Genomic DNA, 72,089 nt, shown 5'->3' with positions numbered 1-72,089 from the left:
TTTTCTGTGTACTTGCTCTCGTTTATGAGAGGAGCTCGGTTCCCATCGCATTGTCGCCTGTGGAAAAGCTGCTTGGCGCCACAGCACGTAGCGATGCTGTCCACCCCTGACTGCAGAACACCACACTGCAGAATGCAATGCCAACATCATTGCAGCCCCCAGATGCAGAACTAAATAGGCGGACGGCCTGTATACCTCTTGACAGGTTGGGACGTTCTACTGATAGATGAGGCCCTAACAGCTGATTTCAATCATTTCCAGTAGGGTCGTCTTCCTGCTTTCCTTAACAGAATGCCAAATTTGATAATCAATATTGGCAGGGTGGTTCTATGTTAAAAGAAATTCGGCAAAGTCTTTCATTGTCTCCAGTTTCTCTCATATTGTCACAACTCGGCCTGACTGTCTAACATATACTTGACCACAGTGCTTGCATGTGAATTTATACACACCATTGCGTGTCGTAAGTTTCATTTTGTCTTTGCTATTGAATAACAACATAGATATGCTGTTGTTACTATAAACCGCATTTCTGTAGTTGCAAGACTAACGCCGGCAGGAGTGGCCGAGCGGTTCTAGGCGCTACGGTCTGCAACCGCGCGACCGCTACGTCGCAGGTTCGAATCTTGCCTCGGGCATGGATGTGTGTGATGTCCTTAGGTTAGTTAGGTTTAAGTAGTTCTAAGTTCTAGGGGACTGATGACCTCAGAAGTTAAGTCCCATAGTGCTCAGAGCCATTTGAACCATCTGAACCAAGACTGACATTTTTACAAGTTTATCTGAAATTGTGCAAAAATAGATAATATACCATTTTTTGTAAGTACTGACTGGTTCCTGTTGGTCAGCGTAAAAAACTTCGATAATTTTATGCATTTTTTTTGTTTTTGTAGAATATTATCAATTAGGTCAGACCTATATCCTTTACTGGAATCTACAAATTTGATTGTCAGTAATTTATTTCGAAACGTAGATTCATAATGGAACTAATACGAAGCCCTGCGCCAAGGAATGTGAAGCTGCACGTTTGTAACTTGACGGGCGCTGGGAACTTGCATGGATTACAGTGTAGCTGTGGCTCTTGTGTAAGAGGTAATAAGTGTCTTTTTGTGTTAATGTCTACATTAAGGACCCAAAATTTATAGAAGAGCCTCTCAGCTCTGTCGTAAACTGAATTTTATTATGATGGGAGTTCTAATGCAGGAATTTATTTCCTTCTGTTGTCCAAAGTAACGATACCCATTCAAAACATTATTTTTCAATATTAATTAAATGTATCCATCTCCGTAAAATAGTAGACAGCATGTCTGGCTGTTGTCTGTAGGACCCGGATTCGATTCCCAGTATTACTAGGGGTTTTTCTTTAGGCAGCAAGGGAAGGAGTGCACTGAACCTCTTGTTGCCTATTGAGAAGCTACTAAGTGAGAAGCAGCGGCTAAAGCCGACAACGATTGTATCCCTCCTTACCGCATCCGAATTACCCTGTTGACAGAGGATGACACGGTGATCGATCGGTCCTAATTGGCCCGTTCGGGAAAAACGCGGAGCTTAGCTTTGTTTTGCCTTTATTTAAATGTAACGATTTATGAGTGACATAAAATGTAATATTTTTCTTTGTAAACATTTTGTATTTCTCATTTTATGTATCTTGTATATCTGTATAATATCTGTTTATATCTATCACCTCACGATGTTGTAAGAAGTCGAAAGCCAGTTCATGACCAAATAAATAATATTTAGCAGAACATCACGAAAGGTGTTTCCTATTTAATACCAAGTGTTTAACATGCACCAGATGTGGGAACAGCACTTCTTTTTTCTGTAAATTGCTAGCATCGTTGACGTGAGTTTCTACCAAGATGTGGGTAGCTAGCGATTGAGCCATGAGCTTCACATGCATAATATCACTGCACATTTTACTTCCACTAACCATCGTTTTGTCTTCACTCCTACTCACTGATGGATCCTGCTCCCTGTTTTACATCCTAGGTACCCTAGGATGTCCGTTGGGGGCTATGCTCACTGCATCGGTGCCATTCGATAAGCCAGACGTACCACCTGGGACGTATCAAATGGTACCCCAAAGAACTCTGTGTCTTAGTTAGCTAGGTTGGCGGGGTGCCAAGCATGGGTCTAGAGAGCGCCTCCAGTCATCTGCAACTGTAAGCTCTATGCATGCTTTATTGATCACCGTGCGGTGCAGCGGAGGAACTTTATATGATACAGAGCGAGGAGATACTGGTTTTTCCTCCAGAATTGCGAGGATGGTACAAAAATCTGTATCTTAAGAAAACTTAAAAGTCATGGTGTTCTACTTGTCGACGGGTTGTCGCACACTGCGTTGCAGAGTGGAAATTCCTGGAAACAGTCCTCTAGGCAATGGCTTGCCATGTCTCCACAATATCTTTTCTTCCAGGAATGCTTATCCCTCAAGGTACGCAGGAGAACGTCTGTGAAGTTTGGAAGGTAGGAAATGTACTGGCGGGAGAAAAGCTGTGAGAGCAGGTCGTGAGTTGTGCTTGGTTAGAAAATAATGGTTAGCAGACAACGTTTGGGACACCTGATGCACCCCAGTTGTATAAGGCTTACCCAGGTGAGAGGGGCTCTCTCTGGATAGACGGCTGTCTTCATAGCTGGTCTTAAGACACCAATGAATCTTATCGACTACAGTATGCATGGATTAGGTGGGCCATTGGTTAGAACTCACATCCAACCAACGAAGAGAACTCGAGTGGGTGGCTATCCCGCCAGTACATGCAAACTTCAAGTGTAATATATGAATAGTAACAGATTGAATATGTAACCAAATTCATAATTACTTATAAAAAGACAGAGACATTTGAGAATCTATCAACATTTTACAATCAAAACGGAAAGACCTCAATTCTGTAGAAAGACTTAGAAATGAAACTCTCCTGAATGAAACGTTATCGTAAGGACAGACATAGGACAAAATGCATTCTTGTACTTAAAAATCCATATCTCCAAAAATGTTACAGATAAAGTAGAATAACTTGAGACTGTTATGTACAACATAAAGCTTGATATTCTGGCCAATTTTTGTTTGAAAATGCGTATCGACATGCATTTTATAAGGGTTTGAATTTTTCATTACCATTGTTTCTATAATGTACCTTTTCTCCTAAACGAATCAGGCAGTAGAACTGGAGTTTCACAGTTTACATCTACATAAGATTCCAATGAAACCTGTTGAACAAATTTTTGTTTAAGGTCATAGTTGCTTTGAAATTAATTTCTTAATTCTGTTTTACTTGGAACTGCTCTATTTTTCTCAAATTTTATAGGACAACTTTTCTCAGAGTAAATGTAACGGAAACGTGCTACACAGGATTAGTCAATAAGTAATTCTTAAGAACTGTGCCAAATTTCAGAATGGTAGCTTTTATAGTTCCTGAGAAAAGGTACATTATAGCTAAAAGAAATCAGTTTATAGCAGTTGGCATTAAAGTTTTTATTTACATTTTTGACAATATTGCTATACATCTAGTGACTAATACTGTCCATATCTATAATCTTTATTCTCTTCCTCGTCTTCCTGGAGTAATCACTCCCCCTGCCTCCTTTGCCTAGCCAACTTTTGCATTTTTTTCTTTTGTTGCCTGAGCTTTGCCCAGTCGCCCTTCATCGGTGCTTCTGAGAATCTTCAGTGCGAATGCACCTGGATGGAAGCCTAGTCTCTTCAAGCATCCGACCGACATTTCCCCTATTGAACACTAGACAGGCATCAAATGCAGCTATCTTCACAACAACTCAGGATACAAATACTGTTTTTGAACAACTTACCCATATAAGGTGATTGTAGCTCTAGTTTGTATTCTGTGTTTCTGCTGCCACCTTTCTTCTTCACTGCTACCGTTGTTCTCTCTTCTGTCACAATGAGAGCAATATTTGCTCACTACTTGGAAGTCTAAGATTTCCCCTGTATCTACATTAATGAGGATAATACACCATGAAGTGATGTATGGCCCCTCTACATCCAGGTCGCATCACAACAAAAGCATAGATCTGTCTTCACTACACACTGTCCTTCTTCTCCCTCAGTGGTAATATCTATAGCTTCCTCAACAGCTGCATTCATGTCCTTCTTGCCTTAACTTCAAGAGCACTCAGGAGTATTCTACTGTAATCACTAAATCTAGTCACTGGTGCAGGCATGTTCATTAAGCCACAAAACAAATTTGTGCCTTCTCTGCCTACACCTAAGCATCTCATGCCGTAACACAATCTTGTATTCGTCTCATACATCTTCCGATGGAGAGCAGAAGTCTTGAACTAAACATCATATTTGTAAACTTTAGACAAAATATGCATATTTCTTACAGAGCCAATTCTCTCACTGTCGTACAGTCTAAGGCCGTTTGACCCACAATTACCACATACTCATGAAACATTAATGATATGGACAAGTATTTCTAAACCCACTGAAATCGACCAGGAAACTCGTTTTTGGAATCGAACACAGTATCATCAATTCCTTCACTAATTTTCTTCTTCGATAAACTCAGTGACTTTGTCGAAAATTGTTCTCCACACTTAGGAGTAGCATCTGTAACACTGTTATTTAATTTTCCCTTTACGTTTTACACACGAAATTCAACATTTCCTCACTTTTTTGAATACATGTCCAATGTTACGACTCATTTCGAGCAAAAAAGGTTGATATATGTAAAACTAAAAACTGAATTACGTTTGCAGGACGTACTATTAAAAAAACTATGTTGTAAACAAAGGAACAAGCAAAGATAATCTTTCTCACAGCTTTTTAGACTCATCTGCAGTTCGTTTCGATTGTGTGAGCGAAAAATTAACGCACAAAAAATCTCCAGCGTAAAAAACGCGGAGATCGCAGCATAGAAACAGGGGGCGTAGCAGGTGCAGACACCCAAACAAACCTTTTTAAAACCTATTTCCAGCCATATTTAGATTATCGAAGTTCGCGGTGTTATTCGTAAAGAATCAATCTAATAAATTACGCAATTAAAAAATCAAATTTTTCTGAAATTTTCCCCTACATCTGCCCTTAATGGTAAGAAGCTGAGGGAATATGCCATCTCTACTGAAAACCACAATGTGTCATATTGCGCCATGATATTATGTCAGTTGGTGTTAGTAAATTGCAAAAAAGGGTGTCGCGCATATGAGGAGCATTTTGTAAAGTATAAATGATGATCTACAAAAAAACTGTTAAGTTGTCCTTTAAGTATCCGGGGGTATTGAAAGTGGAACGACCACATATACTAATTATAGAAAAGGCAGAAGCCAGACTGGCATTCATTAGAAGCATCCTCAGAACATGTAGTCCACACATGAAAGAATTACAAAGCCGTCGTTTGACCTATACCTGAATATTGCTCGTCAGTCTGGGACCTGTACCAGAAAGAATTGATAACAGAGAAACAGAGAAGATCCAAAGAACGGCAACGCGTTTCGTCACATAGATGCACATACGACTCCAGAGTCAGACGTTGCAAGAGAGGCATTCTGAGAGTATTTCTGAAAGCGTCTACCAATATGTCGCTTCCTCCTACGCAAATCTAGCGAAAACACCATGCAGGTAAAACTAGTGAGATTCGAGCTCACATGGAGGATAATTAACAATCGCTCCATTTGGGGGACGGAGGGGGGGGGGGGGGGGGGAGAGATGACAGTGGTACACAAGTTCACCCCACCACACACTATAAGGTGGCATGTGGACTGCGGACATAGATGTAGATTATAGAGTTTGGTTCACCATTTTTACAGAAATATATCAAGGCACATTTACTCCGTCTTATAGTAAAGCCATATAATTCAAATCTCATGCGTTATTATAAATGTCAATGCTACACTGAAGAGCCAAAGAAACTGGTACATCTGCCTAATATCATGTAGGGCCCCCGCAAGCACGCAGAAGTTCCGCAACACGACCTAGCATGGACCCTACACGACGTGGCACGGACTCGACTAATGCCTAAAGTGGTGCTGATGGTAATTGACACCATGAAGCCTGCAGGGCTGTCCATAAATCCGTAAGAGTACAAAGCGGTGGGGATCTCTTCCGAACAGCACGTTGCAAGTCATCACAGATATCCTCAATAATGTTCATGTCTGAGGAGTTTGGTGGCCAGCGGAAGTGTTTAAACTCATGTTTCTGGAGCCACTCTGTAGCAATTTTGGACTTGTAGAGTGCCGCGTTGTCCTGCTGGAATTGCTCAAGTCCGTCGGAATGCACAATGGATATAAATGGATACAGGCGATCAGACAGGATGCTTACGTATGTATTACCTGTCAGAGTGATATCTAGATGCATCGGGGGTCCAATATCATTCCAACTGCACACGCCCCAAACCATTACAGAGCCTCCACCACCTTGAACAATCCCCTTCTGACACGCAGGGTCCACGGATTCATGAGGTTGTCTCCATACCCGTACATGTCCATCCGCTCGTTACAATCTGAAATGAGACTCGCCCGACCAAGCAACATGTTTGCAGTCATCAACAATCCAATGTCGGTGTTGACGGGCCCAGACGAGGCGTAAAGCTTTGTGACGTGCAGTCATCAAGAGTACACTAGTAAGCCCATATCGATTATGTTTGTTGAATGGCTCGCACACTGATACTTGTTTATGGTCCAGCATTGAAATCTGCAATAATTTGGGGATGGGTTACACTTCTGTCACGTTGAACGATTCTCTTCAGTCGTCGTTGGCCCCGTTCTTGAAGGATCTTTCTCCGGCCGCAGCGATGTCGGAGATTTGATGTTTTACTGGATTCCTGACATTCATGGTACACTCGTGAAATTGTCGTAGGGGAAAATCTCCACTTCATCACTACCTCGGAGATGCTGTGTACCATCGCTCGTGCGCTGACTATAACACCACGTTCAAACTCACTTAAATCTTGGTAACCTGTCATTGTAGCAACAGCAACCAATCTAACAACCGCGCCAGACAGTTGATGTCTTATATAGCCGTAGCCTACAGTAGCGCCGTGTTCTGCCTGTTTACATATCTCTGTATTTGAATACTCATGCCTATACCAGTTTCTTTTGCGCTTCAGGATATATGTATACTACCCTCATTTCGGGTTTCATGCGGTATGTAGCAGGTATGGTGGAACAGAGGTGCAAGTAATCAATGCAAAATGCTTATGTCCCGTACTGAAGCGGAAAAAGCTTATAAGGCAATGCAATCTCCTACTTTTTCAACATCCTTCGCGCGATGGCAACGAAAATGCATCGGAAAGTTGACGTTTCCACTCAGGGCCTAACAATGAATGGAGGTGTGCCTGTAGAGCTATAATTACTCACAAACTATCGAATGTAAAAACATCAGCTAAGAATGTAGAAAATACTAACGTCCAGCCTGGCAAGACTATAAAGACTGGTGCGAGTAGTGATTTGTTGCACATGGGAAACCTCGAAGTCTATGTTTGAGGGAAACACATTTCAGAAATAGCGATATCCCTGTGCTGAGGGGTTATAGCCTCCACATGAGGCACGACCCCTGGTTAGCTAAAGCTTAAGTGGCCATATTCGTCATTGACGAATATCACTCTTCACCTACCTGCTACACGCCAGCATTGACAGCAGAAATCAATGTGAAATATATGACGAGCATATCGGTTACGACAGTGCGGCGAAATGTGGCGTTAAAGGGCTATGGAAGCAGACGACTGACGCGGATACTTTGCTAACAGCACGACATCATCTGCAGCGCCTCTCCTGGGCTCGTGACCATGTCGGTTGGACACTAGATGACTGGAAAACAGTGGCCTGATCAGGTGAGTCTCGATTTCAGTCGGTAAGAGCTGATGGCAGGGTTCGAGTGTGGCACAGACTCCACGAAGCCATGGACCCAAGTTGTTAACGAGGCACTGTGCAAGCTGGTGGTGACTCCATGATGGTGTGGGCTTTATTTACATGGAACAGTCTGGGTCCTCTGGTCCAGCTGAATCGATCATTGACGGAAATAATAGCGTTCGGATACTTCGAGAACATGGACTTTATGTTTCCAAACAGCGCTATCATGTCACTGGGTCACACAGTATCACACTTCCGCAGTTATGGATAGCTACAGAGACATCATGACTCAATATTTCTGCAGGGGAATTCCAACGACTTGTTGAGTCCATGCCACGTCGAGTTACTACACTACGCCGAGCAAAATGAGATCTGACACGATGTTAAGAGCTATCCCATGATTTCTGTCACCTCAGTGTAGTTTTGCCATCACTGGCTGCATAGGACACACTTTGGAGCTTGTTTCTAATCGCCCTGTAGCGTATGAGTTGTATAATGACTACTCCAGAGTGGTTGGAGCCGGATTCGTGTATGTCAGGAGGTATCTGACTGCCACCAGAGACGCCCTGAGTTCGTACGATGGCGAGGGAGACAGGAGTGATTCCAGAGTATAGCGTCATAGGGAGGCGAGGGTTACAGGCTGCAGACAGACATGAATGAGCCGGGCGCAGCGTGACGTTGTCCCGTAAGATTCCACCGTACGTACGGCAGAGCCCGTGCAGACTGTTCACTGCGGCTGATGGTAGTGGCTTCGCCCTAGATACGACACATGCCCTGTCTGTGGTCTGTGCCATTATAGCCGCTATTTCGTGAGGCATATGTAGTAGGAAGTAATATGTTGATACTTCCTGGCAGATTAAAACTGTGTGCCGGACCGAGACTCGAACTCGGGACCTTTGCCTTTCACAGGCAAGTGCTCTACCATCTGAGCTACCCAAGCACACCGCCTGGAGGCGTCGATCTTATACCCGCCGTTGCTGACACGCAATGCGCTCAGTCGACAGCGGCTGTCGGCACACTCGAGCGACTCTGCTTCCAGTTGATGGCAGCCAGCGATGTCTCCTACTGATGCGGCAGACAACGGTGTTTGCCCGAGTTGGCTGGAGAGCAATGACGGGCAGAAGGCGGACCACGGGGGCGGCAAGCAGAGTGATCGTCCACTCGTGTTTCAGACCGTGAAGTGGGGGCAAGGACCTTGGTGGTCAGGCAGTGGTCAAATGTTCGAGACCTAGCTTCAGCGGAGGCGATTACGTCGTAAGTAGGGCGACGACTGCAACGTGCCAAGTGTTACAGCATAGCCCAGCTGTCCCGATTATCGCCATGTTAGTAGAATGTTGCAATCTCATGGCAGCGACTGACGCACGACGAGCGACGTAACATAGCTCTGCCGCGAAGATGAACACTCGGCTCGGATAGAGGCCTAGAGCTGACCATGCGGGAGATACACAATGGGGAAGTTTCTCGAACGGCGATAGGTGTCCTAGGCGCGGGTACTGCAACGCAGGATTATGTTGGCGCGGGAGGCCAAGGGAGGGTGCTGTGTAGACAGACTGTTCACTGCGGCTGATGGCAGTGGCTTCGCCCTAGATACGACACAGGCTCTGGCTGTGGTCTGTGCCATTATAGCCGCTATGTCTCTGATTTTTTCGTTGTGGGCATTTCGTGAGGCATATGTGGTAGGAAGTAATATGTTGAAACTTCCTGGTAGATTGAAACTGTGTGCCGGACCGAGACTCGAACTCGGGAGTTTAGTCTGCTAGGAAGTTTCATATCAGCGTGCACTCCACTGCAGAGTGAAAATCTCATTCTGAAGTAATATGTTGTTACCTCTTCATCAAATAAATGCTACGGGAATTTCAACAGTAGACATATCCGTGATACACAAAGCCTCTCTTGGAGCATCTCTGACTGGAGTTTCCTGAGCATCTTCTACATCTGCATCTACATGTTGCTCTGCAATTCACAATTAAGTGCCTGGCAGAGAGTTCATCGAACCACCTTTAAGCTACTTCTGTACCGTTCCACCTTCGAACAGCCCACGGGAAAAACGATCATCTAAATATTTCCGTGAGAGCTCTGATTTCTCATATTTTATTTTGATGATCATTTCCTCCTATGTAGATGGGTGCCAACAAAAAATTTCACACTCTGAGGGACTGGGAGTCCCCCCTTCGCCCCTGGGGAATTTCGGCCGTCGACGTGCAAATCTTCTCAGACGACGCCACACTGGGTGAATTGCCTGTCAGTGATGATGAAATGATTATGAGGACAGCTCAACACCCCTCCCCGAGCGGAGAAAAATCTCCGACCCGCCGGGAATCTAACCCGGGTCCGCTGCATGGCAGTTAGACGCACTGGCCACTCAGCTAAGGAGGCGGATTACATTCTGAGGAGAAAGCTGATGATTGAAATTTCATGAGAAGGTCCTGCTGCAGTAAAAAAACGCGTTTGTTTTAGTGACTGCTACCCCAATTGATGTATCATATCCATGGCACTCCCTCCGTTATTTCTAGATAATACAAAACGAGTTACCCTTCTTTGAAGTTTTTCGATGTCTTCCGTCAATCCTGCCTGATGCGGATCCCACTACGCACAGAAGTACTCCAGAAGCGGGCGGACAAGCACAATTAAGCTGCCTCTTTAGTAGACCTGTTACATTTTCTAAGTGTTCTGCCAATAAATCAGAGTCTTGGGTTTGCTTTCCGCACAACATAACCTATCTATCTTCGCAACGCTCTCGTGCTTACTGAACTGTCCTGTGACGAAATGTGCGGCTCTTCGTTGTATCTTCTTTATCTCTTTCATTAACACAGCCTGATAAAGGCCCGATTCCGATGAGCAGTACTCAAAAATCAACCGAATAGGTGTTTTGTAACCACTTTTTTTCGTAAATGAACTACATTTACTTAAGATTCATCCACGGAATATAAGCCCGGCAACTGCTTTTCCTACAGTTAGTTTCAAGTGGCCACTCAACTGACAGCATCCCGAAACATTACTCCCAGATATTATATGGGTGTTACCATATCCAGTGTTTTCTCGCCAATAGCGTAATCGAACAGTTATGGACTTCTTCACCTACTTATTGACTATAAGTGATAATTACACAGAGGAATGAAATGACATACCGTTACAATTCTTGCACGACGTAAAGGTTATTTTATACGTGATCCCATTAGCAGCCAAAGAACGTCGACGCCGCTGAACTGTTAACCGAGCTACGGCTGTCAGTGTTGCCGGTGTGACAGCCGCATATGATGTCTCTATGGTTTCTCGTAGGTCGTTCAGTGTAGCCGGCTTCTGTTGATAAACTTCATTTATCAAGGTCCCTCACAGGTAGAAGTCAAGAGGTATAAGGTTTGGAGACCGTGGTGGGTACTCAACAGCTCATCTTCGACCTGTCCATTGTCCAGGTAGATTTTCATCCAAGTAGGCTCTGACATCTCTGTGGAAACGAGGCGGAGCGCCATGTTGTTGTAGGTAAGATCCTTCATTTCCGAACACGTCTCAGATGGCAGGAAAAATAGATGTTTGCAGCATATGAAGATACACCTCACCATTTACGGTGCCTTCAAAGAATAATGGGCCAATCAAACCGCGCGATGATAGACCACACCACACATTAACACCCGGTAGATTAACATGTTTGTCCACGTGAACGTGAGGATTTTCAGGAGCCCAGTACACGCAGTTGTGGCGGTTTACAATACCGTTCAGTTTGAATTGCGCCTCGTCAATCCACATAACCCTCCCTGCAAACCGTTCATCCTCGCAGAGCATGCCTTCGAACCTCTCGCAGTACTCCATCCTTCGATCCGAGTCATCCTCGACAGTAGCATGCAGCGATTTTAGAACGTACACTTCCCACTTTGCAGCCTTCAGATTTCGTCGTGCGCTTGATCGGCTTGCTCCGCTTTCACGTGCACCCTGCTTAACAGATTTTTGAGGTGAGCTAGTAAATGTTTGCAATACGGCAGTGCTGGAAGCCTGATTTGCTGATCTTTTTGGTTGGTCAGTCCTTTCCTTATGCACTTTCTGAACAGTACCGTCGCCTTCAAATTTATCCCGAATACGATAAATTGTTATGCGTGTTGGTGGTTGACTTCCATAAAAATTGCCGCTGCACCTCCATGATGTTTTCGTACTTCCAGTACCACTTTAATACGACCTGACATGGCAGAGTCAACAATCTTACTACATTCATTGCTGCGCTGTCATCCGCTGGAAAACGCGCTTCAAGATCTGTTGACAAAACAATGGACTACTCTACCGTGCAAAACTGCGTCATTTTGTTTCCTTGGCTATCAAAGAGTGTCTACATTTTTCTGGACCCCTTTGTATACGTTTAGTATCAAGTGCCAGTTCCTTGCACTAATCATCGATCCTCCGCAGGTCTTCCTATATTTCCCTACACCCTTCGGTGCAATTAATCTATAGACGACATGTTCCGTCTATGAATAGCCTCATGGATTTTCCGATGGTATCTATTAGTCTATTTACATCACTTGTAAACAGTAATGGCCCTATAACACTCATTTGGGGTACTCCTGAAATTACCCTTATATCTGTTGATGCCCTTCAACTAAGAACAACTTGAGTTTTATTTGCTAGTAATGTTAGGAAGTTCTGAATCATGTAAAAAATCTGGCCTTCCGAAATTCTGTGATAACAGCATCAATCCGGGCTCATCCATCTACGGCGCTTTTGATTTCATGGGCGAAAACAGCGAACTGTGTTTCGTAATATTTCTGTTTAGGGAATGCATATGGAATGCATATTGATTTTTATAGAGGAGATTTTCACTCTCCAAAATCTTCATAATACGTGAGCATAAAACATGTTCCACAATTCCACAACAGATTAATGTCAGCAATATAGGTCTATTATTATGTGATTATGCTTATCCATTACGGATATTTTAGAACCGTGACTGTATATTGAATGTAAATAAGTTATACAGAACTGCAACCAGTCACTTTTTTGAATAATTATGTTTTATTCCATGAACCGGTTTTCGAACCTTTTTAGGTTTCAGGAAGTTACATCATTACTGATAGTAGCATAATGCTGGGTGCTGGCTCTGGCCGGAAGATGGGTCACACTTTAATGTATCGCCATGTCTATAGCTTATCTGTCGATATGGATTTAAATTTAGTTTTTACTTACTGCGACAGTATAGGCGGCTTTTTTCGGTTAATGTCCATCTGTCTGCCTCCATTTTGATGGTCAGTAGTTATATAAGGACACACACTTCCACACAAACTATATTAATTTACACTTTGACAGCGAGACTATTCCAGCATCTAGCATGTGCTTCACAACTGCTGCTTGTAACAAAGATCTTGACCGAAAGATATGGCATAGGCCTACTTTGTACAGAGATGTAATTTGTTGTTCTTTACATGTATTAAAGTCGATATAAGGGCAAGTATTTTAATCAGAATTGCGATAACATGAGAGCACAAGATAAAATAAATAAATAAATTACTACAAGAACATAACTTCAGGTGATGTGATATCTTATTTCTAATTGTTTTTTTAATAGCAATTATAATGTTGACATTAACATGAATACCAAGGAATAAATAATATAGAGTTATTGTATCTGCATGACTGTATCTGTGTGACTAGGACCTTTATATTTAAATTAATAACAAATCTTCAGACGAACTGTTGACTTATTGCTGTTGCTATGTTGACATGATCTGGAGTATTATCAAGAGCAGATTCTGTTTATTTTAGCTAAAGGTATATGAATAAGAGTTATAGTGATTGTAATGGACTAAAGCTGTTTGTATGGCTGTACACTTCATATTCTTATATTAGAGTGATCTGGAATATTGGTAAAGGCAGCTTCCGTTTGTTCCAGCTAGAATTAATATGTATAAAAGTACTGATATATGTTAGCAGTAGAGGGCTTTAACATTTAGAGATATAGTACAGGTTTTATTCTGTGGTAGGATATTACATTGACACCAGTGTGGTTAGCATGTAAGGAGAGGGAGGGGTGTCGTTGGGAGGGGGGGGGGGGGTGGGGAGCCGGTGTAGGGTTTGTTGAGTGATTACTTGTTTTGAACTAGTAGATCTTCAAAGTTCTGAAGGAAAAATTTGTTTCTCAGTTCAATTTGATCATTGAGTAGGTAGTCAGGTGCTGTATTTGTGTAGATAAATATTTCAGTTTCTTCAAGAAGGTCAAGTATTGTGCCTTTGTTGGAAAAATGTAGTACTCGGAGATTCTGTTCTATGCTGTTTGCAGAATGACTGTGTTGGGCAAGATGTGAGGCAAAGCTGGACTTGTTCAGGTTGTTAAGACGGAGTGCATCTATGTGTTCTTTAAATCTTGTTGTGAAGCTTCTACCAGTTTATCCAATGTAGAAGCTTGGACATGAGTTGCAAACGAGCTTGTACACACCTGACTTTTGATACTGTTGTATAGTGGTTTTGGTGCTGTGTATGATTTTATTTTGTATTTTGTTGTTGGTGAAGAAACTTATTTTTATGTTGTACGTCTTGAAGAGGTTGGCAATTTGGTGAGAAATCTTTCCTAGTAAAGGCAGGCTAACAAATGCGGTTTTCTTGTTTGTGGGTGGTTGTTCAGCAGTTGGTTGATTTAGTTTCGCTGTATGGATTAGTTTATCTATTATTGCAGGGTTGTACCCATTGTAGGAGGCAATTGATTTAATAATTTCTGTTTCTTTTTGTCTTTCACTTGTGTCCATTTGGATTTTAAGCATGTGATTAACCATTGTTCTGAAGAATGCTTTCTTTATGTTGGTCTGGATGGCAAGAGAATTTGTGTATGGTAACATTGGTGGTTGTTGGCTTTCTGAAAATTTGAAGTTTATGCTTCTGATTTTTATTTGAGATTGTTAGATCAAGATAGTTAATGCCTTCTGGAGTTTCATGTTCTACTGTGAATTGGATTTTATTGTGTATTTTATTAAGTTCTTTGGCTAGATTATCTATTTCTTCTGTTGTTCCATTGAACAGAATGAGTGTGTCATCAACATAGCGTTTGTAATAAAGCAGCTCATCTTTTAGTTGGGTTTGGGACCTAAAAAAGTTATTTTCAATGTTATTGATATATATGTCTGCTAGCAAGCCTGCAAGACTACTCCCCATTGCCAGTCCATCTTCCTGAATGTAAAACGTGTTGTTGAACCGGAAGTAGTTGTGTGACAATATAAGTTCCAGGATCTCTATGAGTTCAAAGATTTCAGTTCTCATTGTCCCATGTTTGAGTAAGTTATTTCTTACTAAACTAATTGTTTCCTTGGCAGGTACGTCTGTATATAGGTTTACTGTGTCAAGAGATGCCAATTTAGCTGTGACTGGGATGGGGCTATCTTTTATACCATTGATGAGCTCATAACTGTTTTAATGGAGTAGTTATATTCAAATACATATGCCTTGCGGATAGTATTATTAAGTTTTTTGGTGATTTTATAGCTTGGGCTATTGATAGAGTTCACAATGGGACGTATCAGACATTCTGGTTTGTGGATCTTAGGCTGTGATCTCAGTTTTGGTGCTGATGGGTTCATCACTATACAGTGCTTTGCTTCTAATGGTGTCAACAAGAAGTTGCAGTTTTTAAGTAACTTTTTAATTTTATCATGGAATTTGGGAGTAGGGTCATATGCTATTTCCTTTATATTATTCTTTCTGAAGAATTCACAAGTTTTGCTAATATAGTCTGATTCGTACATGACAATAGCTGTGTTACCTTTGTCTGCTCTGACAACGAGGGCATTTTCAGCTGAAAGTTTCTTATTTATGTCACATAATGTCATGTTCAGTATTCATCTTATTGTACATTTTGTTCTGGTGAATGCTTCTCATAATGATGTTGTTTGCCTTATGAGCTATAGCATTTTGTTCATTGTGTTTTAGTTTAGCTGCTGTGCATGCAGTTTTTGTGTGAACTATGAGGTCTTTAATGTTGCTTTTATTTAGTGAGGGGGTAATGTTGTGCATAAGGCCTTTGTTTAACAGCTTTAATTCATTACTACTGAATCATATTTCTGTAGTATTTAGCATTTTATCAAAAAAGTTATGGTCTGTTTGAGAAGAGATACTGGGGGACTTCACTGTATTCTTTGAAATTAGAGCATTTATCTGTTTCTCGTGTCTATGTGAGATGATAATACGTTCTTTGTTGGCATATATGTTGACATAGTCTAGGAAGACCATGAACACATGAGTTATGGCTAAGTTGTAAGTGCATATTATACAGCTTTGAATTGAGCAGATCTTTCTTTTTGTAAAGAGACCTAATTTCAGTTTTTAACCAAATAATTTCACATCGTGCTTTTGCGATCTTGGCTGACATACTTTGACTCGTTATTTTTATTCTGATATAATTTGGAGTCACGATTTCTGAGAGACACTTTTTGTTAAATCTTATTGCAAGGATGGTTTTCGTTAGTTTAAGTTTACATAGTCGAAATTCGCGCATTGTTCTAATTACCTGGCGTGGTAGCAACAGATTATGCTTATCCATTACGGATATTTTAGAACCGTGACTGTATATAGAATGTAAATAAGTTATACAGAACTGCAACCAGTCACTTTTTTGAATAATTATGTTTTATTCCATGAACCAGTTTTCGAACCTTTTCAGGTTCATCTTCAGATGGTTTCAGGAAGTAACATCATTACTGGTAGTAGCATAATGCTGGGTGCTGGCTTTATGGCAGAAAGATGGGTCACACTTTAATGTATCGCCATGACTATAGCTTATCTGTCGATATGGATGTAAATTTAGTTTTTACTTACTGCGACAGTATAGGCGGCTTTTTTCGGTTAGAAAGAAGATATCAGATCACCTGAAGTTTGCTCTTGTAGTAATTTATTTATTTATTTTATCTTGTGCTTTCATGTTATCGCCATTCTGATTAAAATACTTGCCCTTATATCGACTTTAATACATGTAAAGAACAACAAATTACATCTCTGTACAAAGTAGGCCTATGACATATCTTTCTGTCATGATCTTTTGTTACAAGCAACAGTAGTGAAGCACATGCTGGATGCTGGAATAGTCTCGCTGTCGAAGTGTAAATTAATATAGTTTGTGTGGAAGTGTGTGTCCTTATATAACTACTGACCATCAAAATGGAGGCAGACAGATGGACACTAACCGAAAAAAGCCGCCTATACTGTCGCAGTAAGTAAAAACTAAATTTACATCCATATTGACAGATAAGCTATAGACATGGCGATACATTAAAGTGTGACCCATCTTTCTGCCATAGAGCCAGCGCCCAGCATTATGCTACTACCAGTAATGATGTTACTTCCTGAAACCATCTGAAGATGAACCTGAAAAGGTTCGAAAACTGGTTCATGGAATAAAACATAATTATTCAAAAAAGTGACTGGTTGCAGTTCTGTATAACTTATTTACATATAAAAATGTGGATCTGTCTGACTACCTTTCCTGAAAAAGAGAATGACCCGAGCTTTTCTCTAATCGCTTGGTCCCCTTCGTTGCTCCAGCCACCTACGTCAAACCCCTGCTAGAAGAGAAACATATAATTTCACATAATCTGTGTAGAAACTCAAACGTATCTCATTTGGTCCAGAAGCCTCTCCACTACTGAGCGAGTTTAATTGATTTTCTATTCGAGGAACACTTATATTAAGCCACAATGAAATTTTCACTCTGCATCGGAGTGTGGGCTGATATAACCTTCCTGGCAGATTAAAACTGTGTGCCAGGCCGAGACTCTGGATCTTCGCCTTTCGCAGGCAAGTGCATCTGAACTACCCAGGCTCGACTCACGGCCCGTCCTCACAGCCTCACTTTCGCCACTTCACAGAAGCTCTCCTGTGAAACCTGTAAGCTTCAAGGTAGGAGACGAGGTACTGGAGGAAGTGAGGCTGTGAGGAAGGGTCGAGAGTCGTCTTCGTGTAGCTCAGTCGGTGCCGGCACGTTAGGTCAGCGAGTTCGGTCAGAGTGTTAGCTGCCCTCTGTAATAAAAATCGATCAACAACGAACTTAAACAAGGTGTCTTAAGACGTCCGCCCCGAGCAGATGCAACGAACAAAAGCGGACAAAATGAGATTTAAAAAAAAAATAATAAGTCAGTAGGGCCCGCGAAAGGCAAAGGTCCCCTAGTTCGAGTCTCGGTCCGACACGCTGTTTTAATCTGCCAGCGAGTTTCATATCAGCGCACACTCCGCTGCAGAGTGAAAATTTCTTTCTGGAAACATCCCCCAGGCTGTGGCAAAGCCATGTCTCCGCAATATCCTTTCTTTTGCACGCGATTCCTTTCCGGATTCTAGTTTATCATTATCTCCGACTAAGGTACCTTCACGCAAAGGTTGGCCATGCCTATGTTTTCTTCAAGTGCGAAGTCCACTATTGTTTTAAATCTAAGTACAGTAAGAGGATAATGTCGGCGTCAGACTCAGGTCTTAATTCCTGCAATGTAGCTATTTTAAAGCAAAATTAAATAAATTATATCACTGTTCAGGGTAAGAACTGTGTATGCATGAGGCATTGTTTAGCTTGTTTTGCATTCTTTTGCATTACTTTAAGGCGCCGGACCACTGCATTTCAGTGTCTTTTGCAGTATCGGATTTGTGACTTTCATTATATTTGGCTTTGGGTGTCGTTGGGTTGGATTTTTGTACGGTGTCGTGTGTCGACGCAACCTCGCTCTACAGGTGAAGATGACTGGAGGGACACAGTGACAGTCTGTACCTGTTCCTCATCCGTGATTTCACGTTCGTGTAGACCCGGTGGCCTTTCTTGCAGCTGTTCCGTATTTGCATTATGACTGTAACTTTCCTTTTGTTTGTGTACACCGGCTGCCATCCTTCGAATGTTGTCGATGGTAGGCTCGTACAAGGATATTTGTTTACCCTCACTAGGTTCCGTGACTTGTTAGTTTTCTGTACTCATGTGACCTGGTTATTTTTGCTGTGGTACCTTGCAGCGGGCAGTTACGTGCGGTAGGTGAGGGCACGACTTCATGTTGTCGTCCCGTTATCTGATTGAATTCCTAGGTCATTATCTACTACTGCGTCAGGCGCAATTTCTTCGGTGTCCTTTTTAGACGATTGCCCCTTTTCAGTAATACCGTAATCGGGACTGTTCCCTTCGTACGTGTGTCATCTCTTGGAAGCTGTCAATGAAGTAACGTCTTCTACATTGTTCGACGTCGCGTTTGTTTACCAGCGGCGGAAAATCTTTGCCACCTAATGCGTCAGATTTCTGCTCGATTGCGGATGGACTGGCTGCGCTTCGTCAGGTGAATGATTTTCAGTTACGAGATCTGCTAAGGTTAGTTTCATCCGGTGCAGCAGAGAGTTTTGCAAAAATGAAACCTGTTTAAGTCAGTTTTGGCGAAGGCGACTGTTTTCGTTACATACAAAGCATGTAAGGACTTGGCCTGAGTAAGAAATCTGCACTTTGTATTCTACAACCACGATATTTGACGGAATATTGATTTTTATCTGCATCTCTACAGGCCGATGCCACTGAAACTTTGATACCTATGTTGATCGGACCAGCCTTCATATCTAATGATCTTCAACTTCGTACTCAGTTAGTAACTTATTCAGATAGCGATTTTCTACTTCAGGCGGGAGGTTAAAGACAAGAACAATTTCATAATCAACATCTACACCGTTAATAGAAACAGTACTTACAGTTTCGTCACAATGACGAATATTCAATTCTGCCTCCATGCTTCATCAATGGCCGGTCCAATAACACCGAACTCAGACGTTTTACGAAAAAGCTGTACTGTTCCATGTCAAAATAACCTATGTGAACTTGATCACTTGTATTTTCTGCTTCATCCACTATACAGGTGTGTGCCTCCGGTGAACTTGGTTGCCCACCAGGTGTATATTCGTTAAGCGGTATGCGTATTTTTCCTTGGAAACTTGACAGACATTTTTCTAGTTACCCGAGTGGTTAATAGCGAATGAACAGTCAAAAACGCAGTAAACAGAATAAGACTATCACACACAGACGAAACGAACACACAGATGGCAGAAAACTTGTCAACAACGCTCGACGCTGGAGTACGCAGAATGGCCGTCCATTGTCGTGACTCAATGGGCAATTCGAAGATTCGACGTAATAGCAGCGCCTAAGTTAGTATACGGGGTGATCAGACAGAGTTTGAAAAGCTTGTAGGTGTGTCTCAAGGTAGATAGTGCTAAGAAATAACTACTAAGTAAAAAAAATCGATACGTTGCGCCGTTTCCGAGTTAATTAGCATTGAAGTTAGCCACTCAGGCCGTTGCGCGAGCTAATTCAAGCGGACGACAACATACAACTTAGTAATGTCAGTTGCTCTCATAGAGTAGATCGGGGGTAGTCAATCATTTTTACCTACGGCTCACTTTTGTATCTCCGTTAGTTGCAAATTTTACTTAGCGCCCACCATCTCCATGGAAATGCTGGTTTACAAGGCAGGGAAGTAACATTACTTTGTCGTTGTTGTGGTCGTCAGTCCAGAGACCGGTTTGATGCAGCTCTCCATGTTACTCTATCCTGTGCAAGCTTCTTCATCTCCCAGTACCTACTGCAACCTACATCCTTCTGAATCTGTTTAGTGTATTCATCTCTTCGTCTCCCTCTTCGATTTTTACCCTCCACGCTGCCCTCCAATACTAAATTAGTGATCCCTTGATGCCTCAGAATATGTCCTACCAACCGATCCCTTCTTCTAGTCAAGTTGTACCACAAATTTCTCCTCTCCCCAATTCTATTCAATACCTCCTCATTAGTTATGTGATCTACCCATCTAATCTTCAGCATTCTTCTGTAGCACCACATTTCGAAAGCTTCTATTCTCTTCTTGTCTAAACTAAACGTTTCACTTCCATAGTGGGTACACTCCATACAAATACTTTCAGAAACGACTTCCTGACACTTAAATCTATACTCGATGTTAAGAAATGTCTCTTATTCGGAAACGCTTTCTTTGCCGTTGCCTGTCTACATTTTATATCCTCTCTACTTCGACAATCATCAGTTATTTTTCTCCCCAAATAGCAAAACTCATTTACTACTTTAAGCGTCTCATTTCCTAATCTAATTCCCTCAGCATCACCCGATTTAGTTCGACTACATTCCATTATTGACGTTTGATTTTGTTGATGTTCATCTTACATCCTCCTTTAAAGGCACTGTCCATTCCGTTCAGCTGCTCTTCCAGGTCCTTTGTTGTCTCTGACAGAATTACAATGTCATAGGCGAACCTCAAAGTTTTTATTTCTTCTCCATGGATTTTAATTCCTATTCCGAATTTTTCTTTTGTTTCCTTTACTGCTTGATCAATATACAGATTGAATAACATCGGGGATAGGCTACAAACCTGTCTCACTCCCTTCCCAGCCACTGCTTCCCTTTCATGCCCCTCGACTCTTATAACTGCCATCTGGCTTCTGTACAAATTGTAAATAGTCTTTCGCTCCCTGAATTTTACCCCCGCCACCTTCAGAATTTGAAAGAGAGTATTCCAGTTAACATTGTCAAAAGCTTTCTCCAAGTCTACAAATGCCAGAAACGTAGGTTTGCCTATCCTTAATCTATTTTCTAAGAGAAGTCGTAGGGTCAGTATCGCCTAACGTGTTCCAACATTTCTACGGAATTCAAACTGATCTTCCCCGAGGTCGGCTTCTACCAGTTTTTCCATTTGTCTGTAAATTATAAAACATAATTACAGCAAGTTAAAGCATATAATAGTCGCTTACCAAATAATTTATGTCAAATATTTGTGAAAACCTAAAGAAAATATTTTTAAGACCCCAACCGCCTTCCGCCCACTATGAAAGCTGGAACGCCCACTAGTGGAGGGTAGGGACATAGCTGAATACCACTGACGCAGATGACAGCGCACGAGGTTGGTTGGTTTGGGGAAAGATACCAAACAGCGAGGTCATCGGTCTCATCGAGTTAGGGAAGCAAGAGAATGCAAGTCGGCCGTTCCCTTTCAAAGTAACCATCCCGGCACTTGCCTGAAGCGGTTTAAGGAAATCAAGGAAAACCTAAATCAGGATGCCCGGACACGGGCTTGAACCATCGTCCTCCCGAATACGAGTCTAGTGAGCGCACGCTATTGCCTCGGGTTCGATACTTACTACCGCCCCATTTCCAATATTTGAATCGCTCTTTTGTTTGGTTTTTTGTAAACCAAACAAAGTACACACGTTTATCGAAACCGTCTCTGGCAGGCTCTTAACTGTAATTCCTAAGCACAACCTACCCTGCAACACTCTTACAAGCTTTGCAGCACATGTATCTGGCCATCCTGTACACTGTACACAGATGTCTAAAGTCTGTAACCACAGATGTCATTATTTTATATTTAATTGTAACGAATTGCACCAAAAATGACGCATTTTTGTTGCATCATGAATGCTATGTATCATTCAAACATCATGCTCTCATCACACACATTATGATACAAATTATGATACGAAATGCATCAAATAGGAGAAAGCCGTAAGTATCGATAAGTAGTTTACCGTCTTTTTGTTATAGCAATTCGGACCAGAAATGACGCGTTTTCGAGAGATGCTCAATGTGCCGGAGGCTTAGGCTCCGTATATTCGTAGCAAGTGCGCTGTAATATAAATAACACCGATTATGGAATTCAGCTCCATATGACATAACATAGTACAGCGTCTTCTAAGTTCTGCTTGTTTCGTAAAATCGATGTTGCATGTCGTTGGCCATTTTCCTCCCCACGAGGAAAAAATTTGACGTGGCAGGTTCTTTCTTTCACGCTGCGCAGTATAGTGGAACGTAAAATCTCATGTCACGAAGTCACAAAATTCGACCACCTTCTCGTCCACGAAGGCACATATAGACTCTCCTTAATGTAAGCAAGAGTCCAAAACGTCAATACACACCTGGACTGTGTCTATGGCTCCCTTAGTTTTATATTACGTGATGCAGTCTGATGTAGTATACAAACGTATTTCAGATGCAACACTCTATATTTAGCCACAGCGTATGAGGGGATCCAAGGGCCTCCCTTGATACTACACACTGATCTTACCAAAAAGCGGGAGGTGTATGCATGTAAGTAGGTATATCTTTTGCGAATACTGTCTTGGGACCTATGTGACCTTGGCTGTATTGTTTTACTATGTCTCCTCCCCTCAGCGCTGTTGCAGTGTGCCAAGTCCGCGATGCTGACATACGGAAGGTGTGTGGCGACGGGTGGGCGGTTATTTTAATATATTTGTCGTACTTATGATTCCCCTTAATGTAAGCAAAAGTCCTAGATACTCCTGTACGGAGTATGATTGAATGCTGATCTCTGTCACGTCCCTTCTCTCCTTTGCCAGTTGCGAATGGTGCACGGAATAAATCACTGTCGGTAAGCCTCGGTATGTCCGCCAATCTCTCTAACTTTACTTTCATGGTTTATTCGCAATATTTCTATAAAAGTAAGCTATATGTAGGTCGACTCGCCGAAGAACCTACGCTCTTGGAATTTTAACAGTAAACCACGCTGTGATCCACAACACTTCGCTTGTAGCGACTGATTCTGGAGTTGCTGGATATTTCTGTGACACATCTGCGCTTATTAATGGAACCCGTGACGAAACGCTTTGCTCTTCTTTGGGTATTTATCAGTTTTACTTATTAAGGTCGTTCACTGAGGATAACACTCAAGTATCAGTCGAATGAAGGTTCTGTAAGCGAACTCCTTTGTGAGCGGACTACACTTTCAGAGGATTCTTCCAATTAGTCTTAGTCCAGAATCTTCCTTTCTTACGACTAGTTTTATGTGGTCATTCGATTTTAATTCCCTCCATACTCTTACTCCCAGTTATTCAATAGATGAGATTGTTTTAAATTATTGTTCAGCATTCGTCTCACCAACAATAATTGCTCTTTCCACCTATTTACGCACAATGCTTTACATAAACATGCAGAATATCAACTGCCAGTGCCAGCACCAGTTGTCAATACTCCGTGAGTCCTTCTGCATTTCGCTACAATTTTCTAACGTTACGAATTCTCTGTGTGAAACGGCATCATTCGCAGACAGCGACGTGGAGCCACCGACATTTTTTTTCGTCTTTATTGAATTTCGATTTCCCCCACAGGGTGGGGGGGGGGGGGGCTGGCCGCAGCGTAATATGCGCCGCTCTGCAGCCTACAGAAGAGTTAAAACAATAATGAGGAGATACCAAAACACTAAAAACAGGTGATAAAACGGTGGCTGTTTAGAACTGAAACATGGCGAAAAGTTGCAAAGTGACAATATAAAAACAAAGGGTCGGTGATACTGATTAAAACACACAGTAATTAGACAGGCGCAGTTAAAAAACACGGCTACAGTCTGGTTTCTGTTCGCAAGAGTTAAAAAAACACACTAGTGATAGTATGATGTCTGTTCGCAACACTTAAAAATGGGACACACAACACTGAACACTCACCTAAACACTGCACTATACAGTAGACACGAAGGCATATGGTGTGGGGGGGGGGGGGAGGAAGACCTGGACAGATGAGGGAGGAAAAAGGAGGGAGGAGAGGAACAGCAAAAAAGGGGGAGGATCCGATTGAGGGAGAGGACACAGAAAAGGTGGGGCAGGGCAGACGCGAGAAGGAATGGGGAAGGCTGTGGAGGGGAGAGCAAAAGGACTCGGGGGAGAGAATGGAGTCAAAGAGAGGGTAGGCAGGGAAAAAACATGATGGAAGTGGGGGGAAGAAGACCTGGGAAAAGGACAGAGGGAGGGAGGGGGAAGTGAGGATCAGAGTTGACAGGAGGAGGTAGGCAGGGAAAAAACATGATGGAAGTGGGGGGAAGAAGACCTGGGAAAAGGACAGAGGGAGGGAGGGGGAAGTGAGGATCAGAGTTGATAGGAGGAATAAATGTAGGGAGAGAGGGCGTCATCTGGGAGGGGGCATTGACGGAAGCCATCTTGGGAAAGGAGATGAAGGGTGTAGAGGTGGAGGGTAGGGGCGACACAACAGTGAAGGCGCGGCAGTGGCTGGGGGTTGGAGAGGAGAGGAGCAACCAGGGGATGGGGGGGGGATCAAATTGGCAGGACGTGTAGGGGGGATATGTTCAAGGAAGAGGAGCAGATCGGGGAAAGGAATCAGGTCATAGAGGATCTGCATGGAGTACAGGAGGCGTATACAGAAGACAAGGTGGAGTGCATGGCACTCGATGATCTGGAGGACTTATAGAATTTGGGGGGGGGGGGGGATATCCAGACGCTGACGTTATTCACTAGGTAACTTGTATACACAGTGTGTTTCAAAATTACGCTGACAAATTTCGAAGTGATGCAAAAGGTGTCTAGAGGAACAAAATGAGGATAGGTATCCCTGACCGGAAACGTCATCCAACGACGCTACAGAGCGTCGAAGTTGTAGGCGTCGACGCCTACTGCCGAGCCCCCCCTTCGAAAGCAGATATGATTTTGTACGCGAACAGAACGTGGACACAACGTCTCGCGTTGTATCTGACAGCAGTCTAGACGTTAGATGGCGTTGAACGTGGCCACTACTGTCGCACCAACACTGAAGAGACCACTAACAGCGGTAGCAGTAGAGGGGAACGCCAAACATATGCAGCAGAAACACATCACCCCCGTCGTAGTTTGTCACGTGCTGGTGTGCCACGTCACAGATACGTTCGTCTGGGCTGCGCAACGCGTCATGCATTTCGCGTGTGGTGAGGCGAGAGGCAATGCGCATGCAGCATTACGCATCTGTGGGTAACGATATCTCAAGAGGCGTCAGCCGCACAGCTCCACGTTCCCGGCTGTCCATAGGCGTCTGGGTAAAGCAGTGGTTTCACAGGGTATCGACACCACAGCGGTCGTGCGCGGAGTGTACGCACCCCACAATTTGCGGAGGAAATACTAGAGAGGTTCGACACAGACCCATCCACAAGCACCTGTGCTGTGACACACGCAATGCAGAGCTCCCACTTAGCGATTTGGTGTGTGCTGCGTGAGGAGGGAAGGCATCTATTCCATCTTCAGAAGACACAGTCACTGTTGGCCCACGATTTTGCTCCACGTGTAAAGTTCGGGCAGTGGTACATGCAACGTTACGCCAGGGAGCCATATTACACTGCGTATTTGTTGTTCACATACAAGGTGTTCTTCAACCGTGAGGGCGCATTTAACACCCTCCATTGCCCCTTCAACTCACAGGCGACATTTATACAACGTTCAACCGGGAACCCCTGCCAGAGTTACAGGAGGAGGTACCACTTGCGGTGTGTGGACGTATGTTGTTCCAGCACAATGAAGCTCCCACACACTTCATTCGACCTACCAGAACCCAGATCGGACGAATGTTTGACGACTGCTGGATTGGTCGAGGTGACCCCGTAATGGGCCGGCTCGATGGCCTGATCTCAACCCACTGGTTTTCGTCCTGTGGGTCACTGTGAAGAAGTGGTGGACAAAACCCTGGTGGAATCAGCGAAAGATCAAGTGGTGAGGCTACAACTGGCGTGTGAGGTTGTTTGCACCATGCCCGGTATCTTTAGACGAGTGTGGCAGTCAATGTTACCCAGATGTCAGGCATGCTGCGTTCCAGAGGCAGGCATTTGAGCACCTACTGTAATCGTATTTAATTCGTAAGTGGTGGAAGCATTATTATGGGGAGTACCAGCAACCCGGTAAATTAATTTCAACAAGTGAAAAAAAAATCTCGATCACAATGGAACATTTAGTTTTTAACGTTTGTTTCAAATGTTGTTAACTTCGTACAATGTATTTAATTTCCTGTACCAACGAAATAAATGGTAATGTACATTCCGTGGACCCTGTTGTCTGATGCCTCCCACAGTGACTACCCGTTTCCTTGAATTCGTGGTTCCCATCCTTTAAATTCAATAAAGGCGCGGACGTCTCACTACGTCTGCCGTTATCCATGTAACGCGGCCGATTGCCGCGCACTCTAGCAGAGTAGACGGCGATGGCTCCTGCGTAGGCTGACGTTCTCGGTCTGTTAGATCCTGTATGCTTATCACAAATCATCGGAGGCTGTATAGAGAGTTCCGGGAGACAATACACTGCAGATAGAAGCCCGTGTCTGAGACCGTCAGCCACCACAACAGAGCATCGCATTCGTAGGAGACAAGGCTTGTCTATGCAGTAGCTAGCTCCATCTGTTCCACTGGCGATCGTGGTAATCAGTCGCGATTACTGAATATCAAACAATACAGTTCACCAACTTGTTCATGTACAACATCACACCTGCTGATGGAGGGAAGGGCTCGTGGCAGGCGCTGGCGCTTATTAATTTCGACGCACTATAATGTAGTTGGACGACGTTTCCAGACTCGGATGTTATCTCAACACACCTTCTACACACATCAAAAAGTTTTGCATCATTCCCGGTTCCCAGAACTCCTGAAGATAGACATTTGCTGTGGATACTGTATCATAGATATAGTCCCTTTGACTGTTCAGAGATGTCACCAAACCCGCCCAAAGATGTAAACAACCACGCATGAACAGCGTCTATTAGATGGAGGGTTCCGACAGCCGGTGAGTTCCAGTCATTCCACCACAAAGGAGGTACACGGCTCGTGTTGTCTGTAGTTCAACTATGCCTAGACGGTCAATACCGCGGTTCGATCGCGTCCGCATTTTTACTTGTGCCAGGAAGGTCTCTAAACAATGGAACTGTCCAGGCGTCTCGGAGTGAACCAAAGCGATGTTGTTCGGACATGGAGGAGATAGAGAGAGACGGAACTGTCGATGACATGTCTCGCTCAGGCCGCCCAAGGGTTACTACTGCAATGGGTGACCGCTACCTACGGATTATGGCTCGGAGGAACCCTGACAGCAACACCACCATGTTGAATAATGCTTTTCGTGCAGCCACAGGACGTCGTGTTACGACTCAAACTGTGCACAATAGGCTGCATGACGCGCAACTTCACTCCCGACGTCCATGGCGAGGACCATCTTTGCAACCACGACACCAAGCAGCGCTGTACAGATGGGCCCAACAACATGCTGAATGGATCGCTCAGGATTGGTATCACCTTCTCTTCACCGATGAGTATCGCCTATGCCTTCAACCAGACAGTCGTCGGAGACGCGTTTGGAGGCAACCCGGCCAGGCTGAACGCCTTAGACACACTGTCCAGCGAGTGCAGCAAGGTGGAGGTTCCCTGCTGTTTTGGGGTGGCATTATGTGGGGCCCTCGTACGCCACTGATGGTCATGGAAGGCACCCTAACGGCTGTACGATACGTGAATGCCATCCTCCGACCGACAGTGCAACCATATCGGCAGCACATTGGTAAGGCATTCGTCTTCATGGACGACAATTCGCGCCTCCATATTGCACATCTTGATAAAACTTCCTTCAGGATAACGACATCGCTCCACTATAATGGCCTGCATGTTCTCCAGACATGAGCTCCATCGAAAATGACTGAGATAGATTGAAAAGTGCTGTTTATGGACGACGTGACCCACCGACCACTCTGAAGGATCTATGCCGAATTACCGTTGAGGAGTGAGACAATCTGGACAAACAGTGCCTTGATGAAATTGTGGATAGTATGCCACGACGAATACAGGCATGCATCAATGCAAGAGGACGTGCTACTGGGTATTAGAGGTACCTGTATGTACAACAATCTGGGCCACCACCTCTGAAGGTCCCGCTGTATGGTGGTCCAGCTTGCAATGTGTGGTTTTCATGAGCAATAAAATGGGCGGAGATGATGTTTGTGTTGATCTCCATTCCAATTTCCTGTACAGTGTACAGGTTCCTAAACTCTCGGATCCGAGGTGATGCAAAAATTTTTTGGTGTGTGTATATCCCCTCGAAGTTTGTCGGTGTAATTTAGAAACGGAATATGTATATACAGGGTGTACATTTTAACTGAAGACATTGTAATACCTCGAAAAGTACACATCGGACAAAAATTTTTCAATTCCAATTTGTTTGTCTGGGAGGGCGACATCCAACGATACTACACTCAATCCGCCATCCCACCCTATGCATGGGTCGCGCGGGGGGCAAGTTTGAACTCTTCAGTGGGAACCCTCCTTTTTTATTGCAGATTACGATTCTCCGGCAAAATCTATGTACGTTTCGTCTGAAGCATTTTCTTCGCTTCGTCACAGATCGTAGGAACAGAAATGGGTATACAGTCGGAATTAACGACGTACTACTCAGTGGCCCTTGAATATCCAATGGCACGTGGGAGACTACCTCCATGAAGCGACCGAGCGAGGTGGCGCAGTGGTTAGCACATTGGACTCGCATTCGGGAGGACGACGGTTCAATCCCGTCTCCGGCCATCCTGATTTAGGTTTCCTGTGATTTCCCTAAATCGTTTCAAGCAAAGGCCGGGATGGTTCCTTTGAAAGGGCACGGCCGATTTCCTTCCCCATCCTTCCCTCACCCGAGCTTGCGCTCCGTCTCTAATGACCTCGTTGTCGACGGGACGTTACACACTAATCTCCTCCTCCTCCTCCTCCATGAAGCGAGGGTAGGACAGGCCAGTAGTTCATAACTTCTAATTGAAACTCCATACGCAACGTTGTATTCCTCCGACATACTGAACAGGAGACTACCCGACGCGCCGCTGTAGGCGTGTAGCGAACTATGATGTATCATAACAATCAGTACACTGCGACCGGAGCTCACGCATCGTGCAGACGCAGAAAAGATAGCGGCCCTAACAATACTATACTTGTGCAGTATTTATCCAATACCTGCGTCATTAGGAGAACAGACGTGCAAAGGACGATGAATGCTGCAGCCACAGAAGAAAAATTTGAAATGATCTTGATTTACGTAAAGTGTAGGTGAAATGGTGAGGCTGCTATTGCCTTGTATGCTGAGTGTTTTCCAGAGACAGCTCGCTCTCTTTTGTTCTTTTACAAGGTTGTGAACGCCTTTATGTCTGATGGAACGTATAGTCCGGCCAAAGGAAACGAAACAAACGTGTTACAAGGGAAGCTAATGAAATAGCTGTACTAGTGGCAGTTCACCAGAACTCACGGATAAGCGCCCAGCAATTACACCGCGATTCCTGTATGTCCGTAGATAGTATTGTCACAGTGCTGCATCATCATAAGTGTCATGAATACCATGTGCCACTGCATCAAGAACTTCAGAACTTCATGGCACCGGTTTCCATGGGTTTTATGAATGGGCATGTCAACGAATGCAAACAACCCTCACGTCCTTTGCCGAGGTACTATTTTCCGATGAGTCTACATTCACAAACCGTGTTAGCGTTAACCGGCATAACATGAATTACTGGGGTGTAGACAATCCCCACTGGTTACGGAAAGTTGACCATCAACGTCCTTAGTCAGTTAAGGTACGGCGTGGCATCATGGAGAATAAACTCATTGTCCCCTATTTTATCGACGAAACGTTGAATGGAACTTTTCTGGCACAGGAATAGCCGATACCGTGCAGGATGTTCCCTGGACGTTCGACAACGTATGTGGTTTCAGCATGACGGTTGCCCAGAGCATTACACAAATGAAGAGGTATCAGACCATGTTTACACTGGTCGGTGGATCCGCAGAGGTGGCCCTTTTAATTGTCCCATTATGTCGCCGTATTCGACGTCGCCGGATTTCTTTCTGTGGGGATACTTAAAAGATAAGATGTACCAGTAAGAGCCAACAGGCCGTGAAGACATGGTCGACCGCTACAGAAACCCCTGTGCTGACAATCCTGCAGTTATGGTTCTATCCTGTGTACAGTCATTTGAAAAGCGGGTCACTAAGTGCATTCAATTTGGCGGTACTACGTTTGAACACTTACTATAATTAGAAACGAAGAGTAGTGTTCGCTCCGAGCCACGGCCGCAGTGTCGCGTTGAGTAGCCCCTGTTCGATATGTCGAACGAATACAACGTTGCGAATGTGGTTTCCAATTAGATGTTGTGAAATTCTGGCCTGTCGTACCGCGCAGCACGGAGGTGGGCTCCCACATGCCATTGGATATTCAAGGACTGTTCAGTAGCATGTCGTAAATTACGATTGTGTACCTATTTCTATTACTCCGATTACAGCGCCATCTGTGGCGAAACTATGAAAATACTTCAGACAAGACGTATGTGGATTTTGCCGTAGAATCGTAATCTGCAGTAAAAAACTACTGAAGATTTCAAAGTTGCCCCCCGCCACCCACGCACGAACGGGATGGCGCGTCGAGTGTGGTATCATCGGATGTCCACCTCCGAGACAAACAAATTGGAATTATAACTGTTTTGATCAGATGTGTAGTTTTCGAGAAATTTCAATGTCTTCGGTTAAAATGACCACCATATGCATTGTGCTGCTTCTAAACAACGAGAACTGGGGGATCGGACGTCTAAAAAATAAAAAAGGAATCTGACGAGGTTTCGAACCGTTACTATATGTAGTGTTTGTGTGTGTGTGTATGTGTGCCTTTGACATGAAACTGTGAACACATGTCATGTATTTCATGACGGCTGCAGTCGCCTCAGTGCCTGTTCCTTCTGGCACTGCAATATCGTATCGTACTTCTTACAGCAAATACGCTCATTTCGCCAGTGAATTTCACTGTCGGTTTTGGAATTAAAATGCGATTATCAACGACTTAGAAACCAGCTAGAGCAGCCGAAGTCGCAGACGATTCATAAAAGTAGTGATTGGTTGCGACGTTTTGTTGTGCGGCATCTAGCGGCTTGCTACGATACTGTGGCGCGGGACTTTCCATGTGTATCTCCACACGAAGAAAACATTAATTACGTAATTTTATTTTTCATGGTGATAAGTAAGACCTTATGTCTACCTCTCGTATATCTCAAAGACATGCTGGACGCTGTTGGTTGAGCCTTGTTCGTTTGCAAGCGTAAATAGTACGGTAATATCTAGTAAGGTTATTACATATTCGGAACGTCAAATAATTTGAGTGAAGTTCAACGTTAAAGACAGCTCAACTGTGGTAGTCGGATAAGTAGATGTTTTTGCTAAGTGAGTGTGAATAGAAATTGTTTTCAGATTACTCGAGCAGTCAACATCATTAAATCACATCTGAGACTAGAAACGGATAGTATTAATGGTTAGATTCAAACTATATAATAAGCGCTAGCCAGTAATGTGTCGAGCATAAGTTGTGAGGAATGAGAAAAACCCACCTTGGTTCAATAGTCGTGTTAAAACGTTGCTTCCAAAGCAAAGGGAACTTCTTATACTGCAGCCAAACCGTTGATGACAAACAAAAATTAAATGAAGCGCAAGGTGAAGCTTACGTGAAACGTTCAACGACTTCGAAAGTAAAATTGTGTCTACCGATCTGAGAAGACAAAAACGTTAAGACGCTAAGCCAGTAAACAGATCAAAGCCGGCTATCCACTCACTCAGGACCACAGTGACACAGAAACGGAGGATAACAGAGAGAAGGCCGAAATATTAAATTACGTTTTCCGAAATTATTTCCCAGAGGAAGATCATGCAACGCTTTCTTCATTTTATCGTCTTACAAATACCAAGGAGACGCACCGACATAAGTGACACTGGGGCAGAAAATCAATGAAAATCGCTCAGCAGAGGAGAGGTGACTGGTGGCCGTATGGAATAGTTATATTACTATGCATAGAAGATGTGAAAGAACTTGCTCCTCTTCAAGGGACCCTCTATCGTAGGTCACTGGAGAAACATACGTTTCAAGTAACTGGAAAAATGCGCATATCATGGATTCAGCAAATAATGATCTTGTTAAACCCACCTCGCTCTGTTCACCTACGAGTCTCAGAAAGCAGTAGACACCGGTGATCAGGTTGATGCCGTACTCCTTGATTTCCAGACTGTGTTCAGTATCCTTCTGCACATTTGCCTAACGAACAATATACGAGCGCACGAAATATTAAACCTCTTTTGTAATTAAATTGAAGAATTCCTAGCAGAAAGAACACATCATGTCTTTTTTAGTGGAGAGAAATCTTCAGATGTTAAGGTATGTTAGGGCCTACCCCTAAGGAGGGTTACAGGACCATAACTTACACAACAAAGAGTGTCCCTTTACAACCTCCCACATTTTAAAAGCACCGGAAAAAACTACGACAAATATGATAATAAAATTGCACCTTATGCTAGAGCATCTTCCAGAACTCATTTAATAATCATCAGGACACCTCTACATGAGAACCGTTTGTACCACGAAGAATGTTGAGTCTCTTTTCAGTTTCTTACCATGTTCTTCGTAACAAGTCCTCTACCACTGTCGCAATCGCATCAGTGATACGACATCTCAGTACAGAAACAGCAACCACTTTGATTGCACAACGCGGTGCTTCACGAATCCCTACAAGACGAAGTCCAGTGGTGTAATGTCGGGGGCAACGTGGTGACCAGCCAATGGGTCCTCAGCGTCCGGTCCAATGATTGGGAAATTTCGTTTCGAGGAACTTTCAAACAGCCATTGAACCAATGCCACGGAGCTCCATCTTGTTGAAATAGGATTTTGGATTGCAAGTCTTATATCTGAAGGTACACAATTTGCTCCAACATATCCATATACACCGACCCATTCGCTGTGTTTTCTGCAGAGAAGAACAGTGCAACAATTTTGTTGTTCATTGCCCCACACCAGATGTTCAGATTGGGGCTATCACGAACTTGTTCAATGATAGTGTGCTTGTGTTGCAAACCCCAGTTCCGAACATTATGCTGATTACCCTTTCATGGTACATGAAATGTTGCTCAGCTGAGAATAAACATCTTTCCACGAAGCTGGCATTCATGTCAGTACTGTACGTTACAGAATATCTGTAGAAAACTGTTTGTCGGCATGCTGTGTCGTATGGCATCAGTGCAGATCATCTGCACTTTGTAAGCATACAGGTGAAGGTGCTGGTGTACTACACGATTAAATGTTTGCTCAGAGTACATTATGTTCGCTAGATGCCTGCCGAATTGATTGACAGGGTCTTCCGACAAAACGCTACGACATGCACCACCAGGAATGTTTCAGAACACTTCCAGATGCCAGAAACCTACGGTACCATTCCTTAATTGTTTTCACCTCCATATACCCTACGATAAATTCTTTGCACAGTAATCAAAGATTTTGTTTCTGCAAACCACACTACTGTTTGCACGCACAGCTGTAGAATCACCATTCTCACTTCATGTACCCATGCTGCACTCTGGCGACAATAGTTGGCATGTCTGTCTTGGGAATATAAATCCCTTGAGATGCTGTAGTACAAGGAGCAGTTTCATTATCTTGTCAGTATAGTTTTCTTCCCTGGCCTTTGAAATGTGGTGGGTTTGAAAAGGACACCATATATTTAGTTGTCGGCAAGCGAATCCTAGTCCGAATTCAAAAATTTATCTAGAAATATCTAGTCCCGCCGATAGGTTCAATAGAAAATGTGATTTAAAAAACGAGACTCTGACAACGGTGTAACTGTGTGCTGCGTGGCCAAGAACAGGTAGAATGAACTCTGTACTCTGCTAACTAATGGATTAGTTCAGCGAAATTAGGCAATGCCGTGGTGGACGATATACAGACTCGCCGATGTTCGAGTCTCGTTCAACGCAGACAGTTTTAATTTCAATTAAAGCATCAAATTGTATCCAATTTTCACCTCCGCAATGCAGCAACTTGTCTGTTTCTTTCTCTTGTTGTTACCTTCATTTAAACATTAAAACAGAACATGAAATTCTTACAGACATAAGCGACAACTTCGTTCTGTCCATGACACAAATAAAGCCAACAGAAAATAATAGCGGATACTGGAACATCGACTGTATCCAATGAGATAGAAAAAACACAATAATTAGACTACACTAGACTGCACGTAACGCTTCGCCCAATAATTCCCTTCTGTACGTTTGACATTCAGGCTTATCTTCACATAGCCGATATGTACATGTACGAGCAGCGTTCAATTTAGAGAAGATGTTCAAAGCGACCACCTAGCATCTCCAAACACATATATGGTATGTATATAACACACTTCCTATCATGGGCCATTGGTGAAATTTGAGACCAATCGAAAAGCTTTCATCTGAGATACATTTGTACTAATTAGGGCAATTCTTATGCCCGACCCGACCTTTAACCACACCTGCACAATTATCTTGCAAATTACTCATTTCTGGACCCTTGTCTACTGGGTTCGCTTCTCTTACTGTATACTGTTGTGACCCTGGGAGCCGGCCAGAGTGGCCGAGCGATTCTAGGCGCTACAGTCTGGAACCGCGTGACCACTACGGCCGCAGGTTCGAATCCTGTCTCGAGCATGGATGTGTGTGATGTCCTTAGGTTAGTTAGGTTTAAGTAGTTCTTACTGCTTGGGGACTGATGACCTCAGAAGTTAAGTCCCATAGTGCTCAGAGCCATTTGAACCCTTTGGCGTTGGGAGCTGGTGACATGTAAATACCGTAAATACAAAGAAATTATTGAGAAATGTAAGTAATATATATAGAATGATCGGAAGGAAATAGTGTGTAAGTCTAAATAATGATGAAACCAAACAGAAAGTAAATTTAAATATGGTAAAAAAGTGTATATAGAAACAAAAAGGGAAACTTGGTATTTAATTTCTTCCACCTTTAGTATAAATAAATGTATCTGACAGTAATAAGAAGAATATTCCTTTGCAAATAAAATCTTTGTATAGTGTAAGATAAAAAAGTCGTTGTGTAAATATATCAACAAAAAATTTTAATAAATTAGCTTTGCAAATTATAGTGCATATAAAAATCATATTTGTATAAAAATACGTAAGCTATGCCATCAAAAACTATTGTAAATAAAAGAAAAATTGTTAACAGAGAAATTATTGTCAAAAAAACTGTAACTTATTTTTTATATCAATGTTATTATTTTCAAACTCTTTCACTACAGCATACAATTGAATAGGCACATGTAACAACTGAACTATGTGTAGACAGAAAATTATTTTTGATAATTGTTTATTGTTTATCACATACCTATACCACTCGCCCATGATGCTCAGACCTCGAATGAAGAGACTTAAGCACAATTGAACTACACTCAAGCTCATAAATTAAGGATAATTCTGATACATGATGAAACAACGCTCTGGTGGGCGGTTTGCGGGCTTAAATCACCTCAGGGTATGACCATGCGGTGCATTTGACCTGCGGTAGTCGCACGGTGGCACTGGCCGCAGTCCACATACGCAGAGGTGCGTTGCTGCATGTCAGAGTACGGTGCAGCGAGTGAGTGTGCAGACGTGCTAATGGTGACTGTGTGTTGAAAATGGCTCAAAGAACACATATTGATGACGTTGTGAGGGGTAGAATACTAGGGCGAATGGAGGCTGGGCAGACACAGCAGGTCGTAGCACGGGCCCTCCGTGTGCCACAAAGTGTGATCTCAAGATTATGGCAACGATTCGAGCAGACGGGAAATGTGTCCAGGTGCTACAGTACAGGACGTCTACAGTGTACAACACCACAAGAAGACCGATATCTCACCATCAGTGCTCGCAGACGGCCACGCTGTACTGCAGGTAGCCTTGCTCGGGACCTTACCGCAACCATGGAACAGTTGTCTCCAGACACAGTATACAGACGACTGAACAGACATGGTTTATTCGCCCAGAGACCTGCAAGGTGCATTTCTCTGACCCCTGTTCACAGGAGAGCCCGTAAAGCCTGGTGCCAAGAACACAGTACATGGTCATTGGAACAGTGGTCCCAGGTTATGACAGATGAGTCCAGGTATAGTCTGAACAGTGATTCTCACCAGGTTTTCATCTGGCGTGAACCAGGAACCAGATACCAACCCCTTAATGTCCTTGAAAGGGACCTGTATGGAGGTCGTGGTTTGATGGTGTGGGGTGGGATTATGATTGGTGCACGTACACCCCTGCATGTCTTTGACGGAGGAACTGTAACAGGTCAGGTGTATCAGGACGTCATTTTGCACCAGTATGCCCACCTTTTCAGGTGTGCAGTGGGTCCCACCTTCCTCCTGATGGATGAAAATGCACGGCCCCACCGAGCTGCCATCGTGGAGGAGTACCTTGAAACAGAAGATATCAGGCGAATGGAGTGGCCTGCCTGTTCTCCAGACCTAAACCCCATCGAGCACGTCTGGGATGCTCTCGGGCGACGTATCGCTTTACGTCTTCAAACCCTTAGGACACTTCAGAAGCTCCGACAGGCACTGGTGCAGGAATGGGAGGGTATACCCCAGCAGCTGCTCGACCACCTGATCCAGAGTATGCCAACCCACTGTGCGGGCTGTGTACGTGTGCTTGGTGATCATATCCCATATTGATGTAGGGTTACATGCACAGGAAACAGTGGCGTTTTGTAGCATGTTTTTCGGGATGGTTTTCTCAACTTATCACCAATACTGTGGACTTACAGATGTGTGTCGTGTGTGTTCCCTATGTGCCTATGCTATTAGCGCCAGTTTTGTGTAGTGCCACGTTGTGTGGCACCACATTCTGCAATTATCCTTAATTTATGAGCATGAGTGCAGTTGTAACAGATGATGAGCGAGATGAAGAGATGGTACTTGATCGTCATTGCCCCCGTGGGTTTTATTGTGCTCCCATAGGCTGAGAGAGAGAAGGAGGATGTTCCCATAAGGTTTATGTCATGTGATGACTATGGAGTTACATCAGGACCTTGAATATAACACGCGCAGTTGCCTGGGGGCTCTCCTGAGTGACCTCGATCAATACCTAGTGTTTCTTTGGGGAGGAGGGAGTGGGGAACACCAAGGGTCCCAAGTGGGTAACTTGACACCAGATGTTATTAGCGGTGGAACCCAATACTCAAGGTCAAGCTCAATCCAGTAAAGGCAGAGATAACCTACCGTTTATCAGATGTGGCGTGTCATACAACAAGCCCGTATTGGTAACATGGCTATTGGCTATCGAGATCCTGCAACATTCCTCAATGTCTGTCAATGTGTTGAGAAAGGGTGTTAGTCGGTCGCGACGTGACGCGACACGCTCGATGTGATGCGTCGCCCGATGTTTGGCTGTTCTCGTTCCCGCTCTGCTGTACTACTGTAATGTGCAGTGAAGTCCACTTAAAGTTAGAAGTTAGCAATCAATTGGTTCAAATCGCTCTGAGCACTATGGGACTTAACTTCTGAGGTCATCAGTCCCCTAGAACTTAGAACTACTTAAACCTAACTAACCTAAGGGCATCACACACAGCCATGCACGAGGCAGGATTCGAACCTGCGACCGTAGCGATCGCGCGGTTCCATACTGTAGCGCCTAGAACCGCTCGGCCATCACGGCCGGCTCGGCAATCCATACTGGATGTTCTAATTTGTTTTCCCACTTCCGTTTTTCCTACAGAAACTCAAGAATAGGGTATCTTCGATCGAAAACTTGTTCCCGGATTGCCTTTTGGCTTAACCAACGTTATTTGCAGTAATATTTAATGTCTCCATACTATTTTATGCGTAACTAGAAAACAATGCCGACTGGTGCTGGATACGAATCGCAGTAAGACAAATCCTTTTCGTCTCGTCATTTCAGTTGAATCACCTCACTAGTGGTGAAAAATTTCGATATTTAACATTTGAGTGTGCTTAGTTAAAAACCCGAATAGGTGCTCGGTTCGAATCGCCGTCCAACACAAGACTAAATGCTATGTCATTTCACGTTTAAATATGTGCATTCTTTGTTACTTGTGACTGAAACCACATTTAAAATCGTTCGTGGTTAGTTAATGGGAACACTAGTTGCTCGACTGAAGTCACAGATCCCAGTCCGGTACAGTAATATTTGCCTTACAATTTCAAGCTGAAACTTACTTTTTGAAATTACACTTATTGAAATAAATTTGAGTTTACACGCGCCTAGAACCGCTCGGCCAGCCCGGCCGGCTCGTTCAGATAATTTTGAGCATACGAGACATCATAATTGTCACGTTGTATCATGCTTTAATTCTAGTAATGTGTTTCCCATTCTCCCCACATCAGTTGGCATGTAGAACACAATGGGTGGACAAAATCATGTAAACACCTAAAACACAACACATTACCATGCCTAATATGGTGTTGGAAACGCGTTGGCATTCAAAATAACTTCCAGGCATCTCGGAAAGCGTAAATACACGCTCTGTATGGTTTTCAAGGGAATCTTATACTATTCTTCCTGCAAAATAGTTGCAAGTTCAGGTAACGATGATGGAGATGGACAGTGTTCACCCACCCTTCTCTCCAGAGTAGTCAACAAGGGCTAAATACTATTGAGATCTCGTGACTGTAGTGGCCAGTTCATCCTTGTGTTCAGAAAACCATTCCTGGACGATACGAGCTGTGTTAACAAGTGTCCTCTCGTCTTGGAACACAGCATTATTATGATCAGCCAAAATGGTCTCATAATTCTTGACAGCAAACTTGCAGAGTAGCCACGGGGTCATGGAATACTACGATACGGCTTTCATCACCGAACCTATGACATGTTTCACTCTTGAGACGTAAACTGCGCCAGTAGATGGAAGCAGTGTAATACAAGACTCATCCAATAAAATTACTTTCTTCCATTGCTCCATAGTCCGCGGTGTAAGGCTTCGGCACCGTGTTGTGCTATTACGGGCATTTGCATCGCTAATGAACTGTTTTGGAATTGCAGCTCGCCCTGCAATTCCGCTCTTGTGGAGCTCCTTTCGTATTGTTTTGGTGCTGACAGTGTTAGCTAGTGCGATATTCGGTTCTGCAGCAGCCGTCCCCTTACGTTTCGTTACAATCCTCTTCAATGTCCGTCTGTCACAATCACTCAACGCACACTTTCGCCCGCTTTGTGATTGAGGAGATGATGTTCTTTCGCTTTCCCTGTATGTGGTATAAATCTTCGATACATTGCCTCTTGAAGTGCCAAACACTTCAGTTATTTTGCGTACATAAGCATCCATCATCTACATCTACAGCTACATGATTACGCTACAATATGTGAAGTCCAGTGTCCTAATCAAGAAGCATTTCGGAATTAGCACGAACATATACAAGGTGAATCACCTAAAGTTTCCAAATATTGCGGAAATGGATGGTGCTATTAATGTGCAGTTTTCACAGAATGGACTGGTAGTCAGGGGCTCGAATTTTTAGAGAATCAACAAATTTGAATAATACATATAAAATGTATTTTGTGTGCAAATATAAATTTTTTAATAGAACAATAACTATTGACTTTAACAAACTAAAAGTACGATAAATTAGAATGTCAGTGGTGTTTGTTGCAGTATTATACTGCGAGTCGTTTACGAGATATCGTATTTTGAAAAGGTTCCACTCCGACACTTGTTTGTGCCATTCAACCTGCGTAGTTGCTAGGTACGATGTTTTTGTGTTTGCTGACAGTGTACTTGTGTGTTCCTTGAGTGCACTGCGACTTGCCAGTCAGTTAGTGTGTGACAGTCAAAGCAGTAGGTCTTGAGTGGATGATGGGATTTATCAATGCAGAAAAAGCCGACATTCTCCTGGTGTATGGAGAACGTAGGGAGAATGCAGTTCATTCTTATTTAGTGTATGCGGTAAGATATCCCCACCGGCGTCAACCTTCTCGGTAATTATATATCAATCTCTTCAACCAGTTACGTGAAAACGGTAGAGTAACACCTAGACAGCGTAACATAAGGCACAAGTAACGACTGAAGAGAAGGAAATTAATATTGTTGCAGCTGTTGCTGCTGATCCGCACGTTAGCTCCCACTTAGTCGTATCAGGAAGCGGTATGAGTCAGGCAACTGTCCTACGCATACTCCATGGACATAGGTTCTGTCCCTATCACATCTCTCTCCATCAAGAGGCGCATGGAAACAATTGTGGGAATCGTTTTAAACAATGGTTCAAATGTATCTAAGCGCTATGGGACTTAACATCTGAGGTCATCAGTCCCCTAGACTTAGAACTACTTAAACCTAACTAGCCTAAGGATACCACACACATCCATGCCCGAGGCAGGATTCGAACCTGCGACCGTAGCGGTCACGCGGTTCCAGACTGTAGCGCCTAGAACCGCACGGCCACACCGGCCGGCGGCGGAATCGTGTTAACTTCTGTACATGTGTACAGGATACTCCATAGTATCAATTATCTTGTTTAGTGATGAAGCCATATTTATCAATCATGGCAAGGTAAACAGCCGAAACAAGCACTGTTGGTCTGCTGATAATCCCCGTTGGCTTCGTCAGGTGGAACGCCAGCGTCCATGGAGTGTAAACATGTGGTGTGGGATAGTGAACCTTCACCTCATAGACCCGTTTTCCATCTTCGGATCACTGAACCGGCACAAGTATTGCAGCCTCCTAACAGAGCATCTTCCACGGATGTTAGAAGATGTACCTCTGCAGACCTTTTTGTGGGGAAAACTGAAACACACTATCTACAAGAACATACCAACTACACCCAATGGTATGCAACGACGAATTACTGCAGTCTGCTCCGACATTTCCGCTGAAATGTTAGCGCGTGTGCAGTAGTCGTTCCATACCAGACTGGAAGCCTGTATTGCGCGGTGGTCATTTTGAACACAACCTGTGATTGTCAATTGTCTCGTTACTGTTCAAAATCCACAAAACATGTGTATCCAATTGTGTTGGTCTTTAGTGTGTGCTACCACAGTGTCGCTGTGGGAACTTTCCAAAATATGATACCTCGTAAACGTCTCGCACTAAAGTCCCGTAACAAACACCACTGACATTCTAATTTACCCTACTTTTAGTATGTTAATGCAATAGGCATTGTTCTATTTAAAGAATACTTTCTAATTGTTATTAAAATCTGTTGATCTTCTAACAGTACGAGTCCTTCACAACCAATCCATTCTGTGAAAACCGCGCCGGCCGGGGTGACCGTGCGGTCCTAGGCGCTGCAGTCTGGAACCGCGTGACCGCTACGGTCGCAGGTTCGAATCCTGCCCCGGGCATGGATGTATGTGATGTCCTTAGGTTAGTTAGGTTTAAGTAGTTCTAAGTTCTGGGGGACTGATGACCTCAGCTGTTAAGTCACATAGTGCTCAGAGCCATTTGAACCTTTTTTTTTTGTGAGAACCGCACATCAACAGCACTTCCAATTTCCGCTATGTTTGCGGTGCGAGTTTTAGGTGATTCACCGCATATCAACCTGGCAGTGAGAGTAGATCCAAAGATAAATCCAGGTAAGAAATTATTCAGTGCAAAGGTCCCGAGTTCGAGTCTCGGTCGGGCACACAGTTTTAATCTGCCAGGAAGTTTCATATCAGCGCACACTCCGCTGCAGAGTGAAAATATCATTCTGGAAATAATTATATGGAGATCGTACTGTTCCTTCGGACATGTCCGAAAGAACAGATACCATCTTCATATAATTAAGGCTAACCGGCCATTGACCTTCTTCTTCTGTGTGGATACACACGTATTGCCCGAACTCTTACGGGACTCTGTAAGATTGTCTGCTGCGAGTAATGAGTGTAAGGGGCAGGGGCACTACGAATGTAGTGTGTGGACATTAAGTTGGGAATGTGGGTCTCACGGGGAGCGTGCAAGGGATAAGTCCCTGCAGTCGCAGTATCCTCTGTGCCTTCGCTGGCTCACATGGATAGAGCGTCTGCTATGTAAGCAGGAGATCCCGGGTTCGAGCCCCGGTCGGGGCACACATTTTCAACTGTCCTTGTTGATGTACCGGGTGATCAAAAAGTCAGTATAAATTTGAAAGTTTAAAAAAATCACGGAATAATTTAGATAGAGAGGTAAAAATTGACACACATGCTTGGAATGACGTGGGGTTTTATTAGGAAAAAAAAAGTTCACAAAATGTCCGACAGACGGCGCTGGACAGCAAAACGTCGGTAACTGCTACCGTGACGGGTGAGAGGTACGCCGACGTGTTAGAGAATCGCATCATCCCCAGCCTGGCTGATAAACACCTGCTGGAACGTGCGATGTTTATGCAGGATGGCGCTCCACCCCATATTGCTATACGCGTGAAAGATCTCTTGCGCGCGTCGTTTGGTGATGATCGTGTGCTCAGCCGCCACTTTCATCATGCTTGGCCTCCCAGGTCCCCAGACCTCAGTCCGTGCGATTATTGACTTTGGGGTTACCTGAAGTCGCAAGTGTATCGTGATCGACCGACATCTCTAGGGATGCTGAAAGACAACATCCGACGCCAATGCCTCACCATAACTCCGGGCATGCTTTACAGTGCTGTTCACAATATTATTCCTCGACTACAGCTATTGTTGAGGAATGATGGTGGACATATTGAGCATTTCCTGTAAAGAACATCATTTTTGCTTTGTCCTACTTTATTATGCTAATTATTGCTATTCTGATCAGATGAAGCGCCATCTGTCGGACATTTTTGAACTTTTGTATTTTTTTGGTTCTAATAAAACCCCATGTGATTCCAAGCATGTGTGTAATTTGTACCTCTCTATCTACATTGTTTCGTGATTTATTCAGTTTTCAAATTTATACTGACTTTTTGATCACCCGGTATATCAACGCCTGTCGGCAGCGTAGGGTCTAGATTTAATTATCATTTCTGAAACATAGTTAGTGGGAAAACCTGTTACATGAAACAGGAAGTGTTTACAAGAATAATGGTAAACAAAATGGTTCAAATGGCTCTGAGCACTATGGGACTTAACTTCTAAGGTCATCAGTCCCCTAGAACTTAGAACTACTTAAACCTAACTAACCTAAGGACATCACACACATCCATGCCCGAGGCAGGATTCGAACCTGCGACCGTAGCGGTCGCGCGGTTCCAGACTGTAGCGCCTTTAATGGTAAACACACCATATCGATCAGAGAGCGGAGATACTTAAGTTTTAATTAAGACCAGCTATCAGGATTGACTCAGAGAGAGTTGGAGCGCTGGGAGACCAGAGAGCAAGGTCGGGGTCAGACGCAGACGATGGCCTCCAATATCGCTAGTCAGCCTGGCGAACGGAGCCATGGGGGCCTGGAAATGGTAGAAGTAGGCGCAAGGATTCAGCGCAAGGACATGACGAGAAAGTTAAGATGCAGTTCTCGGGGCCGGGCACCCTTTCACTTAGATTCAGGTGAACGAGTCCATAAGCGACCCAAGCCTAACAGTCCACCGTACAGCTTGTGATAGCGTCCAGTAGCGAAGCCACAGAATTAAGTAACGTAATGTTTAGAATGTCTCCATCTACGGAAATCGAGGAGAACAAAAGAATTACAGGCGGAGTGAATATTTGTTAAACGTTGGGATCTGACGTCACTATGACCAAGAATCGTGAGCAGTCGGGAGACACGCCATGGTCAGTAAAGATGCAGCTCGAATGTTGAACAGGACGGACGTGTGACGTGTGTCGCTCAGTCTTCACGTGATAATACGGTTTGTGTGTGCGCATACTGTGCTAATAACGTCACGGAAGTATAGTCGCACAGGCAGTGCACTTACAAATGTGTTTGCAGTATTATCCTGATAGCGACGAACCTATGTGGCTTAGACGTGAATAGTTCACGGACAAATCTTATGATGTGTGTGACGCATTACTCCCCTGTGTGAAGGTAGGTTATGTGCGGTATAATGACAAGCTGCTTGCTACTCAAGTGTTGTATTGTTGTCGCCGATCACCCCTTGATTGGGACTCGCAATTTGGAGGTGTGTTGACTTGTAGAATACAAGATTGGGTATTTATGGCTTTCCTCACTATTCTGGTGAAGTGTGATTATTCCAGTGTGGCAGAAGCCGTAAATGATATCTTCCCAGCACAGATCAGTTGTGTTGTCGCACTTATAAATCACAAACTCTTACGTGAGTAAATTTTCGTGTGTGGTCTTGGTGTCATGGCTAACGACATACCCGTGATTCAGCAAGTTCTGTGAATTTTGATTGGCCCCATCTTTGACATTGTTTCGATGTAATGAGGGATGTACAAATACTTAATCTGAGGATACTGGGCTCCATAATATAGTTCATTCATTTCTTTTCATCTGTAGTGCCATGCAAATTCTCCAAGTGTGGTTGCATGTAACGAGCAAGCAGGCAGAATTCACATGTTGCATTGCAGCATACCGACCACTGCACTAGAGGCAAAGGCATTTAAGTTCTCGCAGGTTGGAGCAGTTGGGCTGGCTTTCAAAGACGCAGTACTTCCAGAGAGGAGAGTGCGCACACAGCGTCACGCACTCCTGTGAACTGCCTCCCTACTGTAACAGTGAAACCAAATGGTACGTTGTCCAGTAGGATTTGTCATTTCATATCCTCTCAGGGTCACAGGATGTGAAGTCATTGTGTTAGGCACCAACACAACTGTCAAATTCACAGCGCAAATTAACCTGGCCCACAGAGGGTATCACAAATGTTACAAGGTAATAAAGCGAGATTGCGTTAAGACGGTGAAGTTAAGAATTCATTCATTACTGAATTTCGATCAGTAAGTTAACACCTCGCTAACAGAAAAAATAAAAAGCAGACAACTTGTCTAGGCCTCCAGCAAGATTACAGCCCAGTTCTAATGAATCTTCCTCTGTACAAAGCAACCCCGTTACCAATTAGCTAAGCGAGCCAGTACTGCCAACAGTATGCTCCCATTGCTGTACTGATCGATAACACTGATAATTCATGAATTTAAATATTAGATTGGTTATAGATTCTGTGTGGAACGACGTTCCTGGAATAAAAAATAAATTTGAGAACCCAGTATTACACTTTAAGTGAGAATCATTCAGATAATTTATCGGAAACGCCAACGAAATATCAAGTGAATTTAGCGGGACAATGCTGAACCACATCAGGTAGTAAATCGATGGTGGCGTAATTGCCAAACGTATTCTGCAATGTTGCCAATTCTTCATTAGACTAGCGGCAGTAGAATACAGTTTCTCAGCCGATGCTACTGCGTTGACTGGTAGCCGTAATACCTAAAGGCTAATGCGTCACTGTTCTTTAACTAGGATTTGGCTCTAAATCGTATTTACAAATAGTATCCAGATGCACCGACTGTAACTCGAACATAGTAAATAAAGATCAGAGGGAATTATTTGGATGGCCCTCCTCTTCAGTAGCTTTTGTAGCAATTTTTGTTTTTATGTCTTATGTGTACTGCTAACAAAACGCTATTCACTGGAGGTTGTTCGCTTTTTTGGATCACCTGAAGCTGTTAACATTATGAGTAAATAACGTCCTTTTATATTATACACTTAAAGCAGTGGTATCATCACCTCTAACACATAATAACACAAATGAAAAGTCAACGTAACACTGATTAAAAAACGGGAACATCTGCTAAGAAATTTCATAAGCTATGAAAAACATAGTTTCAAATCAGAAAATCAAACTTTTGCGAGGAAATCTTAAGCACTGTTCAAAAAACAGGACACAAACAGCTTTGAGGAAAATGAAACTACTGAATGAGTGTAGCGCAAGTTCGTGATATTGCTGATAATTAACATATTTCTTATGTTTATCTGTTCTGTTCAATAAATTAATGAAAAAATGCTACAAAGTTTGCACTTTATTAATAAAAATGTGTTGCAACTTATCATGGTAACTTTACAAAACGTCTTCTGTGATAAAATATAATATTTGTAACACGAACATCCCAAATCATTACGAATTAACAATAAATTACACACTTTTGGCATAAAACCGTCTGTGTCCAAGTGTCGTCCTTATAGTGTAGTAGCATTACAAGACGACCACGGAAATATGGAAACATAGCAGTGCAGGCAGACACACAATGAAATCGAAATTCCAAAGTTCTCAGTGCCATTAGTAAGTTGCTACAATTGTCTCTTCATAAAAAATATAAGAATTATCTCGGCAGAAGCAGAAAAATCAAGCACGTTTTGAGCTTTACATGTAATGACCAAATGATGAATGGTTGCCAGAAAAGAAAGAAAAATCATCTAAGTATAAATATTAGCTGTAAGCCTAGTAACAAGGATAGAGACGTACAGTCTTAGACATAAAAACTGACCGCCAGCCGGCCGCCACAGAGACTAAGTCCGAGTCGTTCACTTAAGCTGGCCAATAAAACTGACTGCCCCTGACAACTTTAAGTCCGGCCATCTGCACAATCTGGCAACACTGTAAGATGCGGAAGTGCTGTCAACTTCCGAGATGATACGGCTGGAGTGAGCCCGTGGTCTTGCGGTAATCGTCGTGCATTCAAAACTTTGAGTCGCATGTTCGCGTTCAACTGACTTTTTTTTTTTTAACCAAATTTCGGTCTAAACTTATGAGTCTGATTGAACATCGAAGACAATTCGCTTAACATTCTACCCACCCGCAATAACAAGTATTCCAGAAACAATTCCGCAGGACAGCTCGTGGCTGCGTCGCGATCATAACAGCTTACGCTCGGGCGTTTCCTCGCGCTGCAGCGGCTACCGGCCACCGACCAGACGCCGCCCGCCGCCTAAAATCCGGCGCCGCCCATGTGAAAACGGCGCCACGCTGTCAGTGTATGTATCAATGCCATTTTCGAATTTGAAGTTCTAGTTAGTATCTTGCAGTTAAGCATTGGATTTTGCATACCTGAAAATCATGAACTACGGTTAAGTGGAAAAAGGTGTAACATCTGCAACACAATATTTACTTTGGTATAACAGACGGGTGAATGTAGAGGAGGAAGCTAGAAAGATTTGAACTGTGTTTGGAGCGAGTGCTTTTCGGAAAAATACGCCAGAAAAACATATTCTTGTTTCAAGAAAGATCGTTCTGGCATGAATAATTTTCCACATTATGGAAGTCTCGACTACTGATATATGTGACAGATTACCATTTTACCACCATGCGGCATTTGCATTCAACAGGAAATGTTCAGAAGTCTGATGTAGGAGTACTGCATGCTCTAATTCGAAACAACAAAAATCAACGGGGTGACTATTATTGAACGTCATCAGGTCGCTCATGGAGCATTCCTTTGCAGTACTGTTACTGGTGACGTGTTATGATGCCTTTATCGTTAACTTCCTAAGAAGAAATGAAAAGCTGAGCCCCACCAAAAGACGTAGACTAGAGCAAGAGTAGTGTGAACATAATATTTAATATTTTACATTTGATAGCTCCAAAAATGTGTTTTGGACTACAAATTCTGCCCCAAGGGGTATGTGCAACACAGCTGGAATTTGTTACAACAACTGAGACATCTTTCGGTCGCAGTGTAAGAAAGTTGAGCAACAAAACTACATCACATTTTCTACTGCATGATAACTCACTCTGTTGATTTGAGAAACAAAACTATCCAGGAGATTGATAGGAAAGTCGTCTCTCAGATACTTGTATTGTTAGGGAAGTCCTCTCTCAAGCACTTGCCCCTCTCGTCATATATTCGTAAAATATTACCTTTCCCACTCATGATCGATCAACCGTCAAGGCAATTCATTTCTAGACGAAAATACTCTTAAAACAACTATAGTTTAACGACCTCGTTAAAAGAAGTAGGTTTCTACGGGCGTAGAATTTGTAAACAACTGTAGCATTGTCAGATTGTTTTAGATATCGTGAAAGAAAATTCAGCTGCTGATTAATTTCTCTTTGATGATTACTGTTGCGTTTAGAAAACTGATGGAAAATGCAAATAAAATATTCATTTTACTAATACAAATTAAATTCAGCTTACTACAAAACATCACGACGGCAGTCTATCTTAATAAAACATTAAGTTCAAAAATGGTTCAAAGGGCTCTGAGCACTATGGGACTTAACTTCTGAGGTCATCAGTCCGCTAGAACTTAGAACTAGTTAAACCTAACTAACCTAAAGACATCATACACACCCATGCCCGAGGCAGGATTCGAACCTGCAACCGTAGTGGTCGCGCGGTTCCAGACTGTAGCGATGCGTTAAGTGTCTGTAAGATGATTGATCCTATTTTAACACGAATTAGTAGGATATTACCGATTTCTGACTTCGAAAAGATCTGTATTTACTTCATTTCCTGTATCATTCGCAAGTCTTATTAAAATGTGGCATTTCATAGATAAAATTACGTATTAACAACAACAAAAAATATGTCGGCAGAAAACAAAAGTAGCATTATGAAATTGACAGTACCGTAAGGTTTTCGCTCTCACACTAAGGGTTACTGTAAGTAGCAAGACGAATTTTGCTCGAGCGTTATCTTACGATTCCCTTATTGAGTTTGTATCTCCCTGCTTGGAGCTCTACTGCAAAAGAATTAAAAATCTGACTTTCAGCGAGTCTAGAAAGGCGAACGACAGCAGCTTGCACCTGGTAGCCAAGCATGTTACCTGAGAAATGGTATTTTCCTAAAGTGGGAAGACATTCTTTTGTGGTTCAATTGTTGGCAAATATCAGTCAGACGTGTGCCGTTGGTCTAAGCGCTTCGGTGTGTTGAATTTGTACCAATGATTTTTCTACAGATTTTTTCTGTCCCAAATAGAGAGTTGAAGTCTCCCATTAGTATTTTCACGTCATCTTGGTGAATTTTGCTCATAGTATTTTCGAGTGTTTTCCAGAATTTTTCGATATTTTTGGTGTTTTTCTTATTTTCGACGTTGGTGGGGGCATGTGCATTGATGAGTGAATATTTTTTACTGGGGCTCTGAATGGGCATAACCCTAAGTCGATTGTTGATGGCTGTGATTTCTTTGACAGAGTTGATGATAGAGCTGTGCTCGTGAAAAGCAATGCCGAAGATTCGTACGCCTTTCGCTACTTTTTGTTGTATTTTACTCTTGAAGATGAAATGGTTTCCGTAATGCAAGGTTTCACTGTCAGTGAGTTGTGGTTCTTGAAGAGCAATGATGAGAATTTTTTGTCGGTCGATTTATTATGTGAGATTATTTAGTTTTCGTATTTGGATCAATGTATCGATGTTTAGTTATAAAGAAAAAGTTCTTATGTGCATGAAATCTTATGGGACTTAACTGCTAAGGCCATCAGTCCCTAAGCTTACACACTACTTAACCTGAATTATCCTAAGGACAAACACACACACACCGATGCCCGAGGGAGGACTCGAACCTCCGGCGGGACCAGCCGAACAGTCCACGACTGCTACGCCTAATACCGCTCGGCTAATCGCGCGCCGCGTGTAGTTTTCAAATGCATGTTTTCTGCTTGTAGGGAAATTTACAGAAGATCTTCAATATTCTCTGCCGTGCAAACCTGGACTCCCCAGAATCCGAAATTCCAACTGCCGCCTGTCGACAGCCGGGTTGTGTACCACCTGGGGTAAAGTTGACTTTGCTTGCACAGTTCATGTTTGCTTGTGTTTCATTGGTTTGGTCTGGGTGATTACAGTACCGGACAGGACCAGACGGTGTTGAAACCTTTGGAAGCAAATATTTTCAGCCGAGCTCATTGAGCTAACAGACGGTGACCAGAGTAGCGGTGGTTTTCACTCAGACGTGTCTGAATTATGAGTTCAACGGATTGAGTAGCCGTTCAGGATTGTGTTAGTATTTGGTCCACCCCAAGTATTTGATTTCCTCGGTACCACCCATATGGGGGAGGGTTTCCCCCATCGGCCCCACGGGATTTTTATTATTATTATTATTATTGTCATTACGTCATCAGCAAATCCATTACGGTGCATCTCCCCACCACTGAAATAGATATGCATTGTTCGATTCAGTATTTCCGTCACATAAATATGGGTTATAATTACGTGACATTTCTGCTAGTAGACATATTTCTCACTTTTTCTTAGGCGGTTCCTACCTGTTACTCCATCATAGGAAGTCATGTGCGCAGCATTGTTGCAATACAGACGTTCAAATTATCCGATTTCTGTAATTTGATTTCGATACCAGATCGTTCTAATCGGATGCAGCCAGTCAGGCTTAATGTGGATATCCGAATACGACTCTCATCATTTGACAGACTGAGTAAACCACATTCTTAATCGGACGGTTGAATCTAGATCACAGGGCCTGAATTCTTAAACACTGTGGAAAATAATAATACAATGTGCTTATTACTAATATGTTATTTAAATATAAATATATGAACGAACGAGATAACAGTTTTACAGGAGCAGGGCCCCATCCATCATAGCAGAGCTGTGCGAGATTGGTTTCGGGCCTAAGAGAGGATAAAGCTGTTGCCGTTTGTTCCACGATCACCGATCATCAACCAGACAGAGATTATGTGGGCAGAGGTAACAAGGTCGTTGCCATGTGGACCTACAAATGCAAGCGACCTTTGGACGAATATAGAAAACGTATGGTGGGAAGTAAACCATCACGCTACACTGTCGACGTCTTGATGAAATCAATGCCCCTATGCCTTCGAGAAATCTTACGTAATGATCGTGGGTGGGTTGGTTACTAAAAGTATACTCGTCCACAAAACCCATGTGGACAATTATCTGATAGTGCGTCAAGCTTTGCTTTGTCGCAGTTCTTTAGATACAAGTCCATTTGCTTTCAGCCTCCTCCTTACAATTCTTGCAATGCAAGGTAATTGAAAAATCGCACCCACTCGACTCCAACTGAGGAATTGACTGGTGCATGTCTTGTTCAACACACAGTAGTTGTCACTCTCACTGGAATCTGTTGTGGTCTGGCAAGACAGCCAATCCACAGTGACGGGTAACCGAATGGCACGCGCTTAAACTCACGCAGGCTGGCGTGAGGTCTGAAACAGGATACGTAATGAATGCTATAAAGAAAAGTACGTAGCTGCTGGAATACTTAACTTTAATCCACAATTGGTGAACATTGGTCTTGTTACTGTATATGCTTCATTAGATAGATAGCAAAGGATAAATGGCGCCTTGCTAGGTCGTAGCAATTGACTTAGCTGAAGGCTATGCTAACTATCGTCTCGGCAAATGAGAGCGTAATTCTCAGTGAACCTTTCCTAGCAAAGTCGGCTGTACAACTGGGGCGAGTGCCAGTACGTCTCTCTAGACCTGCCGTGTGGCGGCGCTCGGTCTGCAATTACTGACAGTGGCGACACGCGGGTCCGACGTATACTAGCGGACCGCGGCCGATTTAAAAGCTACCACCTAGCAAGTGTGGTGTCTGCCGGTGACACCACAGAATCAATGACTGTTTTTGTGTGTGTGTGTGTGTGTGTGTGTGTGTGTGTGTGTGTGTGTGTGTGTTTTCGTGTTCACGCACAATCTGAATCACTACTACTAACATTAGAGAGACAACCAACAATAAATATTGCATCAAATATGACTGAAAAGTATTTTAATGCGATGGGAAGTGAGAAACTGAACTTTTACCCAACCCACGACCTGCATATTACGTTAAGTAAGATGTATTAACTCCATAGCATCGTTAGCAGAGACAGTGCGCTCGTGTTTCGAGGCTCGCGACAAGTGCAGCGATTAGCAGTGCCCAATGCCGCCGCGATTTGTTTATGTTGGCTGAGCGTGGACACTGCAGCAGACGCTTCGCCATAAACAGAAAGAAATCACCTTGGCTCTGACTGTAGTGAGCGGATATCACTGCCTTCGTGTTCTTATAGTAACCAACGTGAGGTTGAGCGTTCTAGCAATTACACTTTTGTAATTCACATATGAGTATTCCGATAGCCAAAAGAACCCGTTAGTGTGAAACTATCGAGAACTGCATTAATATCAAACTGCAAGAACTTGAGACAATACGTGGACTCTTCTCTTCGCTGGGTGACCTATTACTGTTATTTAGGATTCTCTCCGTCCTAGACGTACTGCAAATGGAACTTCAGAGGCGCTTTCCGCTATTCTTGACAAACATCAGCAACTTGTAATCACTACGAGTTACAACTGCGTGATGATATGGCTCAGGTAGTCAGTAGTTGTGGTGGTGTTATGCTGTCACTGCTTACAGTAACGTTAATGGTGGCCCACATAATTTAGCGCTGACTACCTAGTTAAATAAAGATAGTGTTGTGGCGTCGTCGCTTCTCTTTATTTGGCCTCAGTTTGAGTAATCCGATTTAACGAACATAGTACTCCATTCGTGGGCTGCTAATGATACAGTATGTCTACAGAGATCATCGTGCGGCTATTACATTAATTGTGCAATGAATTGCTTAACAAATATTACCCTCAGCTATGCAGCTGGAATGACATTACGCAGGTACTCTATGTTTCACGTGGTTAAGGGATCAGTTCGCTGCAATCCTGCTTCTACTGTTCGTAAATACTTGTATACTTCATAAATGGTTCAAATGGCTCTGAGCACTATGGGACTTAACTTCTGAGGTCATCAGTCCACTATAACTTAGAACTACTTAAACCTAGCTAACCTAATGACATCAGACAAATCCATGCCCGAGACAGGATTCGAACCTGCGACCGTAGCGGTCGCGCGGTTGCAGACTGTAGCGCCTAGAACCGCTCGGCCACCCACCCCGGCCGGCGTACTTGTATACTGACCATTCGTTATTTGACTAAATATGAACTACAATCTGATTCGCATATATATGACATGGGTTAGCGCCGGCACAAAGAAATGACTAAGGTTTGGATGCCGTTGAAGTCCCGTTATACTGATGGCAAGACAAATGTTCGCAAATCACCTCTATTGCCTCAAAAAACAATTGCACCTTAAATATCGAAGGACCGACGTCCAGACTGTCACAGCGCGTTGAAATACAGCTAAGACGGCAGATGAATATTTGCGACCGACTGGGCTTCGAACCTGGACCTCCTGCTTACTAGACAGACATGCTGATCACTGCACTATTATTTTTTTAAAAAAAGTTTGAGAAGACTTTCAGCAATAGGTAGGCGGAGGCAAGGAGGGCAGGGGTCGAAGATCCGACGCCTGGCCTCAATGCCTCCCCCATACCTGTCACTGATCAGCTGCATTATTCCCATGTATTCCATGCTTGCACCCATATATACCTTTAAATTGTGAAACAAAATTGAAGTAGTAACTAAGGTAAAATAAATTACAGATTGCCGCTTCCAATGGCGAGCGTACCTTGTAGAACATAACTTATAACAGTGAAAAGGGTGACGGAAAAATACATAACAAACATGTATTCAGAAATATATTCACAATTTAAGTTATTTGCGCTGGATGTATATGAGGTCTGTAAGGAAGCCATATATTTTCAACAAATGAAAAAAGTTTCGGAGCCGGAGGAGTTTTGCCAAATTAGAACATTTCTGATTTTAGAACCAACGTAAAAGAATATTCCAGGAATAAAAAAAGTGTAAGAATAGTATTCTGCTTCTAATATAAAAAAGTGTCCACCTCTTCGTAGCCCACATAAAGCAATAGATAAAAAATTTGAAACCATTCCTTGTATTTGTTATTATTCTTCAGCGTAAAATGTTCTTCTGCAATATAAAACATGTACTCTTCTAAGCTCTGTTTCTTACGACGTAAAACACAAACTGTCCCAGAAGCCACAAATAACTGTTATTCTTTGCGGACGGGTAACATTTCCAGTCGGGTTGTAAAGCTTCAGTTTTCGGTATATGACTTTCTGCGGTTCTGTTGATAGTGCTAATTTCTTCCTAGTCCAGTTCCAAATTCTGATTCTATTTTCACATGAGAAGATGTGCGCTAGTTTCTACAAGCCGACATTTGTCACTGTATGGAGATGGTCTCAACTTGATTTTCCATAATCGTTCCGCTGCGGGTATGGTTTCGTTTACAACGTCGCACCATACGGCACTGACTCTAGTTGGTAGAATTTTATTGTTGATATTTTTCCAGACTTTCCTCCAGTTTTTTGTAGGTTAATTTACCGGAATTGGTTTGTGAAGACGATGTCTGGTAATATAATCATAGTCGGTTCTAGTGTTGGTTTGTGCTGGTGGAAGTCTTATACAGCTCCAATCGCCATAGTACTTTTGGACGTAATCTAGGCTGGCATACTACATTAACAGGCAGGAGCGTTCCTATCCCTAGGATCTAACGAGAGGAACAGAAGTTTCGTGATGCCTGTCTTAGTGGCATGTATTAGTTTAAAAGCACGTCTTTAATTCCAAGTCCTCCGTTTTGCCTCTGCAAATATATTTTGTTTCTACACGTACCAAGAGTTAACAAAATTCTCATAATCGTTTCCATTCGCCTCTTGATGGAGAGAGATGACTACTTAATTGATCAATTGATTAACCTAAGCGCATTCCCCCTAAGAAACTAAGAAAATGGTGGGAAAATAGGGCACTTGGGCTACCTCCACTAACCTTAGTCATCCGAGCCCCAACTCTTCCTAGGAATTGGCGGCAAAAGGACTCAGCCTGTGCTGGATAGGATTGATGTAAGTCTTTATTTTGCAGGCAGTCTTTATTTAAACAATTTGAGGTATTACCGCCATCCAGTGTGTCCACTATGAGGTCAGGAGTCCAACTGACCAAGATGGCGGTCTGGAGAGGGGAAAGTGGCGGGAAGATGACTGAGCCTGTTCTGGGCTGCTGGAGACAAATGGCTATGAGCACTATGGGACTTAACTTCTATGGTCATCAGTCCCCTAGAACTTAGAACTACTTAAACCTAACTAACCTAAGGACAGCACACAACACCCAGTCATCACAAGACAGAGAAAATCCCTGACCCCGCCGGGAACCGAACCCGGGAACCCTGGTGCGGGAAGCGGGAACGCTACCGCACGACCACGAGCTGCGGACAACACTTTTTCACAATGTTCAGTGCACGTAGGTTAAACAGCACTAGCAAATTTTCTAAGTCTTATTATGAATAGATCGTCTACTTATTCTTTTCAAGAGTAGTCTCCCACATTCAGCTCATCTATGAGTTCATTCACCACTAGGTTCTTCATCTCTAACCATTTACTCGAAGGTCGTATTACTCGACATCCAGGAAGATACAGAGAGCATCCAGAAAGGGTAGTGCTTTTTCCACCTTCCCAACAAGTTGGTGAAGTGTTAGTTCACATGATTTGCTTCGCAAGTATTATGAAAATGTTGCAGTTCATACATAAAATTATGTATTCACAACAACAAAAAATATGTCCGCAGAAAACCAAAACCTGGCATTATGAATTTGACAGTACCTCAAGGTTTTCGCTTTTACGCTAAGGGTTACTAAAAGAAGCAAGACGAAATTTGGTAGAGCGTTGTATTACGATTCCCTCATTGAATTTGTATCTGCCTGCTTGTAGCTCTGTTACAAAACAATTAAAAATCTGGCATTCGGAGAGGCCCGAAAGGCGAACAGAGGCACCATGCACCTGACAGGCAAGCACGTTACCGTTTTTTTTTTTTTTTTTTTTTAGGTTGCAGGAGGTCCCGGGTTCAAATCCCGGACAGCGCAAAAAGCTGCCCGTCAATATAAAGTGAATTTCATATTTGCTGTGAGCAACTGACCCTCTGGTCCGACGTATGAAGGTGATTACGAAGGTTTCGGTACATATCGTAGCAAATGCTTGTCCGTATGTCTTGTTTAAAGTGATGAAAAAGTGTTTCCGTCCGGAATCGAACCGGGGACCTTCTGCGTGTTTTTTTTTTTCATTTTTCTTTTTTCCCTTTTTTGTTTTTTTCTTTTTTAAGAAATCTTTTTTTATTCTTTTATTTTTTGGAACTAAAAAAACCTTAAGTGCCACCACCACTTTCCATCCTATAACAAAAAAAATCTGGTCCACTTCAGGCGTTGGCTCCTGACTAAACCTACTCCAGAGAGCTACCTATATACCAGGGGAAATATGGGAAATCAATGTTAGGGCTATCCTTACAACCAAAACAAAATCTTCCTTTTTCTGAATTTTATTTTTATTTTTATTGTTTATATATATATATATATATATATATATATATATATATATATATAAATTTTTTTCTTTAGTTTTGTTGTGTAATTGATCAGAGGCCTTCTGCGCCCCGCTGGTAATATGTTGAGTCACGTCTTCTCGAAACTGATGTGTTCCGTTCAATTGTTCAGAAATGTTCATTGGTTCAAACAGGAAACCTTCTCCTCTCTTGGCTTAACAGATTCCAGCTGCGAGGCGGGTCGTGGAAAGCACTCCCAAGGAAGTTCGAGAAAAATTGTCTGTATTTTGGGTGACAGTCTTTGAGGTATGTCCAAAAATCGAGTACAGAGTCTATAGTTTGTTCAAATAGGTAGTGAATGGCATGTCCGCGAATCCAATTCACAGCATTGGTTTCTGTCCGAGGAAAATAGTCACGTTCCGGAAATAATAATGAAAGGGGAGTAATCCGATCCGGAATGTCCCGCGTTAGAAAAGCCACAATACGACGAACCAAGTTCCAAACCTCCGCCGCCGGTCCGCAAACAAATCGATGTTCATCATTGTCTGGCACTCCACACGTGGAACATAGAGGTGATTGGGCGAGGTGGATACGATGAAGCCGAAATTGGTTGATTTGCTTACCATTGACAGTTAGGTACCAGACAGATTGAACATTCGTGTCAAGGTAACAGGCGAAAACCGCGCGCCATACATGACGCCAGTCAACCTGGGGGAACTTTTGTTCAATCGGGTTAAGTGGACGACCTAATTGGAGGACATTGTATACTGCCTTTGTCTTGAGTAAAAGCTGTCTTGGTAAGGTGAGGCGTAGATAACTGAGTTCAAGAAAGAAGTATCGTATATAATGGAACTGGGCCGGAACATCCGAGATCATCACTGGGGCTGACAGTGAGACCGGCGAATATTCCGACAGGAGGAGACCACTGAGGCTCGTTGGGCAACGTGTCCATACCGTCATCTGGGAGCTGACAAATAGGGCGCGAGCTCTATCTGGCACGTGAAACAGACCTATCCCACCTCGTTCACGGGGAAGAGTAAGGGTTGCATAGTTAACGTTGAACAACAGCCCAGAGCTGACGAAAGATGCCATCACTGCCAACATGCGACGGGCCACAGTAAGCGGGAAAGGTAGAAATTGTGCTACATGGGGAACTCGGGATGCGATATAGATATTGACATATCGAGCTCGTTGAAGAACATCTAGGGATCGAAGGCGATGGTTCATAAGACCTGCTCTGATCATTAAAAGGAGGCGTCGGCAGTTGATGGTGGCTGAACGCCGGAGATCAGATGAAAAATCTATTCCCAAACAGCGAATGGTATCAACGGTGGTGAGAGGTGTAACGCACTCCACGAGAATTCCCGTGCCAATGAACATAACTTGTGACTTACGTACGTTTAAAGAGCTACCCGATGCCTCGCCATAAGTCGCTACCCAGGTCAAAACAGCTCTAACCTCGTCGGCATTACGTAAACAGATGACTACATCGTCAGCATAGGCCGTGCAACAGAATCGGTAGCGATCTATGGACAACCCTACCAAACGTTGTCTTAGTCCACATAGCAAGGATTCCAAGGAAAAGGCATACAAAATCGCTGGTAGAGGGCAACCTTGACGTACGGATCGACCTGTTTTTATCGGAGGAGTGAGTCTGCCATTGTACATAATCCTGGATTAGGCACCCCACAGAAGGCGCATCACTACCGTGATAACGGGGACTGGGAAACCCATATGGTGGAGAACGGCCGTAAGGAACGATTGGTCAACCCTATCAAAAGCTTGACTAAAGTCCAAAGACACAAGTGCCCCAGAGAGGCGTTGTGCCTGGGTAACGGCGATCATATCCCTGTAGCGGCATAAAGCCGTGCGGATATTATTATCCCCTCCCAAAGATGCTTGGTCTGGCGACACAACATATCGGGCAACGTTTTTAAGTCGTGCCGCCAAAAGGCGAGTGAAGATTTTCATATCACTGTTAAGGAGGGTGATGGGCCGATAATCACTGATATTGTTGCCACTATGCGGTTTATGTACAGGAATAATAATTCCTTCCATGAAAGCGTCCGGCACAGATACTTCCGGAGACATCAGTTCCCGACAGATGGAGGTGAAGGTGGACTCTTAACAAATCACGGAAGGTGCGATAAAATTCGAGGGGAAGACCGTCGGGTCCTGGGGAGCGATTGATGGTAACTGCCCGGATCGCATCGCGGACTTCATTATCAATCACCTCTGACATCAATCGCCGCATCTCCTGGGATACCACCGAAGTTGAGCTGCGAGACTTCCTCGATCAACTCTGGGGAATGTGGAAATGCGGCGTAGAGCTGCTGGTAGTGGGCGTGAAGCACATTCCCTATTGCAGATTGGTTTACGTAGCGACGCCCTTCTTGGTCTGTTTAGCACGTGAATCAATTTTCGGCCTCGATTTTGGCGTTCTTGGACGATATGGTACATCGACGGATGTTCATGAGGCATGCGATCAGCAGTACGAGATCGTACTATCGCTCCTTCCAAATGCCTTCGCATGAGAGTGGAGATTTGGGCCTTAGCATGGTTCATCCTTGTATGGCGCTCAGGGGAGGCCGGCATCGTGGAGCATTCTCGTATGATCCTGTAGTAAAAGTCCTTAGCGCTCTTCCTCCTGGCGACAACATCTTTGCCATACCGGATCAAAGTTTATCGAAGAGCAGGTTTTGCACACTGGATCCACCAGGATATGGTAGGCGGATACGTGGGACGGCGTCTATTACATGTGATCCAAGTGTCTTCTATTAAAAGTCGACAGTCAGGTGAATTAAGAAGTGCCGTGTTCAGTTTCCATAAACCACGTCCGTGTCATACTGCCTGTCTTGTGAGAACAACATCACAGAAGTAAGCCTCATGATCTGAGAAAGCAACAGGCCAGACTTCAGCCTGTCGAGTGTGTTGAATTAGAGATCGCGAGATGTAGATGTGATCCAGTCGGCTAGAGGAGTGCGCAGTGTAGTACGTAAAGCCCATAAAATCACCGTGAACATGTCTCCACGTGTCGACAAATTGTAGCCGCGTGACGACTGTTTCCAGAGCTGCGCATGGTGAGTGACGCGGCAATTGATCCTGAGGTCGCTGGGTGCAGTTGAAGTCTCCACCCATGACCCAGTCATCGTGTGGTCCCATAAAAAGGGGTGTAACTTTATTCGCGAAGAAGGCATTGCGTTCACGACGGTTGCTGGCGCCCGACGGCGCATAAATGTTGACGATGCGTACACCAAAGAGTAAGGGCCATACCTCTGCCGTTGGGGAGGTATAGGACATAGGACATCTTCGGCAGGAAGACCTTCTCGTAAGATGATGGCAACACCACTACCGGTGTCCGAAGCTTAAGAAAGATGCGCCGTGAAGCCATGTGGTGGTGAAAAATCGGCGACATGCACTTCCTGAAAAAGCGCAATATCTATGTCCGCATTATAAATCATATCACGGAGCAGCGCTAGTTTGTGGGGCGCACGAATGGTCGCGAGGTTAATCGTTGCGACACGATAATGCTGGTGTTAGAGTCCCACAGGCACAGGTGGGGCTCCTTCTTCAGGGGCGAGAGGTCGTCAATCTTGCCGGTCCGCTGAAGAGGTCGCTATTGTGGAGAGTTTGCGGGCGCGGGCGCAACCGATGGGGGCGCCCCATCATCAGCACCGTCCACCCTAGTCCCTTCGATCTCCACGTCGTCTGCCCAGGAGACTGATACTGCGGTAGGGCATTGGCTGTGCACATCATCCGCATGGAGAGGAGACGTAGTTTTCGGCTCAGCGGATAGGCTCTCTTCAACGTCGACCTGTGGGGGCGACGGCGCCAGTAAGGAGGGGTGTTCGTTGCCAGTGGTCGCCTGTGGCGGGTGGTTCGCATCAGCCTTTTGGTCATCAAAGAGCGGTTTGTCGTCCATCTTCGGGTCTGCATCCCTGGTATCCATCCGTAGAATGGATTCATCAGGGGGCGTACGGCTACGTTTCTTTCTCTTTCGTGTCGACCCTTGTTTTCGAACAAGCCGTTCAGAGTCTGATTGCGGGTGGCTTTCGTCTGACTCCGGACCAGTCTGAAGGAAAGCAGAAGTAGGTACCACTCCCGAATCAACGTCCATCTCAGTAGCATTTTCAGTCACAGTGCTGCGAGGATTCGGCAGGTCAGGATCTGGCGTCTGTGGCACCTCAGAAGGAATCTCAGTAGCGGTTGCATCTACCTGATCAGACGACGTCAACAGAGCAGGAAGACCCTGTGTAGAGGAGCTACATTCCTTGCAACCTTGGCATATGTGACAGGGATCTGAGTGATCACCGCTGGGGACGCTTCCTCGCCGACCGGCGTCTGGATCAGGCGGCGACGCATGCAGGCGGATCTGACGTGGCCTTCTTGTCCACAACCCGCACATGTTTGGGGTTGGCCGTCGTACATGACAATGGCTCGCACCCCGCCAATTGTCAGGTATGAGGGTATATGTTTTTTCAGTTAAATTTTGACCTGACGCACACCATTAAGGACATGGTAGGTCGTGAAGGTTTGCCATTTTTCCTCTACGTAACCGATGACGTTACCGTATGGTTGTAACGCAGAGACAACATCGGCACTTCAAAAGGTAGTTCAAACACCCTAATCGTGCGTTGACCGTACTCTGCGAGTTCAAGTGTTACAGTTCCGACGTGACCATCAGAGTATTTGAACTTAAGTCCATTGGCATGGCGGCGAATAACATCTTCACACACCTCGGTGTTTGTCAAAAATGGTTCAAATGGCTCTGAGCACTATGGGACTTAACATCTATGGTTATCAGTCCCTAGAACTTAGAACTACTTAAACCTAACTAACCTAAGGACATCACACAACACCCAGTCATCACGAGGCAGAGAGGATCCCTGACCCCGCCGGGAATCGAACCCGGGAACCCGGACGTGAGAAGCTAGAACGCTACCGCACGACCACGAGCTGCGGACTCCGTGTTTGTCATTTTAATATAAACGACACTACTCGTAATCGAAAAATGGATTCCGACAACGTGGTTAGGATCTAAACGAACTTCTTCACGTATGAACGTTTCAACTTCATGTGCACGAGATCGCGCATGTTCAGCTGGGAAGGAAACTTGAAGGGTCGCACGGCGGTAAGCGCTCGACATGTTGTTCACGGTGGACGGACACAAGCCGTAAAGCTGCGACGCGGAAGTAAACGCCTGCAGCGGAGCACTGGCCGGCGCGCGGGGCCGTCGGCACGCTGCCACGGCTGAGAGCTGACTCTTGCCTAGGAGCTAGCGAATAGGCGCGGTGTCTTCCACTTACTTATTGACCCAGTAAGCGCTATGGCAGATAAACCGCAACATAAGAGGCTACAGTAGTTGTATTTCCCCTGTGGAACGACTTTCGTGGACTCAAAAGGATTCACTGGTATCCTTATGTCACATCTCAAGCGAAAATCACTCAGTATTAAATTGAAATGACACGATAATATCAAGTGAATTTAGCAGGATAGTTCTGTGCCATCAAGGAAGTAACTCGTCGGTCACAGAGTTGCCAAACATATTCTGCGCTGTTGCCAAGTTTCAGTTATACCGCCAGGAAGGATACCAGCTGATGTGTTCTGTGAGTGACCTCGGAAGTGACTATAGCTTCGTTTCAAAGTTGCGGGTGGCGAGGGCCGCAAGATCCTCATTATATGTCAATGGGTCTTATTCGCATTTCCGTAACTAGGTTTAGGGGCTAGAGTGCAATTACTTGTAATACATCGATGCACTGAATGCAAAGTAAATGTCATAAATTAATAACTGCGGCAATGATTTGTGTTTCCTTGACTTAATCGCACCGAAACCTTGAAAGCGATTCACCAGACGCGATTCACAGTTTTGGAGCTTCTCCAGTGGTTGAGCTAGCAATGTATATTTGCTGTACAATATTGTTATTGAGATCACTGCCATTGGCACATCCACCAGAAGACAGGCATGGCCTGGCTTATTGTTGTCAGCTTTCCTGACGGATATTCTGCCTGTGTTCGAAACGTGAAGACTTAGAGTGAATTCGAATATTCGATATGGCGAAAATTTGATGTTTCTATTCTTCCAGTTCTAACATTCAAATAACAGTTACAATAAGCGGCAGAAAAGCGCCTGTGAATCAACAGTTAATAATGCAATCATAATTAGTGGAATCTGACAAATTCCATCTGAAATCTGATAATTGTGAAAAACTACTTTTTTCATCTTCACGGCACCACAGTATGAACTCAAGGATCAAAATGGCTCTGAGCACTATGGGACTTAACTTCTGAGGTCATCAGTCCCCGAGAACTTAGAACTACTTAAACCTAACTAACCTAAGGACGTCACACACATCCATGCCCGAGGCAGGATTCGAACCTGCGACCGTAGCGGTCGCGCGGTTCCAGACTGTAGCGCCTAGAACCGCTCGGCCACCACGGCCGGCTGAACTCAAGGGTTTCATAGGATACCTATACTTAATTTCGTTGTGATTGTTTTCAATGACAGTACGGGAGGAGCAAAACCATCTGACTTGAAACATACTTTTACAGCGGGATTTGAATCTTTGGCTACAGTTGCAGTAGCACGTCCAGTGAGGTATCAAGAATGTGAGCAATCACTCATTGCTTTAGTATAGGCTAGGGCAGAGAGAAGCAGCTTTCCGACAAAGTAAACGATGAGAGACACTGTCGCTATCACTTATTAAACAGGAATTGCTCAGAAAATTACAAATACATCTTGTGAAATGAGTAGGTCGATGCAGCTCCAGTCTACGAATCTAAATAGACAGATGTCCAGGCTGTCACGCGCATTAAAATAGAACAAGGGCACAGATGAAAAATTTGTGCCTGACCAGGTTCGAACCCGGATTCATAGTGTCATTTCTTTCGGACATTCCCGAAAGAACAGATACCACACATATATCTATATACAGGAGGTTATATGGCATTTTTTCTGCAATTTGTCTATACCACCACCTCCTACAATATTTACTATTCCTCCTCAAAAATCCTGTATAATTATTTGAGTCTCGACAGGTCATCGAAAGTTTTCAGTGCTAGACGCACAACATCGTCCGAACCCTAGCGGGAATACAGAGACAACAGAGGTGATTTGCGAACATTTGTCTTGCCATCAGTATAACGGGACGTCAACGGCATCCAACCCTTAGTCATTGCTTTGTGACGGCGCTAACCCATGTCATATATATTCGAATCAGATTGTAGTTCATACTTAGTCAAATAACGAATGGTCAGTATACAAGTATGCCGGCCGGGGTTGGTGGCCGAGCGGTTCTAGGCGCTACAGCCTGCAACCGCGCGACCGCTACGGTCGCAGGTTCGAATCCTGTCTCGGGCATGGATTTGTCTGATGTCATTAGGTTAGCTAGGTTTAAGTAGTTCTAAGTTATAGTGGACTGATGACCTCAGAAGTTAAGTCCCATAGTGCTCAGAGCCATTTGAACCATTTTGAAAAAGTATTTAAAGACGAGCCCCACGAAAATTGGTGTAGTATTATTTATGAGGAAGCATGTCCAGCTCACATACTAAAAAATTATGTTTCTCGATGAAACTTTAGAGAGGGTTTTAGTGTATCTAGAGGTAGCCCTGGATGGAAAACTATTATGAACACCTCACATACAGAATATTTTCCACTGCGAAAGATAATCTTATAAGCACTAGAAGCTGCTGTAGGGTAAACTGAGGTACAAACCCAGTACGTACTGGATATACATCCCTGCAAAAAGACCAATGATAATTTATTGGCCTATAATATCAACAAAGTCGAACAGAAGGTGGCTGCTAGGGAGTCTAGCAAAGTGCAGAGACTGGCCTGCTTTCACAAACAGATGGAATTAGCAGGACATCCACTCTTGGAAAGGATATTATGCTAGACATGCCAGCCTTACACCTGTGGCTTAAAACGGAGGCAGCGGCAGGGACATAAAGGCTAAAAATTGGAAATAACTGGATATAGTTAGAATATACGGAATCCCAAATCAGTAAGGCGATGGCTGGGGAAATGCCGACTAACTAACTACACAATAACTTCTAGCTGTTTCAATAAACTTTGCCACGTAACAGTTTGAAGCTGGGAGCAGTGGAAAAACGAACCACAACACCGTGCAGGAGGCATAATATAGTGATTTACTGACAGGTCGAAAACAGATGAAAGTACCAGGTCTGGTGTACTGCCTAGAATCTCTTTAGGGATGATGGCCACAGTATTACACTTTTTTTCTGTCAGCATGTGCACGGAGGAAAATTAGAGTAAACCCTACAAAAATCGTAGATTCTACTTTTATTCAGACAGCCAAGCAGCTCTGAAATCTCTATCAGCCCCAGCAACTAGATCGAAGGTCGTTGCAGACTGCCATGAAGCATTTTCTTTCGGACATGTCCGAAAGAACAGACACCACACATATATCCATATACAGGGTGTTTCAGGAGGAATAGTAGATATTTTAGCAGGTGGTAGTACAGACGAAAAAAATTCCATATAAATGCGTCCACTTTTTATTGAGTACAGAGATACAGCTGTTAGTACGTAATGCTAACAAAGTCAAAGCAAAGGCAAATGAGGACATTCAAAGTAGATTTTCAAAAATACACCAACCAACTTCAATGCACATTTGAGTTCTCTTGATAACACCACGTGTAGCTCTACTGAGGTCGTCTTTGCGTTCTTTTATGAGGGCTGCACTATTCATAAACCGAACGATAAAATCGGCTCTTGGGTTTACTTTTTATTTGTAGACCTCGCCTTTAACCATCCCCGCAGGCAAAAAAAGAGATAAGGTCCGAGGACCTTGAAGGCCAAGAAAAGTGCCCACATCTATAGATCCACCTTCCGGGAAATGTTAGGTTTGGATAATGTGTGACCTGGCGACTAGAATGTGCAGGAGACCCGTCATGCTGGAGGAACATACGCATTCTTGTAGCCAAATGAACCTGCATCTCGGTTCTTACAATAGTGCAACAAGTGCGCTCCAACTCGGCTTGAGGTTAATGGCGAATCCCAAGCGCATGGCCACGAACAATTGGGAACGGAAACAATGTCATCGGAACCTTGTTGAAGGACCACGACATGCGATTGTTAGACCGACTGCAGAAAGTTCACTTTATAAATACATACATACTTAGCAAAATATATCATGTCGCAGCAGTCTTACCGATACTGCAGGTCACTGCACATAAAATATTAGCTGTAGCCTCTTGGTACGTGTAGAAACAAAATATATTTGCAGAGGCAAAACGGAGGACTTGGAATTAAAGACGTGCTTTTAAACTAATACATGCCACTAAGACAGGCATCACGAAACTTCTGTTCCTCTCGTTAGATCCTGGGGATAGGAACGCTCCTGCCTGTTAATGTAGTATGCCAGCCTAGATTACGTCCAAAAGTACTATGGCGATTGGAGATGTATAAGACTTCCACCAGCACAAACCAACACTAGAACCGACTATGATTATATTACCAGACATCGTCTTCACAAACCAATTCCGGTAAATTAACCTACAAAAAACTGGAGGAAAGTCTGGAAAAATATCAACAATAAAATTCTACCAACTAGAGTCAGTGCCGTATGGTGCGACGTTGTAAACGAAACCATACCCGCAGCGGAACGATTATGGAAAATCAAGTTGAGACCATCTCCATACAGTGACAAATGTCGGCTTGTAGAAACTGTAGCGCACATCTTCTCATGTGAAAATAGAATCAGAATTTGGAACTGGACTAGGAAGAAATTAGCACTATCAACAGAACCGCAGAAAGTCATATACCGAAAACTGAAGCTTTACAACCCGACTGGAAATGTTACCCGTCCGCAAAGAATAACAGTTATTTGTGGCTTCTGGGACAGTTTGTGTTTTACGTCGTAAGAAACAGAGCTTAGAAGAGTACATGTTTTATATTGCAGAAGAACATTTTACGCTGAAGAATAATAACAAATACAAGGAATGGTTTCAAATTTTTTATCTATTGCTTTATGTGGGCTACGAAGAGGTGGACACTTTTTTATATTAGAAGCAGAATACTATTCTTACACTTTTTTTATTCCTGGAATATTCTTTTACGTTGGTTCTAAAATCAGAAATGTTCTAATTTGGCAAAACTCCTCCGGCTCCGAAACTTTTTTCATTTGTTGAAAATATATGGCTTCCTTACAGACCTCATATACATCCAGCGCAAATAACTTAAATTGTGAATATATTTCTGAATACATGTTTGTTATGTATTTTTCCGTCACCCTTTTCACTGTTATAAGTTATGTTCTACAAGGTACGCTCGCCATTGGAAGCGGCAATCTGTAATTTATTTTACCTTAGTTACTACTTCAATTTTGTTTCACAATTTAAAGGTATATATGGGTGCAAGCATGGAATACATGGGAATAATGCAGCTGATCAGTGACAGGTATGGGGGAGGCATTGAGGCCAGGCGTCGGATCTTCGACCCCTGCCCTCCTTGCCTCCGCCTACCTATTGCTGAAAGTCTTCTCAAACTTTTTTTAAAAAAATAATAGTGCAGTGATCAGCATGTCTGTCTAGTAAGCAGGAGGTCCAGGTTCGAAGCCCAGTCGGTCGCAAATATTCATCTGCCGTCTTAGCTGTATTTCAACGCGCTGTGACAGTCTGGACGTCGGTCCTTCGATATTTAAGGTGCAATTGTTTTTTGAGGCAATAGAGGTGATTTGCGAACATTTGTCTTGCCATCAGTATAACGGGACTTCAACGGCATCCAAACCTTAGTCATTTCTTTGTGCCGGCGCTAACCCATGTCATATATATGCGAATCAGATTGTAGTTCATATTTAGTCAAATAACGAATGGTCAGTATACAAGTACGCCGGCCGGGGTGGGTGGCCGAGCGGTTCTAGGCGCTACAGTCTGCAACCGCGCGACCGCTACGGTCGCAGGTTCGAATCCTGTCTCGGGCATGGATTTGTCTGATGTCATTAGGTTAGCTAGGTTTAAGTAGTTCTAAGTTATAGTGGACTGATGACCTCAGAAGTTAAGTCCCATAGTGCTCAGAGCCATTTGAACCATTTATGAAGTATACAAGTATTTACGAACAGTAGAAGCAGGATTGCAGCGAACTGATCCCTTAACCACGTGAAACATAGAGTACCTGCGTAATGTCATTCCAGCTGCATAGCTGAGGGTAATATTTGTTAAGCAATTCATTGCACAATTAATGTAATAGCCGCACGATGATCTCTGTAGACATACTGTATCATTAGCAGCCCACGAATGGAGTACTATGTTCGTTAAATCGGATTACTCAAACTGAGGCCAAATAAAGAGAAGCGACGACGCCACAACACTATCTTTATTTAACTAGGTAGTCAGCGCTAAATTATGTGGGCCACCATTAACGTTACTGTAAGCAGTGACAGCATAACACCACCACAACTACTGACTACCTGAGCCATATCATCACGCAGTTGTAACTCGTAGTGATTACAAGTTGCTGATGTTTGTCAAGAATAGCGGAAAGCGCCTCTGAAGTTCCATTTGCAGTACGTCTAGGACGGAGAGAATCCTAAATAACAGTAATAGGTCACCCAGCGAAGAGAAGAGTCCACGTATTGTCTCAAGTTCTTGCAGTTTGATATTAATGCAGTTCTCGATAGTTTCACACTAACGGGTTCTTTTGGCTATCGGAATACTCATATGTGAATTACAAAAGTGTAATTGCTAGAACGCTCAACCTCACGTTGGTTACTATAAGAACACGAAGGCAGTGATATCCGCTCACTACAGTCAGAGCCAAGGTGATTTCTTTCTGTTTATGGCGAAGCGTCTGCTGCAGTGTCCACGCTCAGCCAACATAAACAAATCGCGGCGGCATTGGGCACTGCTAATCGCTGCACTTGTCGCGAGCCTCGAAACACGAGCGCACTGTCTCTGCTAACGATGCTATGGAGTTAATACATCTTACTTAACGTAATATGCAGGTTGTGGGTTGGGTAAAAGTTCAGTTTCTCACTTCCCATCGCATTAAAATACTTTTCAGTCATATTTGATGCAATATTTATTGTTGGTTGTCTCTCTAATGTTAGTAGTAGTGATTCAGATTGTGCGTGAACACGAAAACACACACACACACACACACACACACACACACACACACACACACACACACAAAAACAGTCATTGATTCTGTGGTGTCACCGGCAGACACCACACTTGCTAGGTGGTAGCTTTTAAATCGGCCGCGGTCCGCTAGTATACGTCGGACCCGCGTGTCGCCACTGTCAGTAATTGCAGACCGAGCGCCGCCACACGGCAGGTCTAGAGAGACGTACTGGCACTCGCCCCAGTTGTACAGCCGACTTTGCTAGGAAAGGTTCACTGAGAATTACGCTCTCATTTGCCGAGACGATAGTTAGCATAGCCTTCAGCTAAGTCAATTGCTACGACCTAGCAAGGCGCCATTTATCCTTTGCTATCTATCTAATGAAGCATGTACAGTAACAAGACCAATGTTCACCAATTGTGGATTAAAGTTAAGTATTCCAGCAGCTACGTACTTTTCTTTATAGCATTCATTACGTATCCTGTTTCAGACCTCACGCCAGCCTGCGTGAGTTTAAGCGCGTGCCATTCGGTTACCCGTCACTGTGGATTGGCTGTCTTGCCAGACCACAACAGATTCCAGTGAGAGTGACAACTACTGTGTGTTGAACAAGACATGCACCAGTCAATTCCTCAGTTGGCGTCGAGTGGGTGCGATTTTTCAATTACCTTGCATTGCAAGAATTGTAAGGAGGAGGCTGAAAGCAAATGGACTTGTATCTAAAGAACTGCGACAAAGCAAAGCTTGACGCACTATCAGATAATTGTCCACATGGGTTTTGTGGACGGGTATACTTTTAGTAACCAACCCACCCACGATCATTACGTAAGATTTCTCGAAGGCGTAGGGGCATTGATTTCATCAAGACGTCGACAGTGTAGCGTGATGGTTTACTTCCCACCATACGTTTTCTATAGTCGTCCAAAGGTCGCTTGCATTTGTAGGTCCACATGGCAACGACCTTGTTACCTCTGCCCACATAATCTCTGTCTGGTTGATGATCGGTGATCCTGGAACAAACGGCAACGGCTTTATCCTCTCTTAGGCCCGAAACCAATCTCGCACAGCTCTGCTATGATGGATGGGGCCCTGCTCCTGTAAAACTGTTATCTCGTTCGTTCATATATTTATATTTAAATAACATATTAGTAATAAGCACATTGTATTATTATTTTCCACAGTGTTTAAGAATTCAGGCCCTGTGATCTAGATTCAACCGTCCGATTAAGAATGTGGTTTACTCAGTCTGTCAAATGATGAGAGTCGTATTCGGATATCCACATTAAGCCTGACTGGCTGCATCCGATTAGAACGATCTGGTATCGAAATCAAATTACAGAAATCGGATAATTTGAACGTCTGTATTGCAACAATGCTGCGCACATGACTTCCTATGATGGAGTAACAGGTAGGAACCGCCTAAGAAAAAGTGAGAAATATGTCTACTAGCAGAAATGTCACGTAATTATAACCCATATTTATGTGACGGAAATACTGAATCGAACAATGCATATCTATTTCAGTGGTGGGGAGATGCACCGTAATGGATTTGCTGATGACGTAATGACAATAATAATAATAATAATAAAAATCCCGTGGGGCCGATGGGGGAAACCCTCCCCCATATGGGTGGTACCGAGGAAATCAAATACTTGGGGTGGACCAAATACTAACACAATCCTGAACGGCTACTCAATCCGTTGAACTCATAATTCAGACACGTCTGAGTGAAAACCACCGCTACTCTGGTCACCGTCTGTTAGCTCAATGAGCTCGGCTGAAAATATTTGCTTCCAAAGGCTTCAACACCGTCTGGTCCTGTCCGGTACTGTAATCACCCAGACCAAACCAATGAAACACAAGCAAACATGAACTGTGCAAGCAAAGTCAACTTTACCCCAGGTGGTACACAACCCGGCTGTCGACAGGCGGCAGTTGGAATTTCGGATTCTGGGGAGTCCAGGTTTGCACGGCAGAGAATATTGAAGATCTTCTGTAAATTTCCCTACAAGCAGAAAACATGCATTTGAAAACTACACGCGGCGCGCGATTAGCCGAGCGGTATTAGGCGTAGCAGTCATGGACTGTTCGGCTGGTCCCGCCGGAGGTTCGAGTCCTCCCTCGGGCATCGGTGTGTGTGTGTTTGTCCTTAGGATAATTCAGGTTAAGTAGTGTGTAAGCTTAGGGACTGATGGCCTTAGCAGTTAAGTCCCATAAGATTTCATGCACATAAGAACTTTTTCTTTATAACTAAACATCGATACATTGATCCAAATACGAAAACTAAATAATCTCACATAATAAATCGACCGACAAAAAATTCTCATCATTGCTCTTCAAGAACCACAACTAACTGTCAAAGAAATCACAGCTATCAACAATCGACTTAGGACTATGCTCATTCAGAGCCCCAGTAAAAAATATACACTCATCAATGCACATGCCCCCACCAACATCAAAAATAAGAAAAACACCAAAAATGTCGAAAAATTCTGGAAAACACTCGAAAATACTATGAGCAAAATTCACCAAGATGACGTGAAAATACTAATGGGAGACTTCAACTCTCTAATTGGGACAGAAAAACCTGTAGAAAAATCATTGGTACAAATTCAACACACCGAAGCGCTTAGACCAACGGCACACGTCTGACTGATATTTGCCAATAATTCAACCAAAAAAGAATGTATTCCCACTTTAGAAAAATACCATTTCTCAGGTAACATGCTTGACTACCAGGTGCAAGCTGCTGTCGTTCGCCTTTCTAGACTCGCTGAAAGCCAGATTTTTAATTCTTTAGCAGTAGGGCTACAAGCAGGCAGATACAAACTCAATAAGGGAATCTTAAGATAACGCTCGAGCAAAATTCGTCTTGGTGCTTACAGTAACCCTTAGTGTCAGAGCGAAAACCTTACGGTACTGCCAGTTTCATAATGCCACTTTTGTTTTCTGCCGACATTTTTGTTGTTGTTGTTAATCCATAATTTTGCCTATGAAATGCCACATTCTAATAAGACTTGCGAATGATACAGGAAATGAAGTAAATACAGATGTTTTCGAAGTCAAAAGTCGGTAATATCATACTAATTCGTGTTAAAATAGGATCAATCGTCTTACAGACACTTAATGCATCGCTACAGTCTGGAACCGCGCGACCACTACAGTTGCAGGTTCGAATCCTGCCTCGGGCATGGATGTGTATGATGTCTTTAGGTTAGTTAGGTTTAACTAGTTCTAAGTTCTAGCGGACTGATGACCTCAGAAGTTAAGTCCCATAGTGCTCAGAGCCCTTTGAACCATTTTTGAACTTAATGTTTTATTAAGATAGACTGCCGTCGTGATGTTTCTGTAGTAAGCTGAATTTAATTTGTATTGGTAAAATGAATATTTTATTTGCATTTTCTGTTGTGGACTGACAAGACAGCCACTCCACAGTGACGCGTAACCGAAAGGCACGCGTTTAAACTCATGCAGGCTGGCGTGAGGTCTGAAACAGGATACGTAATGAATGCTATAAAGAAAAGTACGTAGCTGCTGGAATACTTAACTTTAATCCATCATTTGTATACATCGTTCTTGACGGTACGTTATCAAGAATATGAACTGTAATGGCGCCTTGCTAGGTCGTAGCTATTGACTTAGCTGAAGGCTATTCTAACTATATTCTCTGCAAAT

Source organism: Schistocerca piceifrons, chromosome X (assembly GCF_021461385.2).
Source record: "Schistocerca piceifrons isolate TAMUIC-IGC-003096 chromosome X, iqSchPice1.1, whole genome shotgun sequence".
NCBI classification, from domain to species: domain Eukaryota; kingdom Metazoa; phylum Arthropoda; class Insecta; order Orthoptera; family Acrididae; genus Schistocerca; species Schistocerca piceifrons.
The sequence above is the reverse complement of the archived record's forward strand: the minus strand, read 5'-3'. Positions refer to the sequence as shown.